The following is a 72,089-nucleotide window of genomic DNA, read 5'->3' as shown; positions in this document are numbered from 1 at the left end:
AGTTTGACACATTGTAAGTAAAGTGGCAAAAATTAAAGAAAAAGACTCTTAAAAGCAGCAGCAAGAGAAAAGCAGTGAATTAAGCCCAGGGGAACTCCATGAGACTGTCAGCTGACTTTTCCGCAGAAACTCTGGAGGCCAGAGGGAGTGGCATGATGCATTTAAGTGATGAAAGGAAAAAAAACCTACACCTAGGATTACTCTGCTCAGCAGGGTTATCATTCAGAACTGAAGGAGAGGTAAAGAGTTTTACAGACAAGCAAAAGCTAAAAGAGTTTAGAACCACAAAACTGGCTTTACAAGAAATATTAAAGGCACTTTTCCGAAGTGAAAAAGAAAAAGCCACAGCTAGAAACATGAAAATTATGAAAGGAAAAAAATCTCACCAGTAAAGGCAAACATATACTGAAGGTAGTGGATCAACCATTTATGAAGCTAGCAGGAAGGTTAAGACAAAAGCAATAAAACCATCTACATCTACAAAAGCAGTTCAGGGATACACAAAATAAAAGCATGCAAAGCATGACATCAGAAACATAAAACATGGTGTGGGTGGTAAACATGTAGGGCTGTAAAAGTGTGTCTGAGCTTAAGAAATCATCAGCTTAAAACAGATACCTACATACATAGGTTTTCATATGTGAACCACATGGTAAGCACAAACCAAAAAATTACAATAAATAACAACAACAACAAGAGAAATGGATTGAAGCATAACAGTAATGTATTGTCATCAAAGATGTTGACAATAACTGTAAGAAAGTTAAGGTTAAATGGGCCCCCCAAAATCAACTTATTCAAGTTTCAGTAAGGGTTTATTCCAGCTTTGCCTCGTGATACAGAAACAGCCAAAACAAACAACTTGCACAAGGCACAGATGTAATGCTTGTTTAGAAGTTGAAAATGAGAATATAAACGAAACAATCAGAAAAGTAAAACAGTAATGGAAAAGAGCCACGTCAGATCACCATATGAAATGGTTTCATTTCTATTATTTAAATTATTAATCAGCCCAGTTCTCTAATTGTACTTTCTAAGACATGATGGTGTCTGAATGCGTAAGGAACCAGTCTTTTCTGAGGTAATTAAAAAGCAGTTTAGCAGATAGGAAATTAGTATTTATAAAAAATAAGAATGTACAAATTTTCAGAGAAGTTTTAAAGTATGCTTCTCAAGAACTCTTTATCATGCTAAGATACTGATAAAATTTCCATTTAAAAAAATTTTAACAGTATTTTTAATCAAAATGAAATGGAGGGTAAAAAAGCATAGTGGTTTTCCTACACTAGATTTACCTTTTTTTTTTTAATTAGGCAATTCATTAGTCAAAAACCTCATTTATGAAATAAAATATTAAAATATTTACCCAATGGTATGTTTATATACCAGGTAAACAATAGATCATTTTCAGTTTGATTTCATGAGATATTTCTCTCAAATTTGAAAGAGGTGAATGGACTTTATCAGAGACTTCTAACTAAAGAGTTAAAAGTAGAGCATAATTCAATTTTTAAATAGTTAAAGAACAATAAAAAGAATTGCTTTGACTGGTGTTTCGTAACTTTCTTTGTTCAGGTCAGTAGACTTCCTTCATTATCCACAAGCAAATGGCTATTTTGAAATTCCTTACAAATTTGTTTGACTTGTATACAACTATATAGCAATGATGGCTAAACTATCCAGACAACTCCTCCAGGACCAGGGACTGCTGAGAATCCCCCTTTGAAACCTTAGTGATCCTCTAAATCTGATTGGCACCACATTCTTTTTATCCTTGTCAAGGATATCCTTAACATCCTTGCTGTCCTGAATGTGTGAGCCCATCAAAGCATCTAGCCTCTCTTCTGGACGAAGTCTAAACTTTCTACATTGTTGACTAGCTCACATGAGGTTATCCCAGATGGATTTTTCTTTTTTTTTTTTTTTTTAATCATACTCCAGGCACCAGCCACCTTAAACTGTTCTTATTTGTTATTCTCAGCCTTCTCTTACTGCCCAGGCTTCACATATGTTTTCATAGCAAAACAATCTTAACTAAATATGTCTCTTTTCCTGGCTAACCTCCATTTATTCTATAAGTCTCACCTTAAATGTTGCTTCCCCTAGGAAATCTCTCATAAGTTCCAAAGTCTGAGTTTAGTACTTCTCCTGTGAGTTTCTGTATCCTTCTCCCATAATATCACTTACCAGACACACTGAATGCTACAGTACATGTCTGTCTCCCTGCTAGACTTCAGATGTACCTCTGGTATCATTCTACACCATCATCTATCAGAGGATTAGACATCCAGTAAGCATGTATGTCATAGAATGGGGAAAAAAAGACAAGAAAAAGAAATAAAAAGGAAGAGGAGAGGGGAAGGCAAAAGAAGGCAAGGGAAAATTGTAGTTTGAAAACTCAGGTGTTTTCTCTTTCAAATACTGTGTATTGTATTAAGAAGTAAAAGAAATCTAGCTTTTTTTTTTAAAGCATCAAAACCAATTGAACTCTATTTCATCTCTTCTGTGAAATGGTTCCAAAACAGAGAGGCAATAAATAATTTGTGCTTGTCAGCCCTTCCCCCTTTCTATGAATTAGCCACTGAAACAGGAAATATGATTATTTTCTGTGGACTTCAACTCATAACTGTCCACTCAGGACACTCCCGTGTCCTTTAAATGAAAGTTGGTAATCCAAATTACCAATAATTTGTTTATCCAGCAAATATTTCTGTGCTTACTGTACATTAGATACCACGCTACTTTCTGTAGCAAATAGTAACTCATTTAATTCTCAAAACAATCACGAGGCATATACTATTATTTTCAACATCTTAATAGATGAGTAAATTGGGGCACAACGATTATATAACTTGTTACTCCCAGACAGTCTACACCATAGCTGGTGCTTATGATCACCAACACTATTCTAATGCAGTTATGTGTTTTATCAAAATCATAATCAAATAAGCTCCTATGAGTCATAAGTTTCCCTCTCCCTGTCCCCTCTCTCACTCCCCTCTCTCACTCCCTCTCCTCCCTTCCCTCCCTCCCCAACCCACTCTCTGCCTTTATCTTCATAGTGTTTCACATGTGTGTGAAACTCTTTGATGGACACAGATACATAAAATATGGCAGTTGTTCTGCATGACATATTCATATTCATGTCATATTCATAACCTCTGTAAGAAAGAGATTCAATCATAAAGCCAAGCCACTAAATTAAACACATTGATTGTGCCCCTACTGTGATCCCTGCATGTCTACTTCAGGTATCAAAACTGAATAAAACTATAATAAAAGGCAGAGTATAGAAGTCGTCCAAAAGATGTAGAAAAACTACGTTATGGGAGTGAAGGAGAGTGACTCGTGGGGTCTGCTGAAACACACCTGATGAAGGCTGCAGCCTATGACACGGTCTCTGGCCACGCCAACCACCTGTGGCTTGCTTGCTCAGTTAACCTACAGACCCTGCTCAGGATCCACAGAAAATTCTGAATGGCTTCCCATTTTACTTCAGAGATAACGGCAGCTGCACAGGCAGCCTCTGGCCTTCGTATATTTAAACAGCCTATTTAAACTGTGGCTCTAACCCGATACTCATTCCTGTCTCAGGGATCTGATCTCAGAGGTCATGAGTTTCCTCAAGAGAGAGAATGAGGCCTCTCCTCCCTCAGATCGCAAATTTTAGTGGGTTACCTACTCTGAGAACCCTCTCTGGTCATGTGGTCTGTGAGGTGTGGGGTGGCAAGTTGATCACATCTCACTGGCTTGGTTTACCCTCCCATTTCTCCTGGTAACACAGAACTACAGTTATCACGTTTGTATAGAGGTGGGGAGGGGCTGAAAAAGTGGATGGTCAAAAACAACTGGTTCTCTGGGTACCAGTGAAAGTTTTGGACCTTGTACCCTAAAACCTAGGCTCTTCATTTTATAAGTAAAAGATTTTGTGTTATTTTCTCCAGCTCTTTTCTTAGCATCTTCCTAAAAATAACAATAGCCTAAGAAAGGGTGGTTGATCAGGGTGAAGGAAGGAGTAAATGATTCTGGTTAATTTCTCCAATGGTGACTCTGCTCTATATATTTAATATGACCCTATCACATAAAAGAAAATCAAAAGAATAAAAATTCACCTGCAGCCCCATTACTGACTAATATCTGGTCTCTGTTCATTTAGCATATACTGTTGAATAAGTACACTGAATTGATCATAAAGATGGGGCTATCAGATTATTTGGGGCTTCGATGTTAAAACCTGTCTATCCTAAGTAAAATATGACAGTTAAGCTCACTTCTCTAAAAATTTCTTGAAGAAAAAATCCTACAAAGAGAAACAAGGCTCTGGTTCTGATTCATCAGCCTAGGGGAAGGGGAGGACTGGGAGTCACTCAGAGTGACAGGAACGGGGAGCCAGGAGCACTACCCCAAGAGCCCACTCCCAGTGTGTGGGCTGCGCCACTGCACTGACACTGGACTCGGTTAAATGCTGCCTGGAGACCATTCTATACAGCGCCCCCAACCCACACTCAACCTCAGGGCCTAGAACTAGGAGACCACTAAATTGACTTTAAAAATCCTTCAATGTGTCCCTTTTGAAAGCAATATGCAATCCAAAAATATCCTGTCTTGAAGCCAGCAATAAGAAATAAGGAAATGGGGAAAGAGAGTTCTGCCACTTTTTAAAAGAATGTCTTTTTTTTTGCCTACCTTTCCCATTAAAAAATACACTTTTCCTTGTTTAAGACCCTGATGTTAATGGATGGCCAAGAAACACATGAAAAGATGCTCAACATCGCTAAAGAAATGCAAATGTATTATCAGACAAATGCAAATCAAAACTGCAATGAGGTATCACCACACACCAATCAGAATGGCTATAGTTAAAAAGTCCACAGACGATAAATGCTGGAGAGGGTGTGGAGAGAAGGGAACCCTGCTACACTGTTGGTGGGAATGTAATTTGGTGCAGCCACTATGAAGAACAGTATGGAGATTCCTTAAAAAAGTAAGAATAGAGTTACCATATGATCCATCAATCCCATTCCTGGGCATATATCCAGAGAAAACTCTAATTTGAAAAGATACATGCACCCCCAATGTTCATAGCAGCTCTATTTACAATAGCCAAGACATGGAAGCATCCTAAATATCCAACAACAGATGACTGGATAAAGAAGACGTAGTGTGTGTGTGTGTGTGTGTGTGTGTGTGTGTGTGTGTATGTATGTATGTTAGTGTGTGTGTGTGTGTGTGTGTGTATGTATGTATGTAGGTATGTGTGTGTGTGTGTGTGTGTGTATGTATGTATGTAGGTATGTGTGTGTGTGTATATATATATATATATATTATATATTCCATTATATATATATAATGGAATACTATTCAGCCATAAAAAAAGAATGAAATAATGTCATCTGCAGCAACATGGATGGACCTACAGATTATCATTCTAAGTGAAGTAAGTCAGAGGAAGACAGATATCATATGCTATCACTTATATGTGGAATCTAAAAAATGACACAAATGAACTTATTTCCAAAACAGAAAGAGACTCACAGACATAGCACAGGGAACTACATTCACTAATCTGTACTAATCTACAATGAAAAGGAATATAAAATACATATATGTATAAATCACTATGCTGTACATCAGAAACTAACACAGCATTGTGAATCAACCATAGTTGAATTAAAAAAAAAAAAAGACCCTGATGTTAGATCTCCACCTCCATTTGCCCAGCCGATGAGTTAGGGAGTGTGAGCACTTGCCCAGAGACATATCTGTCAGTGTAAAAGTTAAAGAGATCAGAAAACATGTGCTAAAGTCAAAACATCAATAACAGTTGTACTGCCTCAAAGAAAAATCAACCACTCACATTATTTATGGAGTAGATCAGCGTTTGAGAGGCTATGCACTTATTTTACCGTATAAACAAGAGAAAAATGAAAACAAGCACAGTACAGAGTAATACACACGAAAATTTCTAATTGCTTTCCTGACACTCATTGTTTATAATGTGCTGAGTACGTTGACAGGGTAATAACTGAAGAGCATGGCAAATGTCTGAAATGTATACGACGACTTCAGATCCACCGCCAGCATAAAATAATCACTTCATGAGTCAGCCAGTGTTTCCAGTTTTAATGGACGCAATAGATGTGCAATTATGGGCTTCTCTTCTGAGCTTGCTTTTCATTTTTTATTAAAGCAGAAACATCTACCAAAACTTTTTTCTGCATGAAGTAGGTATCATTTTCTAAGTCAGTTCTTCAGTTTGAGTGTCCTTTCGGATAAATCCAAACCTCTCTGACATGGTTTCTGTCTCAGAGGACATAGCTTGCCTGTAGCATGAGGCCACTGCTGCCTGCCTTGCATCCTGGAAATGCAGCTCAGCCAGGAAAAGCCAAAGAGAGACAGAGCTGGTAGCATGGTGCTCCACCTGATCTGCCCTCACACCACTCAACCCTGGGGCTGATTTTTTGTGCTGTAGCTGGAGTCATAGGAAATCCTTCCTCAACCGCCATTCAGATTGGAGAACGGCTGTGGCAGCATCCTCATGATTCTCTGAGGATGCCTGCATTCCCAGAGACAGTTGGTAGGGAGTTCTCCCCTCCCCATCGCCACAGAAACCGTTGGCATACAGTATCAAGAAGGCAGATTGTTTTGCCTTCTTAAATTAAAGGAGGATATTAAGGTCTCCTCTTTTCTTTTCATTATGTTAGAAAGGAAGAGCTGTTATAAAAACATTAAAAATATACTAAACAAGTTTTGAAGCCAATAGAGCAGATTGAACACATATTTTTAACGAGTCACTCCAGTGTACTTTTGTGAAATCCAGAACTTTAATACATAATATAATTAAGTTCAATTGAAAATAAGCATAAGTTAAAGGAAAAATGAAAGAAGAAAATAAAGGAAATTCATAACTCCAGACGGAGAAAAATAATTAAAGAAGAACACACGAAAAAAGGCATTGTCCAGTTCTGAAGCAAAATCTTATGTGGCATGAAACTTGGAAAGGGGGGAGGGAGAAATGATTAAAGATAGCATTTCTCAACTGGAAGCTAAGCAAGAAGAATTTATAAGGGAACTCAAAATCAGAAACGAGTGAGATGCTTTTTAAAAATTTGAAGCACTGAATCTTACACATGCAGGGAAATACTATATTTCATATATGGTCCTAACTCTTTCATTGTTAGATGCATCATTAAGACCCTGGGAATAAGCAGAAACTGGAACTTGAGAAGCAGAGAACGGCCATACTCAAAACCCATGCTTGAGTCCATAAACATTCTTAAGTCCTAAGAATAGGCTAGGTAAGTACCAATTTCTAGGGGAATTCCCTCACCTGGAATAGAGAAGTGGAGACCGAACAGGTGAGTAAAGAGGAAGAGCTAAAGGACTAACGTACAGTGATAAAGGGAGAAAGAGAGTAACATGTGAATGAAAAATAGTCTTTTGGGCCACTGCCCAGACTCTAAGAGACCATCTATACGTAGGACACCCCCAGATCTGGTCAGTGAAGTCTTAAACCCATACACTGTGCCTGGGAACAAGTTAATTAGCTTGAGAAGGTACCTAATGTTCAGTTTATAAATCCTGATCCCTTCCCTCCTCCCACCACAAAAGTCTGTATATTTATTTCTGATTCTTGATAGTGGGGAAACTAGTGAGCCTTCTTAAAGAAGATGGCAGCTTCATTCCTTTATTCCTGCAAGCTTCACTTCCTACAACTGTCTATAGATGTACGGATGCATAAATATGCACACACACATACACACATTTTTCATTTTTATTTCGAAAGGAGTAGGCAGGTTAATGTAATTTCTTACTGAAGTTTACAAGGGAGTGGCAGTAGGGAACGCTAGGAAATCAGGTAATGAAGGTAAAATGAAGGTAAATGAAATCAGGTAAACGAAGGATTTTATGTGCTGTGCTAAGGATTTGCATTTCAGCTTACAGGAAAATATATTTTTAAAGACTTATAAAGTAAAATTCTACTAGTCTCAGTCTTTTAAAACCATGTTTTCTTATGAAAAAATAAATGTCACATCTCCCTTAATATTTTTTATTTATTTTAATAAGTTGAATATTGTGACTCATAAAAGAAGTCAATCCTAAGTTAACTTTCCCAAAAGAATATGATTTTTTCCCACACAAACACACACAAATATGATATGCTTCCCAGGAAGGCACTTATTTTCCTCAAATAACTTTCAATTGACTAAGGAATGGACAATAAAGAGGGTAATTCTGGGGACAGACAAGGAGGAAAATTACAACAGTTTCTTTGGTTGCAAAAAGCAGAAAATAACTCTGACTAAATTCTGAACACACATTCCTAAGTGGATATATTTCTAGCAATGATGAACGTCAAGTGGCATCCATGTCACCCATTATATCGAGACAAAAACATTCAAAAAGTTTTACTTAAACTTATTCTGTGTCCCAAATAAACTCCATAATACCAGCAATTCTAGTTCAAAATTATTAATTTTTACATTAAAAAATAACCATCATTAACATTTATCAAGTGCTTTATCATTTGCCAGGCATTGTTTTCAACACTTAACAAGCACTCATTTATTTAATACTCATGATGCTCTAATGAGGTCAATATATATTAATTTTCTCCATTTTACAATTAAAGACATTGAACCAGAAAGAAGTCCAAGGTAATGCAGCTAATTAGTGGTATAACTAGGATTCCAACAGTCAGTTTGGCTCAGAATCCACGGTTTTTACCACTATACTTCAATACTGCTAAATATTCCAGATTCATGATAAGTTTATCAATATTTTGAAAATACTTATTATTGACTCTCAATTATTTCTTAGATTTATATTGTCTCCCCCTCTAGTGTACATATCCTCCAGACATTATTCCAGAGGTTGTTTCCAGAATAAATTTCCAGAGTCCAATGATATATAAACTTTCATATGTGAAAGTATTTGTTTTTCCTATACAGTGAATATAATTTGGCTAAGTATATAATCCTAGATTCCAAACAGCCAGAAATTTTATGTAATTTTCTATTACCTCTTTCAAGATAGTATTGTCAAAAAAATGTTTGAGGTTATGGTGATTCTTTTTCTTTTGTAGAGGATCTGATATTTCTTCTAAGGAATGTTTTGGGGTTTTCTCTGTATTTTGAATGTCTTGAAATTTCAGTACGTGTGTACACACAGGTCTGTGTTTTATTCTCATGTTCTTTTTCTGTTCCAGTAGACAGAGCTTACAAATTCCATATCCATTTTTTAGCTCTCTCCCTTCTGTACTTTGAAACACGCTTTCTGCATTGTGGAAATATTCTTTGGTTTGATCATGCAGCCTCATGAATTCATTCTTCCTCTTATTCCTGTTTGATTTTGAGCTCATATTTTGAGCTCTTGCATTTGCTTGTTCATTTAATCTCATTGTCCAAGTGTTTCATTTACATTACCTATGTTGCTTTATTTTTGTGTGGGTACAATACACTCTCATGTGTATTACAATACGTACAGACAATACTTATTCTAAATTTTACTGTTTTCTCTCCATCAACTGTGGTTCCCTCCGTTGTAAGTTCGGTAGTTTGATGTTCTTTTTTCCATGCTTCTTTGTTATTGAATTTCTGCAAATATTTATAGATTTTGTGTTGTGTATTCACCTTTGTATTTGTTGTTATTTGTTAATAGTTGCTGTACCTCTTAGGTCTGAGGGTAGCATTGTTCCAGGATATTTCCAGTTATCAAAGGTTCTGCCCTATCTCTGTGCCCACGTGCTCAAACTTACTACTCACTTCTGGAGAAAGAAAATATAGTTGCCTCTTGCTGGTCCAGGATGTGGGTGTGGGGAGAATGCACAGTGTGGAAGTTTCCATCCATTTGGCTGATTCTGCTGAGGAATTCCATCCTCCACCCTGTTACGGTGTTTGGAGGAGTTAGGTGTCCTGGACGCATCCAACTCCTCTGCTGAAGTCTGTACAATAAGAGTTAGCAACAGCACCAGTCCACATTTTGGTCTATGGTTTTGCTCTTTTATCCAATTTCTATCTGCTTTCCATTTTTCCAGGAATGTCCTAGATCCTAGGTAGTATAAAATATTCCAATACTGGACCTGAGTAATCCTAATTCTCTACTCTCTTAGAAATAACTAGAGAACATTAACATTACATTGTAAATTAGTGTTATCCAAAAATGTCTGTGTAACAGTTTGCTACTTGGCATAATTTTATGTAAAAGAAATGATGCATAAAATATGTTTTGATAGTTTTCATGGGTTCAACTCTGTACTTGGAGAATGTAAACCTATAATTATACATGCTCTTTCCCCCTGCTTCTTGTAATAAAATGCAGCAAAGTTTTGAGAGGATGCTAGGACCTGTAGCTGCTCTATTTTCAGTATTGACAATGTTGCTGAAAGGTAAATATTATTTTAAGGATTGATAACCCTTCAAAAGCCATGTACCATGTCACCAGCTTCTTCCTTACCTCACTGAGGAAACTATGAAGCCCAGAGTGGCAGCAATATTTCCTAGATAAGAGTAAAGGAAATTATTCATTAAACATTAGATTTATGTGGAAAGTCTACTGGAATAGTTACCCAAACCCATTGGCTAAGTTGTCGCAAGAACTATCCTGAGCACTTCTTTTTGGGCCCTTTCACTCTGGTCAAGAACAGTCCTGACAAAGTAATTCATTCTGAAAGAAAATCCACAGAAGACCAATTGTGAAAATTGAAAATGTAATTATCACCGGCATAAAAGTTATACAATGATTGCAATAGATGATAGTAAATCATAAACAAATACATACATTTAAACTTGTAACGTAAAAGAAAAAAGGAAAAACAAAATAAATCAATGAAAATATTTTAAATAAAAAGAGACTGGCACTGCACTGTGAGGCAAGAACTTTGACAAGGACAAAACAGGCTCCAACTTGACAAACACAAAGGTGCCTGTGGGTTGCTTCTGGCTGGGTTCTAAGTCCAAAATGATCCTCATAAATGTGAAGAAATACCCCAGTTAGCACAATTATCAAAGGAGGTATTCTGGGTCCATCTACACCGAGGTTGTGACTGATGGCCGGCAGACAGGCAGAGTTGATTATCATCTCTTTCAAATATTCCTTTCTCTGTATCTTGAACACTGCTCTGTGTATGCCATTTGTCATCTTCAGCATGAATGACATGTCTGGCTGTCACCACTGTGTATGTTTAATTATCATGTGGTATTAGAAACTAACTACACACACAAACACACACACACACACACAGAGAGAGAGAGAGAGAGAGAAGAAAAATAATGTTGCTTTTTGTGGTTGGTATATAGTTGGTACTATAAGTAACAGTCTTCAAATGAACAAAATGATTATCAATTATACTGATTTTTATAAACAAGATTTACATTCAGTTATAATACTGGTCCCATAGCAAGAAACTATATGAAAGGGGAAATAAATTGCCAAATAAAATCATTACATTTCAGGCTTTCATAAAAATTCAAGGACCTGTATATATTTCAATATTCTGGTTGTGACATTGTACTTTAATTGTTCAAAATGTTACCACTGGGGGAAACTGGGCAAAGTGTTCTACGGAACTCTCTCTGTAATTATTTCTTATAACAACATGAGACTCTATAGTTAACTCCATTAAACAAATGAAATTTGCTAGTTAAAAAATATAATTAAAATAACTCAAGGGTGAATTTGCAATGAAATGGACTCGTTGATGCTCAAGGCACTGCTCTCACTCATCGTTCTGTATTCTGCATTTTCACCATACTTCAAGCCCTCCTAGCCCCTCTTCCTCTTCCTACCCCCCTATTGAAAATAAGTGAAATGCATTTAAAATTTTTTTCTGAGATAGAAATTGCTCAGGAAAATCCATTAATTAACCCTACTGCTCCCATAGAAGATAATACCTGCCTAAGGTCAGAATTTTCTCAGAAATTCCACTCTCTAGATTTCATATTGCATAAAGTCATTTTTATTGATCAATAAATTAATTCTTAAGAATCAAAAATTGCTAAATAAGTAAGTTATAAATGTGACATATGGTGCTTCCTATATCAAGTTGAGAATAATACTAAAAACTGTATAGTTCTTAATTTGACTTGAATTTAATTAATCAAATTAAGGGAAAAGACAATTCTAACCTTACTTGATTTGGCTTCTATATTATAATTTTTAAAAAATCCTGTTATTAGCAGATCCTTGGACATATTAGTGTCATGAAAAGATATCAATTTCCCAAATAGAGTGTAAACAGTTGAATTATCTTGTTATTCACCTTTTTTTTTTTTTTTGCATTTATTATTTCAGGTGCATCATCAAAGCAGAAAATCAGGTTATTTCACACATCATTTCAAATCACCAAAAATAATCATGCATATTTTTGAGAGTTTCATTATTCCATTTTATAGTGAAATATGAAGAATATATAATTTCTCTTAGGTTTAAATTCTTTTCACCCATTTGATTAACAAAATTAACTAGATATAGCCCATTTGATACTCCATTTCCTTTTGTAAAAGTTCAAACACAAAATCACAAGAGAGGTCATTATAAAGACTATGGCAGAATTAAATGCGACATACAAAACATTACATCATTTTTCTTTTACTGTTTTAAAAAGAACACATTGGTCTGAGCTAATTTTAGATTTCAGATATAATGTAATCACATCATTTTGCCCTCACCTGGGGAAGTAAAAAAATTAAACTACACATTAGGCAGTAACCTTAAGATTACAGAATGATCTCTTCTCTTTAATTCATTGCCAATAAAATAGTTGCATCACTTCAGAAAAGATTCAAATTTCAAGACAAGAGCCACAGAGAATTTTAATTTCCCTAATCAGTTTTCTGGTATTTTCACCAGATGACTATCTATTCCTTACACAATATAGGAGAGTTACATTAATTAGACATCATTAGGCTTGAAAGCAAGGAAAACCTGAATATATCACTTGGTAGCCTAACCAAGTTTTTTATATTTAAGTTAAAAATGTGATTTTAAACTATTAATTATTAAAGAAATACTTTTTGTGTGTATTAAATTTGTTTCAGGTACTATTCTACACAATGGTGAATACAGTAATAAAAAGCTAAATCTCCAGTTTCAAAGATCTCTATTTTACTAGGGTTACATGGAGCTACTAAGCAGTCATAATTGAATACAGGGTATGACAGAGTATTCATCTGGAGATATAGGCTCACAATGAAGGGAGACAGTATCCAGTTCAGCACTGGGAGCTAAGGAAAGTCCCCTAAAGACAGTCATATCCAAGGGGAAAGCAGAAATGCTGCAATTTCTACTAATGCTTTGTACTTTTTCTTGAGAACTAATGATATTCACTGACTATGTTTAAGCAGGGCAGTGTTAAAAATAAGATTTATATTTCTTAAAAATCCCTCAAGCTGAAATACAGATAATGGACCAGAGGCAGGGTAGTTTACAAGATATATGAGTAATCTGTACAGTGTGTATTTCACTTATTTCCTTTAATTGAAGTATAGTCTGTCACAATGTGTCAATTTCTAGTGTACAGCATAATGTTTCAGTCATACATATACATACATATATTCATTTTCATATTCTTTTTTCATTATTCATTTCAAACCCATTCTTTATGCATTAACCCAGTGACTCACTCTTGCAGCACTGCTAGGGCTAACATACCACCATTTGGATTTGGTTCCAGGGATTGGAGAGACTCTGCTTGCCAGAAAGACTCATAATAGCTAAGAATCAACCTAGTTAATAACAGAGTGGCATTTTGACTTACAATTCATCTCCATTCTTCGGACAGAACATCCTCAGTAAGCACACAGAAATTCTGAGAGATGAAAGGAAAGCATGCTTGTGTCCTCTTGGTTTAATACTGTATTAATGCCATCAAATTCTCACCGTGGTTCTGATGTTTTAACAAGATTCTCTTGCTGTGGTTCAGGCTTAGGGGCGTCCCTGTGATGGTCCCACACTTGCAAATCACTCTCTGGTTCAGTTTACAGATGATCATTTCTTTCTTGTCCTGTTTATTTTAATCAGCCTTAAAATAAAAGCCTCAACAAAACTTCACTTCATAATTTTTTTAAAAAAGCTTAATCTAGTATATTCCTGCCAGTATGGGGAAGAACAAAGTCTCTGTGAGTGGGCCAGACGTTTATTTCAAATCTCATCTCATGATACTCATGTTGTGAAACCCTGCTTTGGGTTAATAACCCCTTTAATTTTGACATCAATATTAATTAGATTTTTAGTTAAGGGTAACAAAAATCTAACCTGAATTACCTTAAGGAAAAGGCAAATGTATCAACTCAGGAAACCAAACTATAGCATGATACTAGCCAAGCCACAGGAGCAACAGACCAAGAATTCTAACGCCAACAGAACTCAATTTCTACTTACTTCACACAGTCTCAGAATGTTTGTTTGAATTGTTCAGACTAGTTTCTTCTGTAGAACTGGAAACATGGCTGCTATAATCTTACATCTCATGTTCTATAGCTTTGCCCACCGAGCCCAGCCAACCTCTTACCCAGACTTCTAAAGAAGTGCTAAGACTGTGCCAGCTTCAGTAAATGTCTCACCCACAGACCAGACAGATACAGCCAGTGCTGCTGGCTTGTATGGTGGGAAGTCATCACAGAATCAGAGAGTTGGCCAAAAATAAACCCATGCATATATGGCCCAATAATTTACAACAAAGGAGTCAAGAATATACAATGGAGAGCCAAGAATATACAACAGCCAATAAATGGTGTTGGGAACACTGGACAAAAAATAGACAAAAGGATGAAACTAGACAACTATCTTATACCATACACAAAAATTAACTCAAAATGGATTAAAGATTTGAATATAAGACCTGAAACTCCAAGAAACTCCAAGAAAAAAACACATGCTTAAGATGATTTTTTTGGATTTGACACCAAAAGCAAAGGTAATAAAAGAAAAAATAAACAAGTGGGACTACACTAAACTAAAAAGCTCCAGCACAGCAAAGGAAACCATCAGCGAAATGAAAAGGCAATCTACTTACTGGGAGAAAATATTTACAAATCATACATCTGAAAGAGGTTAATATCCAAAATATATAAAGAACTCACAGAATTCAATAGCAAAACAATCTGATTAAAAATAGGGAAACAATCTGAATAGACATTTTTCCAAAGAGGACATACCATGGTCAATAGGTAGATTAAAAAGTACTCAATATCACTAATCATCAGGGAAATGCAAATAAAAATCACAATGAGATTTCACTTCACACCTGTTAGAGTATCTATTCTCAAAATGACAAAAGATAGCAAGTGTTGGCAAAGATGTGGAGAAAAGGAAACCATTGTGCACTGTTTGGAATGTACACTGGTGCAGACACTATGGAACACAGTATGGAGTCTCCTCAAAAATATAGCAATTTAATAGAACTACCATATGACCCAGCAATTCCACTTCTGGGTATTTTAAACAAATAAAACAAAAACACTAACTTGAAAAGATATATGCACCCCCATGTTTATGGCAGCACCATTTACAATAGACAAGATATAGATACACAATCTAAGTGTCAATCTAAGTGACAGATGAATGGAAGAAATGGGTGAAGGGGGTCAAAAGGAACAAACTTCCAGTTATAAAATGAATAAGTCATGGGGATGTGATGTCCATGGCAACTATACTTAATAATACTGCACTGCATATTTGAAAGTCGTTAAGAGAGTAGATCTTAAAAGTTCTCATCACAAGAAAGAAAAAGAAAATATTTACCAGGCAGTTGGATATATGAGTGTGAAACCATGCCTCTTGGTGGAGTATATTCAATAAAATTCACTTTTAGTTATCAAATTTCAAACTAAACATTAGAAAAGTTAGCATTCACTTCCTACAATCACCCTTGTCTAAACAGATTACTCAGAATCTGAAATCTCTCCGTAGCTAGAGAGTTTAGGTTACTCATCTGACAGCCAAAATTTACTTCACATTTTCTATTAGTTCAAGATCATTATAACACACCATTAAGCTCTTGATTCCCAAGCTTAACTCGCAAGAAAAAACTAAAATTCAGAAGCAGCAATACCACACCACAAATCTGAATGCTGTACACAAGTGCAATTGTCAGCCTTTCTCTTGTACACCTTGGGGACATTCAATGCGGCAGGTACCTGTTAATAAAATATAACACATTGTAAGTGTATGCACACTATAATCTATCAATGCCCTGAAGACTTTCTTCTTGATTAGATCCTAAAGTAGAGATGGTAGGAGGGTACAGATCACAGAGTGTTGAATGGCAGGGTTAATTTATTCACTTTTTCTACCCCATACAAGTTACCCATACAAGGGACAAAGCTGAAAAGGCCAATTACCAGGTGAGTTAGGAGTACTATATTCTTTTTTGGTTTCAGTAGACAAGACTCACCGAGGTTACATCAAGTACTGGGAGCCTGGTGTAAGATTACAGACAGGCAAAGAAGTCTGATATTTAGATCACCTTGTAATCCTTCAGCAACAGCAGTGTGACGAACTTCACTCTAGAACTCTGTCTTTATACATTTCAGCTATTTTGGAATGTGTGCTTTTCTTTTTTCTGCTTTCTCATTTATGACACGACCACCTTGTTTCTCTAGCTCAGCTTTATGGGAGAGAGGGTCTGATGGCCCAGTAAATCCTCATCGTTCCACAGGAGGCAGTGCCTTGAAAGACCACCGTCTACGGTTCTGTCCAATAGACGGGTTACCTAGGGGCAAGTGCCAATCCCTGAATCAAAAGTTAGGAATCAGAAATGTGCGCTGAGTTATGTAGAAGAAATCCTTTAAAGAGGATTCTGGGTGGGAACTGTTGGGAAAAGAACATGGGATAGTGGCAGGTATTCTGTCTGGTACACACTGGGGAGATGTCCAATTAGGAAAGATAACATGGTGAAAATAGAAAGGACTTGACAGCCAGAACAGCCAATAAATCAGCATTTATTCTCCAGCACAATGAAGGAGCTGGAGGAATAGAACAGACAGGAATTTAAAAAAATCAAAGGTCAACTGAAAAAAAGGGGGAAAAAGTAGAGACAGAAATAAGTGCCACAGGTGGAAAGGGCTAATTGGTGTGACTCTCCCAGCACTGGGCTCCATCTGCTTACTTCTTTTATCTTTATATTATGGGCTTCTTAATGTATTCAGTGCAGAAAGTTCCAAAACACCTGATTCTAAATTTGTTTAGTCATTCATCAGTGGAATGTAAACGTGACAGTGTGATTTGAGCAGCTGCTACTTTCAAGGCTCTTTGGACCTCAGTTATATTCCCATGCACAGAAGGTAACTGGTTCCAACAAAATTTTAGTCTAGGCTATGCCTACTCCCAACTTTTAACTGTGTTTACTCTGGTAGCATGGGTGGGTGTCAGGGGGATTGTCTGGGTAGGGACTAAGATGATTTCTTTGTACTATTTATATATTTATTAATTAGTGGGATTACTTAAGATTTTTGAGTGTTTTTTCAAGTGCAATGTTTTTTTAATAAAAAACAGAATTTAGTTGGATTTTGGGAAGATGGCGGAGTAGAAGGACGCTCGCAGGTCACCCTCTCCCACAAATACACCAAGACCCACATCTACAGACCCTCTCAGCCAACCAGAGCACCTCTGGAACTCCGACAGAACATCGCCCTCTTCAAAAGATAAAGACGCCAAAAATCTGGTAGGAGAAAAGGAAAAAAGAAAGAACAAAAGGCAAAGCAGCGCGCGACGGGTCCCGCGGGGAGGAAGCGGCAAAGGAGGACTGGCGCTCGCTCGCTGGGTCTCCCCTCTCCAACTGAGAGGCCAGCGGGACGGAGGGGGAGCCTCCGAGGCTCGGATCTGTACAGAGCAGCCCTTGACTAACAGAACTAAGTTAAACGGGCACAGAGCGTCCCCCCCGACACCCAGCCTGAGACGCGGGCCGGCAGCGGCGGGCAGGGCCAGGCTGCACAAGCCGGGCGGAGGACGGAAGTGGCTGCACGGAGGCAGCCCCGGGGGAACGCAAGGGGCTGCGTGCCGTGGCTGTGGGTGCACAGGGCAGAACAACCTGGGCCTTCCATAAAACAGCAAGGTTGATGTGCTCTCGGGGGAAGGGTGCACACCCCTATCTCTGAAAACCCGCGGAAAGTTTTCGGGGGAAGAGAGGCGGGGCTCAGGCACAGCCGCCATATCCTCCTCGCTTAGCACCCAGGCGGGGGCGGGGGCGAAACCTGCATCCGCACCGAAGGGCTTAGCAGCCTCAAAGGCCAGACTGAGACTGGCCTGCAGCCCGGGGCAGATAGGAGCCTTCCATCCTGGTCCCTCAGAGAACTTGCTCCACAAAGACAAACAAGGAGCTGGGTTTTGGCCCGGAGCAGGGACAAGGCTGTCCCTCGGTCTTCCCCGAGCCCACCTACGGAGCGCCGACCAGGGCTGAGCGCCGACCAGGGCGGAGTGCGCAGCCGCACAGAGAGCGGAACTACCGGCGGTGCAGGTAGAGGGAGAGCGACCCCCCCCCCCTTCGGGCAGGAACACAGCCCCTGACCGAGGTGCTGGGACGGGGCACGACCCGCCCTCCTACCCGGCCAGTCTGCAACATCTGACTGCGGCATCCGGAGGGGCAGCGACCCGCCCGCCCACAGCAGAGGAGAGCTGCACCTGACCCAGTGTTGGGAGGAGGCGCGATCTGCTTGCCGACAGGTGCTGGGAGCAGCACTGAAGAGGGCGCCAACGGAGGGCCTCTGAAAACAGCAAGCTGAGCTTCCAAAACAGGACGAAGACAGAAAGACTTCACATTAAAAGCACACAGATTCCAGGAGAACACCAACAAATCCCCACCCCCTTTTTTTTTTTAATCTGTTTTTACCTGTTCTATTTTCTATTACTCTCTTAATCTTTACTTCTTAATTCATTTCTATTTCTCTTGGGTTTTGATGTCCTGCTATTGATTAGACACAGGTTTCAAATACATCTATTCATATCCCCCCCACCCCTTTCTTTGTAAAGGTTTTATCAGCACCACGCTCTAACCAACTGAGCTAACCGGCCAACTGTAGTAAAGGTTTTAAAAGGACGTCTCAACCCGATTAATACTCTGCTTCAACTCACTCTTCTATTATTCATTATACACTGTTTTCAAACCCTCTTTCTCCCTTCTTTTAAAATTCTTTCTCTCCCTCTCATTTTTTTTTCTTTTTTTCCTAAGTTCTATTCCTAAATAGGCATCAGATAGATAAAATCCTTAAGGACCAAAATAAACAACTGATACTCCATAAACCACAGTGCCAAAGAGGTATGAGCAAGATGAAGAAGCAGAAAAACCTTTCCCAATTAAAAGAACAAGAGAAATCCCCTGAAAGAAAGATCAACGAAATAGACATCGATAGCCTACTAGATCAAGATTTCAAAAAAGGAGTGATCGAATTGCTGAAGGAATTAAAAGAGATAGTGTTTAGAGATATAAAATATGTCAAAAAATGAAATTGAAGCTATAAAGAAGAGCCAAGTAGAATGGGTAAACTCATTGACAGAGATGAGGAATGATCTAATAGCTGTGCAAAGCCAACTAGATAATACAGAGGAACGAATTAGTGATCTAGAAGACAGGGCAATAGAAAGCACCCATTCAGAAGAACTACAAGAGAAGCAAGTAAAAAATAATGAAAATAGCATAAGGGACCTATGGGATAATATAAAGCGTCCCAATCTTCGCATAATAGGGGTCCCAGAAGGAGAAGAAAGATCAAAGGGGATTGAAAATGTTTTTGAAGAAATCATGACTGAAAACTTCCCAAACTTAAAGAAGGAATCAGATATCCAAGTACAGGAAGCTCAGAGGGTCCCAAACAGGAAGAACCCAAATAGACCCGCACCAAGATATATCATAATCAAGATGGCCAGAGTCAAGGATAAAGAAATGATTCTAAAGGCAGTAAGAGAAAAGCAAAGAGTAAGTTACAAGGGAACCCCCATAAGGCTCTCAGCTGATTTCTCTACACAAACACTACAGGCCAGAAGGGAGTGGCAAGATATATTCAAAGCCCTGAATGAAAAAAAGATGCAGCCTAGGATCCTTTATCCAGCAAGGCTATCCTTGAGGATAGAAGGAGAAATAAAGAGTTTCACAGACAAAAAAAAGCTACAGGAGTTTAGCAACACTAAACCCATGCTAAAAGAAATATTGAAAGGGCTATTCTAAATAGAAAAGCAGCAGGATGCTACAGAAATGAGAAACACACAACTGGAAAGGTGATAACTCATGAATTACAAATAAAGTAAACATGAAATTATAAAAGAAGACATACAAATCACTGAGAGTGGGAGAGGGAGGCAGGGAAATATAGAATATTTTTTTCTTTCTTTTTTAAATTTTGTTAACAGTAGGATGGGTTTGAGATCATGTTACTATCAGTTTAATAAAAACAGTTATAGTAATGGGTTGATAGATTTACAAAAAAGGGTAACCACAAGCCAAAAATTTACAAAGGAGTCACAAAAATTAAATAAAATCCATGATAATACAAAGGAAAATTACCAAACCACAAAAGGAAGAAGAAAGGAACAAAGAAGATACCAATTCAACTACAAAGATAAGTTCAAAATGGCAATAAACACACATCTATCATTAATTACTGTAAATGTTAATGGACTAAATGCTCCAGTCAAAAGACATAGAGTGGCAGACTGGATAATAAAGCAAGAACCTTCAATATGCTGCATACAAGAGACCCACTTTAGGGAGAAGGACACATAAAGATTGAGAGTGAAAGGATGGAAAAGGATATTCCATGCAAATGGAAAAGCCAAAAAAGCAAGTGTTGCAGTACTGATTTCAGACAAAATAGACTTTAAAACAAAGGCCATAAAGAAAGATAAAGAAGGACATTTTATAATGATTAAAGGAGTGATACAAGATGAGGATATTACACTCGTTAAAATATATACACCCAATATAGGAGCACCTAAGTACATACAAGAATTACTAACAGAGATAAAGGGGGATATTGATGGGAATACAATCATAGTTGGAGATTTTAACACTGCATTAACATCACTAGACAGATCTTCCAGACAGAAAATAAACAAGGCAACAGAGAAATTAAATACTACAATAGAAAAACTAGATTTGGTGGATATTTTCAGAGCATTACACCCCCCAAAAATAGGATATACATTCTTTTCAAGTGCACATGGAACATTTTCCAGGATCGATCATGTACTTGGGCACAAAAGAAACCTCAACAATTTTAAGAAGATAGAAATTATCTCAAGCATCTTTACTGACCACAATGCCATGAAACTGGAAATCAACAACAGAGAAACAAAGGAGAAAAAAAGGAAAGAATGGAGATTAAACAATATGTTACTGAAAAAACAATGGATCAATGAGGAAATCAAAGCTGAAATTAAAAAATACCTTGAGACAAATGATAATGAAAGCACAACCACTCAAAACCTATGGGACACAGCAAAGGCAGTGCTAAGAGGGAAGTTTATAGCGATACAGGCCTTCCTCAAAAAAGAAGAACAATCTCAAATAAACAATTTAACCCACCACCTGAATGAATTAGAAAAAGAAGAACAAAAAGCCCCAAAAAAGCAGCAGAAGGAAGGAAATAATAAAGATCAGAGAGGAATGAAATACAATAGAGATTAACAAGACCATAGAAAAAATCAACCAAACCAAAAGCTGGTTTTTTGAAAAAGTAAATAAAATCGACAAACCTCTGGCCAAACTCACAAAGAAGAAAAAAGAGAGAGCACAAATTAGCAAAATAAGAAAGGAAAATGGAGAAATTACAACAAACAAAATAGAAATACAGAATATCATACGAGAATATTATGAAAAACTATATGGAACCAAACTGGATAACCTAGAGGAGATGAACAAGTTTCTGGAAACATACTGTCCACCAAAACTGAATCAAGAAGAATCTGAACACTTGAACAATCCGATCACTAGAAAGGAAATAGAAATAGCAATTAAAAACCTCCCTACAAATAAAAGTCCAGGACCGGACGGCTTCACCGGGGAATTCTACCTAACATACAAAGAAGAACTCATACCAGTCCTTCTCAAACTCTTCCAGACGATTGAAAAGGAGGGAATACTCCCAAACTCATTCTATGAAGCCACCATCACCTTGATACCAAAACCAGGCAAAGACACTACAAAAAAAGAGAATTATAGGCCAATATCACTGATGAACATAGACGCCAAAATCCTCACCAAAATTTTAGCAAATAGAATCCAACAACACATAAAAAAGATTATACATCATGACCAAGTGGGGTTCATCCCAGGGACACAAGGCTGGTTCAACATACACAAATCAATCAGTGTAATACATCACATCAACAAGAGAAAGGACAAAAACCACATGATCATCTCAATCGATGTAGAAAAAGCATTTGATAAAATTCAACACCCATTTATGATAAAAACTCTCGCCAAAGTGGGTATAGAGGGAACATATCTCAACATAATAAAAGCTATATATGACAAACCTACAGCCAGCATAGTACTCAACGGTGAAAAACTCAAAAGCTTCCCACTAAAATCTGGGACAAGACAAGGATGCCCACTATCACCACTCCTATTCAACATAGTCCTGGAAGTCCTAGCCACAGCAGTCAGGCAAGAGAAAGAAATAAAAGGGATCCAAATTGGAAAAGAAGAGGTAAAAGTGTCATTATATGCTGATGACATGTTACTATATATAGAAAACCCTAAAAGGTCCACACAAAAGCTACTAGAGCTGATTGAAGAATTCAGCAAGGTAGCAGGTTACAAAATTAACGTTCAAAAATCAGTTGCATTTCTTTACACTAATGATAAATCAACAGAAGAAGAAAGTAAAGAAACAATCCCCTTTAAAATAGCACCCAAAGTAATAAAATATCTGGGAATAAATCTAACCAAGGAGGTGAAAGAATTATACACAGAAAACTATAAACCATTGATGAAGGAAATTAAAGAAGACTTTAAAAAATGGAAAGATATTCCATGCTCTTGGATTGGAAGAATCAATATTGTTAAAATGGTCACACTGCCCAAGGCAATCTACAGATTTAATGCAATCCCTATCCAATTACCCAGGACATATTTCACAGAACTAGAAAAAATCATAATAAAATTCATATGGAACCATCAAAGACCTAGAATTGCCAAAGCATTACTGAAGAGAAAGAAAGAGGCTGGAGGAATAACTCTCCCAGACTTCAGACAATACTATAGAGCTACAGTCATCAAGACAGCATGGTATTGGTACCAAAACAGACATATAGACCAATGGAACAGAATAGAGAGCCCAGAAATGAGCCCACAAACTTTTGGTCAACTCATCTTTGACAAAGGAGGCAAGAATATACATTGGAATAAAGACAGTCTCTTCAGCAAATGGTGTTGGGAAAACTGGACAGCAGCATGTAAAACAATGAAGCTAGAACACTCCCTTACACCATATACAAAAATCAACTCAAAATGGATTAAAGACTTAAACATAAGACAAGATACAATAAACCTCCTAGAGGAAAACATAGGCAAAACATTATCTGACATACATTTAAAAAATTTTCTCCTAGAAGAAATAAAAGCAAGAATAAACAAATGGGACCTAATGAAACTTACAAGCTTCTGCACAGCAAAGGAAACCAGAAGTAAAACAAGAAGAAAACCTACGGAATGGGAGAAAATTTTTGCAAGTGAAACCGACAAAGGCTTGATCTCCAGAATATATAAGCAGCTCATACGACTCAATAAGAAAAAAATAAACAACCCAATCCAAAAATGGGCAGAAGACCTAAACAAGCAATTCTCCAAGGAAGACATACAAATGATCAAAAAGCACATGAAAAAATGCTCAGTATCACTAATTATCAGAGAAATGCAAATCAAAACTACAATGAGGTATCACCTCACACCAGTCAGAATGGCCGTCATTCAAAAATCCACAAATGACAAATGCTGGAGAGGCTGTGGAGAAAGGGGAACCCTCCTACACTGCTGGTGGGAATGCAGTTTGGTGCAGCCACTATGGAAAACAGTGTGGAGATTCCTTAAAAGACTAGGAATAGACTTACCATATGACCCAGGAATCCCACTCCTGGGCTTGTATCCAGAAGGAAATCTACTTCAGGATGACACCTGCACCCCAATGTTCATAGCAGCACTATTTACAATAGCCGAAACATGGAAACAGCCTAAATGTCCATCAACAGGTGACTGGATAAAGAAGAGGTGGTATATTTATACAATGGAATACTACTCAGCCATAAAAACCGACAACATAATGCCATTTGCAGCAACATGGATGCTCCTGGAGAATGTAATTCTAAGTGAAGTAAGCCAGAAAGAGAAAGAAAAATACCATATGAGATCGCTCATATGTGGAATCTAAAAAACAAAAACAAAAACAAACAAACAAACAAAAACAAAGCATAAATAAAGGACAGAAATAGACTCACAGACAGAGAATATAGACTTGTGGTTACCAGGGGGGTGGAGGGTGGGAAGGGATAGACTGAGATTTCAAAATTGTAGAATAGACTACACTGTATAGCACAGGGAAATATACACAAAATGTTATGATAACTCACAGAGAAAAAAAATGTGACAATGAGTGTGTATATGTCCATGAATAACTGAAAAATTGTGCTGAACACCGAAATTTGACACAACATTGTAAAATGATTATAAATCAATAAAAAATGTTAAAAAAAAACGAGGAAAAACAAAAAAAAACAAAAAACAAAAAAACTGAATTTAAGTAGTAACCATCCTGAATGTGAGTGTAATTTCTCAATGTATACAAGATATACTACATGTCAGGATTACACCACTTTGATTATAAATATTATGGCTGAGTATGGAAGGCTTCTCCTTTACCATGTTATTATCCGAGCCTTGCTATGAATAGAAAGCTCAGAGACAGGCACCAGAAATATAGTATTAGCAATGAAAGATGGAAAGGGAGGAAAAAAAGATGAAGTAATTTGAACATAGTATGCTTTACAAAATTGTTTATAAATGAATTATAAATAAATAATTAATATTAGTAAAATAAGGTACTTATATTTTCACACTTTAAATGTTTTAATCCTCTTCTAGTCAAGAAAAAATATGGCTTTAAATTACACTTCTTATTGGAGCTTGAGAAAATACATATTTGGTTAATTTCATTGCTGTTTCAGTGATCTAATTAAAAATCAGGCAAATATAAATATGCATATTATAAACTGACTTTGAACATGGGCTCTGCAGATGGCTATCTACAACCACAGTGAAATGATACTTGAATAATTGTTTTGGATAAGACCAGTTTTCTTTTCTATTTCTATTTAGTCAAAATGTACTATTTAATGTTGGATTACACCAAAACGTAACACTGAGGGGGAAATTACATTCTGGTAAATCAAAGAAAGGCTATAACCAAAAATATTTTTCTTTATAGCTGAAACAAATTTTTAAAAATTAGAAGATAATTGCTGTGTTGTTAAGAAAAATGTATTCCTTGTTCTTTCCAAATAGGATGTTATTTATGGGACAGACTCTTGTTATTAACTTTTATAATAATTGATAAAATTATTCTTTGATGATGATGAAAGAATTCTTAAGTTTATAAATACCTTATAATGAATTTGGGAGAACTGAATGCTATATTTAACTGAGTAAGTTTTCATAAAAAGCTGTTCTTACATATTATTTAGATCTTATATATAATCTTATGTACATAATATATGTCATATTGAAAGCTGGATGTTTACAAAACCATAAAACAGAGCATAGCAAAGTCAAGAGACAAAAGAGTGAATCACCACTTCAGTCCAGTGGTTCCAAGACATAAAAGAATGAGAATAAGCTGCTTCTTTTTGAATACTAAGGACAAGGGTGGGGAGGGAGGGAATTTGGCTCTGCCTTCCTCCCACAAAAAACAAAAACCAAACAAACAAATGAAAACAAAAAATAGCCTCTAGTTGGATATGATATGAATTCTTGGCCAAAGACAACCCAGACTGAAGAATAGTAAACCTTCCCATCTGCCTTCTAAAATAATTAACTCAAATACAATTCAGATCACTTAGCAGGCGTACTGTATTTCTAGATAGTAGAAAATTGTGAGAAGTAAGAGCAAACATGTCAGAATTTGACCTTTATAGACACACTGGCAGAATCAAAATTCACAATTAATCAGAGGTAGCTCCAGACTGGGATTTTGTTAAGCAAAATACATGAAAAAGTATGCAAAGCAAAGCGTGAAAGAACACACAATAGACACCACGATAGATGAGTTAGTATTTTGGAGAGGTATTACTTGGTTAAGCAATTATTGTATAAAAGTAATCCTGAGCAATCATGGTGGCTTTGATACAAAACAGAAACAGACTCACAGATACAAAATACAAACTTGTGGTTGCCAAGGTGAGGGGTGGGAAGGGATAGACTGGGAGTTCAAAATTTGTAGATACTGACAGGCATATGTAAAATAGGTAAACAAGATTATACGGTATAGCACAGGGAAATATATACAAGATCTTGTGGTAGCTCACAGTGAAAAAGAATGTGACAATGAATATAAGTATGTTCATGTATAACTGAAAAATTGTGCTCTACTTCGGAATTTGACACAACATTGTAAAATGACTATAACTCAGTAAAAAAATGTTTAAAAAAAAAATCATGGTGGCTTTGGCTACTGCATGGTGCAGAGAAAGCCTTGGAATCCCAGTGAGGAATCCCAGTGAGGCTAGAAACACAAGAATAGAAAGCCCTAACCCTAACCTCAACCCTAAATAATATCCAGTAACTAGAGCAAGAGTAAACAAGACAAAGAGTTCTGTAAGGACCCCACAAAAAATATAGAGATTATCTTTCCTTCAGCCCTACTATTCACATGTTCTAGTCCCCTTTCATGTCACTAAATAGGCTTCAGTTAGAATATTTATCATTAAATTTTACCCCGTGGTTCCAATACCTAGCTAAGCATCACATGGGGATTTAATAAGTTGACTCAATCTTTACGTCTCAAATCTCTATGAAAGCATCATAGAGAAAGTTCTACGAATGCTCTGATAGGAAAATTTGTTTTTACCCAGATTACACCCAGATTTTATGAGCAACAGAATAGATATGCTAGAGGCCAATGAAAAAATAGTTGAGCAGCTCACAGCTTCAGAGTTCACCAAAATCTCTGACCAGAAATAACACCTGTGGCTACTCTTTATCTGTCCCAGGGCAGCACCCCATCACAGTGCCCAGACACGGGTCCCAAAAACATCAGCTCTGTCTCCTGGGCTCAGAACACACTACATCAGGCCTCCACTCTCTCTTCTAATGAGGGATTCTAATTACACAGAACTCTTTTCAGAGAGCTGCAGTTACCTCACCCACCCAAGAGGAGCAATCCCTCACCAGGCTGATCGACCAAAGCCACAGGCAACCCCTAAGCAGATGGAGTGAACACGTAAGCCACCTTGGCAGTAGCCATACCGACTCCCTGGGCAACCTTCTGACCAGCATGACACGGCATGCTGTCCGTCACTGCTCTCATCACCCGTCAGCACCGAGAGATAAGCAATTCTGATACTCTCTGTTCTCTGTCATTATACACACATATACCCGCTTACTTCTTGTACTGCTCTGAAAAATTTGTTTGTTTGTTTATTTTACCCTCCAGATGTTCTACTAAATCCACTTAAGTTTTATGTCACAGTATAAAACTCTCTTGTTCCCACGGTCTTCACCAAATATTTGCTTCATCACCATGCCCTAACTTACTCCCGCTCCTCCAGTCACAGAACAGAAAGTCCTGCAGCTCATTAATTTCAGAATGATGAGGTGAGATTAGCTTCACTTTCCTTTTCCAGTACTATCTCTAACCATTACTCCTCCACGTTCCTATAAAACAACAGATACCCAGAAGCTCTTGCCTTTCAGCTGTACCATACTGCCTCCCCTCCCTAACGAAGATTTACAGACCAGAGCAACTGTCCTTCTCATGATGCTTGTACCTGCAACGATGCTGGATGACTCCAATGCCCATGAACTGTCAGTCTCACCGAGTTCCTTCTTGATTTCCTTACCTCTAAGGAACATAATCTCTAGTTCATTTCAACTGCCCACACGTTGCTACAGCAAAACCTGGTTAAAATCTAGGACTCCTTTATCCCTAATATTATTAAACCCTAACACCCTATTTTGTCACCATAATGGGACTCTCACACAGTTTGCCACTGTATCTGTTCTTCAAACAACTGACTCAAGACAGTATTCCTTTTACTTCTCTCTAATCTACCAATAACTTGGCTGCTTCCCTTCCTTACATACTCAGTTTGAATGCTTGCATACCCTTACATACCCTTCAGAATGCTCTTTCCAAAATCCAACTTCCTTCTGCTGTTCTAAGCCAGAAACACTGAAAACTGGAATCAAGCCAGAAGAAAAACATTTTCATGCAAACTAATGCCACTAATTCATTGTGTCTAGCCTCAACAGTCGTCTATGTTTTCCTAATTAATACTCCCTCACATTTACTCTCCAAACTTCTTCTTGTCCTAAAAATGTGATTCTGACCATTTTCCTTCACAGTTCAGCGTCTGGCCTTGCTTCCACTGCACAGAGTAAAGAGACGCCCACATGTTCTTGTTTCCTTTCTTACATTTACATTTAATATCTGGTCCTTTTACCTGAGATGAGTCCTTCTTCCTGTGCATCCTCAGTTTCTCCTGCTCTACCTCCCCCCTTTATTATGACCTAATCAAACTTGCTCCATAAATGTGGGGAGGGGGGTCTATACCTTCATATACCAATTTCCATTCATGACCCCATTTTTATTTTTCAAAATCAAAGCAAAACCTCAAAATACTCAGAAAATAGATCTATACTTTCAGTCTTCACTTGCTCACTTCCCTTGTATTCCTCATCGGGCGGCCAAACACAAACGCACCCACCACTCTGCTGAATGTGAAGTGGCTCCTGCGCACGGATGGCTCTACAGCTATTAGAAGTCCCCGTTTCATTCTCAACCGCTTAGCAGCTGTTAGCACTTTTGACCGTTCATTTCTTCTTCAGTCTAGTCTCTATTTGTAGGATAACACACTCTTCCATTTTAGTGTCTGCCTGTTTTTTTTTTTTATGCTCCTGAGTATTTATTAGATCTTTCTGACTTTGTTCATTTTTGATGCCCTTCAAATATATCTTTGTTCTATGCCTGCTTCTCACATTACAGTTTTTTTCCCAACCTCAGAGTTATTTTATCCAAATCCATAGCTTCAATTAATTATATATTGATGACTCCCAAAGAGAAATTCTGAGACCTGATCTCCTTACAGAGCTCCTTAGCTGTACATCCAACTTTGTTCAAGACAGCCCCACTGGGCCATTCTCCAACACACCAAACAGAGTAAGTCCAAAACTGAGCAACTCCTTTCCCATCTGCATCTCATTTTCTGTAATTCCAACTATCTACCAAATTGCTCAGTCTCAAAACTTACTCATAATCCTTGGCTTTGTGCTCTCATTCTTAACCCCCATCTAATCAGCCACCACTGGTTCTATTTCCCAAATATCACTGTGGTGATTTCTTTGTACTAAACCTCCTGATTCAGGCCACCACGACGTCTTCCCTCCATTACTGGCATATGACTATACCCTTAACTGAGGCTCTCTTCAACAGAGATCTTGAGCCACAACCTAAACACTATTTCAAAAATGAAAATCTGGTTCCATCACTCTTTTTTCTTAAAATGCTACAATGCTTCCCATCATCCTCCGGCTAACACCCAAACGCCATACTACTACTCATGGCTCTTCTTTAAATGGCATTAAACTCCTAACATTTAAAAATTATTTCTTATCTCTTCCTCCACCACTCTATTGCTATGCTATGCCTCAGCAAGGACACACTAGTCTCCTTCCTCAGATTATAGCACAAGTTCCCACCGCTGTTCCACCCCACCCTCTCCTGCTTCCACAGAAGATTCCTGGAATAGAATATCTGCTCTATTACCTGCTTCTCACCTCCTTCTTAAGCTTGGATTAGATAACAGTCCCACCAGAACGCATCCTTGCCCATCTTCATGGACACCTAAATCCAGATCAGTGAACTGAAGCATTAGCCCCACGTGCTCCAGGGATACACTCTGTAATGGATTCACTCCGCTGTGCATTCCCGATGCTTGTTCGTTTTTCTGAGTCACCTGATAAAATCACAAGTTCCTAAAAGGCAGGGACTTCATCTGTCTGCCATATTCATCTCCATATGCCAGTAATTAGCACACATGATAAATTATTATTTGTAAAAGCATGAATGAATGAGTGATGAATTAAATATCTCAAAAGACAGATCTAACTGTTCGGCCCGGCATAATCCAGCAGATGATCTCTGCGGACAGAGAGCTCTTGATAGGCGGCTGTCCTGTTGATAGAGGGCTGATTTTGGTTCAGCCATCCATGTCCTGTCTAACCATCTGTGTTGAAAGTAATGGGGTCATGCGGCACAAGCAGGCAAATTTGCACAAAGAGTCACTGGAAGGAAATGATGGGCCTAGATTTCACTCACATCCAAGCTTCTTAAAAGACGGCAATGCCAATGACACTCAGTCTGTCAAATGCATTATTATTCAGCCTCCCCTCAGAAGTCTATTTCTTTTAATAATTTGTTCTTGATTTCCACTCCCCAGAATGAAAGAAGATAATTCTCATAGATATTTTCAGTGTTTTTGTCCATTTCTAGGTCATGAGCAGTTTAAAAGAACAGATTTTAACTTGAATGCACAGTGCCTGGTATGGTTTCTAGACAACAGTAGACGGTCAATGAATCCATGCTGAATTTTGAATGGAGCACTCAATGAACATATGAATGAAGAAACAAATTCCTAAATCAAATCATATGAACATTTTAAAAAGTCTCAACAAATTTGGTTGCTTTTATTTTTAAATATATCTACTTCAAGGGTAGGTAAGTGACCATTTTACTGTCCGCTAACAAACAGGCTTCCAAAAATTGAATGTCTCCTGATTATTTGTATCACTGTAATTCATTGATTGAATGCAATCAGCTTTTTGATTTTCAGCACAGTGCTTTGCACGGAATAAGTTTGCAATATGCTTATTGAGTTAAATTAATCAAATAGTTGAACTGCATTGAATTTGATATAGACAGATTGTCTCCACATGAGATTACTGAAGAAGACTAAATTACAAAATGCTGGTGTTTTCATACCCTATGAATAAAACTAAGCCATAAATAATTTTAAAAAATTAGTATCATCTCTTGTGCTGGAATCCAAACTATACAAGCCTTTTATTTCTTTAACATATAAACTAAAAGAATTTCCCTCCCCTGCAAAAATTGTTCTTAATGGATTGGTACAAAGAAGATCAAGCTTCTTATTTCTTTAAATTATAATCCAAAATGAGAATCAATAACAGTCTTTCAAAATCAACTTGAAAGAATAATTGTCTTTTGGAATATCTGATTATTCCACAACAACCTGAAAGAGCTGGCATTTGTAATGATACCAATAATGTACTAAAAAAAAGAACATGGCTCCCAAGTTAAAATAGATCTTGTGACAGGTGGTCAGGTCTTTTCTTAAACGTAAGGGACTCATAATGTACAATAACTGAACTGTATGTAAAATTTCTTTTTCTTTTTCACCCAGAAGCAGAGAGGTCCACAAAGAACAGATGTCTGTGTCTCCTGATTAAAGTGAAAGATGTTTCTGAACACTTTTTGAAGTGTGTTTTTACGGAAAAATGTTCTAGGAATATAATAATTGATATGCTTAAGGTATTCTGTAATATCAGTACTTGTATAGAACTAGGTCCGCCCTCTAAATATTCTTAAATCCAATCCACTTTCTATAATATAAATATTATGAAGTAAAGATGACAAAGGGTGTGCTGTTCAGTCTTTTCTACCTTCTTATAATTATTACCTGGTATTCACAACGTGAAGAGCTTTTAAAAACGCTAATGAAGCTATTACTAAAAACCCTAGTTCTGCTATTTAAAATACTGCTGCTTCTTGATAAATAGATTAGTTTATCCCCATGGATATTTGCTCAAATGCTACCTCCACTCATCAGAATTACTCATTTTTTTCTCTCCTGGAATCCCTCCTTTAGCTGAGTTTCACTGAGAGATAGTTTGGGAATTATATTTACCAAGAGGGATTTGAAATAGTCTTTACTGCTCTAAGACTAAGTCTGGAAGTGCCTGACACTCTTGCAACATGGACAGGTCCCCTAATGCTCCTGTGAGACAGCAAATCTGCTTGCCTGGTCCATTTCGACTTAGACTTTCTGTGCTGTTAGGTTCTCCATGCTGCCCAGGGCACTGACTCTCCCCACATATCTCAGATGAGGGCTCCCAGTTCCTTCTAGCTTTACTTCCTGGCTGAGCCCTGTTCTCACTGTCATGTTTTAGATAGAAATTTGGATGGATTCCACGGCCTTGCCTCCGACACAGCCCCTCTTTTCACAGTGTGCTTTTAAACTGGACCCTGCTCTATTTTCTTCCCATGGAACCCTTTTCGTTCTCAAAACCCTGCACAGAAATACCTTGGCTTTCTAGGCTCCTGTTTGGACATGATTCGTTTGTTAACCACCCCTCACCAGGATAGTCATTTCTGTCCTGGTTTCACCTATGGATCTTCTATTTCCTCCAATTCTCCCTCACCCCTCTACCCTTGCAGGCCTCATGGTAGAAAACTTAACCTACCAGTGGGAGCTAACATTGACTGGAAAAGATACGAGCCCTACTTCAGATTATTTCACATTTGTGAGAATTTTAGAATTATATTCTTTTCTTGAGTATCTTGTAAGAACTTGATTTATTTTTAAGGCATTAATAAACACACAAATTTCAGATAGTTTTGAAGAAAGTCTTTGCCTTACTTACCTGAATATTTTAGTGTATCTATGTATTTTTTTTTTTCTTGGGCACAATTACACATTACAAATTTGTTATATTCTGACTTCTCACTGAACGTATAGACAGAGTCTATTGGAGTGGTAGTTCAGTCAATGCCTGACATTAGAAAGTGGTCTAGAAATATTATGTGAATTATGCAGCATATTTTCTTGAATCCAGGATCCCATTTAACACAAAATACTTTAAAAAAAAAAAACAAAAACAAAAACCTAGTTCAATGGGCATAATTTATCCCTATATGGACGTATGTTCCCTGTAAGAAAGTCTAAGTATGACCTTACAGAAAAAAGCCCTGTCCCCACTCCGAGTCCCACTTGATTTGTGGGTTCTGCAGTTACACCCAACACCAGAATGATACTGTTTTCATAACCCAAGTTCTCAAGCTGGATCTTCCTAGCATTCTTCAGCAAAACAGTACGATGTCAGGGTAAAATCAAAGCTTTGGCTTAATTCTCACAAGTACAAGTAATAACAACTGTATGAGAACTTATACATCTATCTTGAGAATGTCAAGTCAGCTTAACCACCATTCCAACTTCAGAAATGCAAAAATGCCAACAAGAAAACACTACTTTATGAATGCTTTTGTGCCTGAGTCTTCTACAATATTAATGACCTGAAACTATTTTCTTTTTTAGTAAACAAGTTTCTTAGATACTTCTCAACACAGTGCATTATTTCAGGAGCATGAGGTCAGTAAAACAACAGGCAATAAAGCCCATTTGTTTTAAACACTAAAAGAAATTCAGCACTTTACTCACGAGGTTTTCTTATGTTTGACATTTGTGTAGTCATTGGCATCATTGTTAAATTATACGGAGGTTACCCCAGTTCCTCATTGCATAAAAATGTATGTGGATAAACAGTTCTGTCTATATGTGCGGTAAAAGGTCAGAATTTGACAAAGATTAAAATGTATAATTATGTTTCAGAAAAAAATATACAAATACAATGAAATATCAAGGTGAGTGAGGTGAAGATTTTTTCTTTAACTTTTCATTTTGTATGCTTATCAGTGCCTTAAAAATGAACCAAGTTCACGCAAGGTATTTCAAGAGAAAATCCTCAACATATTGGGCAGAGAGGGAACATACTTCAAAAACCTCAACATATTAAAGAACATATACAGCAGACTCACAGCAACATCACATGCACTGGTGACATACTGAAAGCCTTTCCTCTGAGAGCACGAACAAGACCCAGGTGCCCACCTAGTCAACGTAGCACTGGAAGTCCTAGCTAGAGCAAGTGGGCCGGACAAGGAAATAAAAGGCATCCAGACACGAAAGGAAGAAGTAAAGTTGTCAGTATTTGCAGGTGACACGATCTCATAGAAAATCCTACACTCAATCAAAACATGTTGGAACTAAGCAACAAATTCATTACAGCTGCAGGTAATAAAATTAACAGAGATATCACTATATATATCTATTAGTTCTGTTCTCTCTGGAGAACACTGGCTAGTCTCTGCCCTGAGAGTGGTCATATATACACAAACAGATTATTATAAGGTATTGGCTTGTGTGATTATAGAGACAGAGAAGTCTCACGATCTGCTGTTTGAAAGCCGGAGACCAGGGAAGTTGGTGTCGTAGTTCTAAAGGTTCAGAGCTCCAGAGCCAACGACGTGGACTGCAGTCTGAGTCTGAAGGGCCCGAGAACCAGGAGCACAAAGGGCAGAAGGCCGACATCCCAGCTCAGCAGTCAGGCAGAGAGCGCATTCAGCCTGCCTCCGCCCCACAGGCCTCTCCACGCCCCCAGGGAACTGGATGGTGCCCAGTCACACTGGGGAGAGCAAAATGCTTTCCTTAGTCTATCAACTCAAATGTTAATCTTTTCTGAAAACAACCTTACAGACATACAGAAATAATGTTTAAACTAGATATCTGGGCAGCCTATGACCCAGTCAAATTGATTCATAAAACGAACCATCCCAGACAGAACAAGTGAAGTGCACACCACAGCAGCTCCAGCTGGCTGCCGTGAGACAGTTTACAGGGCGTGCGCGGCACTAGCAGGAGGCGCTGGGGGGGGTGCCGGCAGGCTCTCTGAGAATCTGGGGAGACCAAGGTGATCAGAGCTCAGAGAGCAGAGTACGGAAAAGTGAGACCTGCACAGGAAGAGACTCCCAGAAGTCTACAGTGTCCTCTGAAGTATCACCTGAGGGCCGATCCCACGTATGTGAGAGCAATCAGTCTGAGGCCACAGAAAGAACCATCTCAAATGATTAGAGAGAATGGTGTCCAACACACACATAGAGGCAGGAATGGCGCGTGTTCCCACAGGCAAGACTCATATTTCATGTGGTGCTAGATACAGTACTTAGAAAGGTCTTGCCTGAGTAGAGGGAAATAATTAGCCCCAGACTGAGCACTGTTCCAAGTCCTCCTAACAAATGATAAAACCATAATCCAAAAGGAACAAACTGTTTCCAAATAACACAATTGCATCTCAGAACAAAGATGAAGAATAGGACCTCGACGCTGGCTTCAGAAGTCTGAGGGTAGGAATTAGGAGAAAGTAGTCCAGCCAGAGGATATCATGAACAAAGTCCTCCTTCTCAAAGTGCATACACGTTTCAGCCCCAGAGGCTGACGGCTTGCCGTAGAATCCAGTCCATCCACTCTGCTCATCCTTCTCCACGCTCCAGCTTCTGAATCTTGCCCTAGGCTCACTTCTGTGCCAGCTTGGATGAACTAATCTTGCTCAACCTTACTGTTCTGCCAGGGTCAGGGTTTTGACATTAATTCTCCTGCTTTGCTTCAGCGACAGCTGGACCAATTCCTGGGCCAACTTCTTATCTAACTTTGAATCTGATATCAAGAAGAGGTAAAAATAAAAGTCAATATAGTAGTTGTACCTAGTGAGGGGTCAATAAAAATTAATGGGTTTATATTTAATGGATGTCATCTAAACTTTTCTCGTGGTTTCTGCATCATCAAATAGTTTCCAATCATGTCTATTTTTGTAGCTAGAAAATTCTCAGTTCTACTTGTAAGAACTCAGTTCGTCACCGAAGTACTGGAACGGCACTGTATTTCTTTTAGCTGGGCTACAGGTGACTGGATGAGATGTACACACAATCACAGGGGTGGCAGGAGCTTTAAACAAACACAAGTGGAAATCCGAAATGAAACGGGCACCACAAAGTAAGAGGTCTTTGCGGACTGACAATTCACTCACAGCAGGATTCATACTGGTTATATGACACTGGTCTACATCAAGCAGAGTTCCCAAAAACACTGTACAGCCCAGCTATCCATCACACGTGCCAAAAGCCCACACGGAGGGAAGGGATGGAAGAGGAGGGAGGAGAAGTTTGCTCCTAAAACAGAACCTTACAGAGTCTCTGGTTCTTAAAGCAGGGGTTACCTTCACAACAAAAAGATTTCTGTAACATTACCCATGCTTTGCTTTGCTTTCTTATCAAGAAAGGGGGATGTGTAGATATTTCTTCCTACTGTTTTCTGAGAATTCAGAGAGGAGGAGAGACATATGAAAGCATGAATATAGACTACAGACCACTTCTCAGTTTTTAATACATCTCCTGCTATTCTGTGCCTATTTCAAAGACATCCATGTGATGTTTATGATTTTAAGTGCTGACATTAGAAAGATGAATGCCTCCAAGCAGTCTAAGCGTACAGGAAAGACCACCCCTGGAAGTTTATTTTCAATTAAAAAAGTATAAGTCAGTTTTTGATCTTTTTTTTTTTATATCCTTAAAATGCTGGATGAAACTATATCTAAGGTGGAAATTACCTCAGGCAATTGTAATCCCAGGTGCATTTTTCTTTAAACTCAGCAGGACTGGCTTATAAAATGCATAGCTTTTGAAAGGAATCAATTACACCACGGGTCAAAACAAGTCTCTCAAATACAAGGATGACAGAATTTCTCACTCAGACATAAAAAAATTAATCATGCAGCATGAATGTAAATATGGAGCCTGTCCTCAACATCTGAAGCGCCTCCTGCTGTGAGAGGACACGTGAGGCGGCGGTCGCAGTTGCTACCTGTACGGCACACATAGGACCTCCTCAGTCAACACCTAGTGACTGGCTACTGAGTGGCGCTACCTGGAAAAGTCTCTATTATTGCCCCAAGACAAAGCCGTGGAACAGTTGAGATATATTTCTTACATTTGGGCAGAAAATGCCTCTTATTAATGGCTCTCAAACTTGGCTGTACTTTAAAGTCACCAGCCTCCAAAGAGACCCTGGCATCAGCAGCAGGGAAGCACCAAGGTGATTTCTATATTCAGGCAGTGGTTCAGTCTTTAGTGTGGGTCAGAATCACCCGGAGGTGACTATTAAAACACAGGCTGCTGGGCTGTGCTCTGAGGCCAGCTTCAGGGTTTTGATTAAGCAGATGTTACAGACTGAGTGTGTGTGTCCCCCTCCAAATTCGTATCAAGGATTGAAGCCCTAACCCATAATGGGATGGTAGTTGGTGCTGGGGCCTTTGAGAAGTAATGAGTGTCCCATGAGGTCCTGAGGGTGGGGCCTAGTCTGATGTGGGATTAGGGCTCTTAGAAAAATTAACACCAGAGAATTGCACCATCCCCCCAGCATGAAGAGGAGGTTAGGTAAGCACCCAGAGAGATGACAGCCACTTATAAGCCAAGAGGAGAGGCCTCAGCATGGTATCTGTTTGCTGACCTTGATCTTGGACTTCCCAGCCTTCAGAACTGTGAGAAATAAATCCCTGTTTCTTAAGCCACTCCGTCTCTGCTATGGCAGTCCAAGAAGACTGACACAGGAGGCTTGAAATTTTACCTTTCCTTCAAGTTCCCAAGCAATGCTGATGCTGTTGGTCTGACAACCAAACTTGGCAACCATTGTCTGTGGAGAACTGCCCCCAAATTTAATATAAACAGAAGGCATCTGGGGATCTTGCTGAAGTCCAGATTTTGATCCTGTAGTTTGAGGGTGGGGCCCAAGATTTTGCATTTCTAACAAGCTCCCAGGTGACGTAAATGGACTATATTTAGAGCTGTGATGTTAAAGAGACTCTGAACACTCAGATATTACCTTTGTGCCTGGAATAACCACAGCAAACCCTCCTCCAGTGTTTTCCAAAACCCCTACCTGTTTCAAGACCCAGGTGAAGTTTCACCTCCTGTATAAAGCCTTCCATGAGCAACAAAAGTAAATTTTCTTTTAAACTGGAACGGCTACTAATTGGCTTTGCCTCTTACTTATTTTTGTTTTATTGTTCTTGTCACCTTTTCTTGAACATTTGCTAGACTCAGGGACGACACAAAATGCTTTGCAAACAGTGCTTAATCCTCAGAAAGATACTAGGATAAAATGTTGTTAGCCCCAATTTAAAAAGAGAAAAAGAGGCTCAGAGTTTAAATGCGTGCCCTAAGGACACAAAATTAGAATGTGATGGGGGCAGGGATGCTGATTAGATCCTAGAAGAGCCTGGAATCACGACCGTGCCTTGAATTGCAAAGGTGAGCACCCTTCATTTGACATGAAATACAGTTTCATATTAAAAACATGACCCCATATGCTGAATGCTGAAGTTACAATTGAGAGACAGAGTTATCACAGAGTTTACAATCTAGTAAAGGAGACAGATAGTGATCATACAGTTGCATTAATTAATTCATAACTGTGGAGTTGTTGGCACTCTCTAAAGTTCATAAAAAAAACCCACTCCTGGGCTCTCTGTGTGCCTGGAGCCAGACACCTTAACCCCCACTCCCCACTGCAGGACCACTCTGCATACCTGCATTTCAGCAAGATAAAAACATCTCTTTGATGTGTGTTTACCCTGGAAGGACTCATCGCCCTGGGAGATAGCCCCCCATCCCTCTGCTCACAATACCCTAGGCAGATACGGGTAAGTCTCATATCCTGCCCTTACTGAAGTCATAAAACCTGTTGTCCTGAGAAGTCCCTGACAGATCTTACAAGCAGTCAGGGACCTGTGCATGAACTGATCCTGCAGCCCCTACTCCTGGTGTGCACAACCCTCTGCTCCCAGTAAAAGACCCTGCACGCCCGCCCTGGGCGCACACACAGGAACCTCTCCTCTGTGTGGCCCACCGTTGCCTATAGCAGCGTACCTATTAAACTTTCCTAGGTCTCTGGTAAGTTCTTTTACTAACAACTCCTCACTGGCCCATCGCCACATTGTGTCCCACAACAAAAATTGCAGAATGAGGTAGGTGCTCTGAAAGAAACAAACACCACTGTTTGTGAGAACAGAAGAATAAGCTTAGGGTGGGGAGGAGAAAAGGGGGCTCTGTCTCAGGGAAAGCGTCCCGGAGCTTGAGATGTCTGAGCTAACAGTGTAAGGACGATGTGTGGAGATGAAGGTGTGGTTCTTTCCAGAAAGATGAAATCACAAATATCCTCCCATAAGAAAAAAATCTAGTATTTTCCAGAAACTGAAACAAGACCACCATGGCTCTACTGCAAAAAGCTGGAGAAAGGCCTGAAAGTTATGCTGAGTGTGGTGTTATTTTCATTACTGTCATAATTACTATTTGATTACCTGTAAATAACTTTATCCTTCACAACGAGGGTTTTTACCTTCCTTATCTTCATGCTAGGGTTGCCAAATAAAATATAGGACATGCAGTTAAATTTTAATTTCAGAGAAACAAAAAATAATTTTTTAGTGTGAATATCATGTGTTATTGGGACACACACAGTTAAAAATGTTTACTGTTTATCTGAAATTAAAATTTAGCTGAGTGTCCTGTATTGTTCTTCCAGTTTTATTAAGATAGAATTGACATGCAGCACTGTGAAAGTTGGAGGGGTACAGCATAAGGATTTGACGTACATCCTGAAATGGTTACCACCGTAAGTTTAGTGAACATCCATCATCTCACAGAGATACAAACTAAAATTAAAAATAAAAAAAAAGATAGAAAAATTCCTTGAGATGAGAACTCTTGGGATTTTACTTTTTTAACAACTTTCATACATGGCATACAGCATACATGGCACACAGCAGACACGGCACACATGGCACACAGCACACACGGCACACAGCACACACGGCACACAGCACACACACGGCACACAGCAGACACGGCACACAGCACACGGCACACAGCATACATGGCACACAGTAGACATGGCACACAGCACACACGGCACACAGCAGACATGGCACACAGCATACAGGGCACACAGCAAACACGGCACACAGCAGACAACAGGGTAAATTATGTTAATCATCTTGCACAGTACGTCCCTAGTATTTATCTTGTAACTGGAAGTTTGTACCTTTTGACCTGTATTCGTCCTGTACTTGTACTTGGCAACCATACATGCGAATCTTTTCCGAATTTCCAGTTAGCTGCTTCTCAGCAATAGCTTGGGACACTCACTGGCTAAACACGTCTTAGAAATGCTTCCGTCAAACACACGGAGGCACAGAACACACACACCGCCATTTACGAGTTACGGAGCAATGCATATAGGTCTCAGGGGTTCTAAGCAGCTGGGGTGCTCACTTAAGTAAGACAGGCAAATTTCTTGCCTTGTGCATACACTGACATGATACACATCAAACACACCCAAAACCTGCCACGTATCAACAGCCAGGGGATGTGCTGTACATACATCATTTCATTTAATTGCAACAGAATTCCTATTATTATTTACATATATTACTTAAAGAGAAATCTTACAAATAATAAGAATTAGGTCTTACTAACCTCATCATCATTGTGGTTCAAAGCTGAGGAAATGGAGGCTTTAGGGAGGTTAAGTAAGTTGCCTGTTGTAACACAGCAATTAAGTGGCTGAGTCAAGGGTCAGAGCATCTGTGTGACTCCAGAGCTAGCAAATGCTTATCTGTCCGACTGTACTTTCTTTAAAAATGCAAACCCAGCACATCTCCCCAGTTATGGTTTGGATATTAATTTTATTATTTTATTGTATTATTTTGTTTACTTATTTTTGCTCTGCTACTTTTAAATGAAATGAACAAAGAGAAAACTACTTCCTTAAAATGCAATTATATAATTATTACCTATACCTTGTTTGTTTTTCTCATGGTACAGGGTATTTTGCAATGGACTCTGTTTCAATATTAGGTTTTACTCTTCCCCACATCAGTCATCCGTAAGGAAACAGATTAACGTTTTTCAGATCATATGCTTTCTCTGGTCTCAGATGGAAGCAATGTAACTGTCCCTCCTCATAAAGAGATATTTTGTGCATTTTTTAACTCTTTAAAATGAATTTTTCTTCAAGGTGATGTTTATAAGATGATTTTTTTGAACAATTTATAGTCTGACAATTCTACTGTAAAACCCCAAGCCGCAACATCTCACAATGGAAGTGGCAAGAGATTTTTCATATTCTTTATAATTGTATCATTAATTTGTTGCAATACTTTCCAATTCTTGAATTGTGGCTGTTCTAACAAAAAAGCTGTGAAACATCTGAGGTTATTTATTATTGGGTGACAGCCTATAACACAGCTAGATAAACTGTAGTTTTACCAGTCCTTTGGATTTAAATGTAGCATTAGGGCTCCCTGACTCCAACATTTAACTTGATTTATGGTTTGTGATGTAAAAATACTAGGGCTCAGATGGCTTTAAGTGACTTTGAAAATTAAGTAAAGAAGAAAATGTAACGACGGATCTAAACTTGCTGTGAAATATTAATTATGCATTTCAAGTGAGGAAGTGAGCAAGCAATAATTTAATATGTGACATGAAATAAATCCCAAACTGTACTCTCGCTAAAGGCATGTTCTAAATAAACACTTGATTTTTAAGTCACAAAGGAACTGAAGCTGAAGCCATTAGTTACTATATTCTGAGTTGTTTATTAAAACATTTTTTGCCCCCAGATAACTGTTTAAAAAGAAAAAAATCCAGTTTTGAAAGGTGAGTGAGTAAGGTAGAAAAACCAGCTCTAATCTAAAGAGGAATAGAACATCTTTTAAAAGTATGCCAGGAGAAACTCCTTAACGACCCACGACAGTGTAAAATGACAGCTGCCACTGCTGAGTCAGTGTACGAGAAAATCCAGATGCAGGAGTAATTGTACCTTTGTTCGTGACCTGCTAAGGAACGTGGGCAAACCGCCAGGGTCAGGCATGCAGCAGTGCTTCTGTGATAGCTGAGCATTCCAAACCTCCTAGATACAGATTTCTCCCAACTCCCTAGACCAGAAATAACAGCCTCAGCATTCTGAATTAAGCAAGACGCACAGGCATGTTACCCAAATTATATTAATCTTCGAAATGTATTGCCCAAGGAGGAGACATGAAAGAGAACAGATTATCTCTACTGGAAGAATTAACACTTGAAAAGAAAAAAAGATTTAAAAAAAAAATGCATCAGAGGCAAACACAACACATCCTGCATCTGCAAGTTGGCAGGAATTTGTTTTTCCCAGCCAGGGGGTACACAGAAACACTGTGACAACACAAATATTTTGCCATACCAGTTACAAGAGCTGCTTTTTTCTTGAGATTTCGAAGTTATGGTAAAAAGCATCCCTCGGGATTTGGATAGTAGGAATATATATATATATTTTTTTTCAATGATGAGCAGAATTGAGTTACTCTAACTTACCCATTAGATAGAGGAGAAGGCTTTAGTTTATCAATTTTTAGATAAAATATCAGCAACTTTGAACTATTATTCAGAACTTGAGCTCCCAGTCTTAGTCAATTTTGGTGAAGTTGAATATTTCCAGGAAGTGCTTGGAAATTTCTATTCAAAAATGGGTATTTATGAAACTGGCAGCCAGTGGAAACTACTTTTACGTGATGGGATGGAACAGAGAAAACCTGAGGAAGAAAAAGAAGAGTGTTCCTAAAACGGTTCTCAAAATGAGGTTCCCTAACCAGCAGCACAAGCATCACCTGGCAGCTTGTTGAAATGCTGATTCTCAGGCCCCACCCCTAGTGTCTTAAACCTAGTAACGCAGAAACTCTGGGATGGGGCCATGGATAGTTATTTTAACTATCCCCTCAGTGATTCCAATGCAGCTAAGTTTAGAAACACATCTTTGCTAAATTTCTGATATGATCTGAGGGGAAAATATCCAGTTTTCACTTACAGAAACATGTGAAGATTCACCTGAAATGGTGTCACTTTTTTTTTCCCCTCAAAGACAAAGTTACTTAAGCACAGATAAAAGTAATTACTAAAAAGGAAATGGAGTCATGGTCCAGGAGTGCTTTTGAAAAGGACAGTAGAATAAGATCACAGAAAGCAACATTTGAAAGCAAAATTTCCTAATTCCACATAATATTAAAGAAAAAGCTACGAAGTAGAATGGATAGTACGAGTTTCTGTTATACCCACACACATACACACAAATGCATGCATATACACACACCCTTACCAGAATTTAGATTGGTTGAAAATATCTAAAAGGAAATGTAACTATTTACAGTGAATATTTGTGGTTGCTGAGATTATAATGAACTTAATTTCAGTGCTTTTTATGTTTTCTGTGTTTGCTATGTTAAATAACAACAACTCTATCACCTTTGAATTAAAACCATGCTATTTGTTTTACTGAACATCCTCTGATATATATCCAAGTTGGAGAGAACCTCTATTGAGAAATTAGCATGGTAACTATAATCATTAGCAAAAACTTTAAATAATAGTGCATGGTCCCTAAATTTGTCTGCAGATTAGATTCACCTCAGAGAGTCCACCAATACTGAAGGCTGTACCCCAGCCCCAGAGAGAGTGATTTATTTCCCCTGGGCTGAGACCTGTGCTTTTGGAAGGTTTAAAAGACCCCCAGGTGATTCTAATCTGTAGATCAATTTGCAAACCAGTGGTCTACATGGTTTCAAATACATTTTGTTTACAGTGTTAACCATCAAAAAGTAGAAATAATGTCCTCAGACTGTGATCCCAGAGATGCCTAATCAGAGCATAGAAGGATAGAATTCTGATTCTACGTAGCTCTTTTGAAACTCCAAGACAAATTTTACTATCCTGCCCTTGTTTGTAATAATAAGTGCTTACATAATCTGAGCAGCAGCATATTATCTGCTCATCAGAAAGGCAAGAAAAGATCATAAAGGATCGCCTGTGGAAGATGTTACATAAGCCAAGCCACAAAGTGAGCCATGCTGTGGGCTAGGAGTCCACCTCAAGGCTAGGCCTGCAAAGGAGGCTGGGAAATGTAGTCTAGGTAAATTTCCAGACAGAAAAAATGAAACTGATGATCAGACAGTGTCGTTCTCTTTGTAGATATCCAATCATCTGGGTTTGTATAAAAAGGCTGAGCCATGTCATCACAATGGAATCCTCCCAACCTCAGCATTTGCATTAAAATACATGCACATGTTAATTTTTGTAAATAGTATTTTTTCCTCCTGGTACAATACTGTATAGCATACACAGCTTGACATTATTGAAAAATATTATCGAGCACCATAAAGCCTATTAAAGTTTCATGTGATACTGCTTTTTTAAATAACCAAACAAAAATAATGTAAACTTTATACCACTGGGAAAAAAACTGTCATAAAATCATTTCTCCTGGATAATATCAAAACATGACAAAGAATGACCAGAATGTATATTTTTCTCTGATTCTATAATTAAACACTGGATTAATGACTTAGCAAAAAAAAAATCATGGTCTTATAAAAGAAATCAAATGATTGCCCTTTTTTAATATTTGGTTTTATTTTATTTTGCTTTTTAGTGTGATTATTTTATTTTTTAGCAGATTTATTCACAGATAACTGATAAACAAAAAACTGTATATACTTAACATACACAATTTGATGAGTATGATATATGCATACAACCATGAAACCATCGTCACAATCAAAGCAGTAACAGGTCCATCGTCTTCTTTAGTATGGTTTTGAATACACTACTCATGAAAGGAATTATATTCAATCATGTGTATATTCTGCTTATGTGGAAGAAATACTTCTGATCAAATTTGGAGATTACTAGTGATGCCGATGAATATTTAAAGCTGTTCACATCCACGTATGTACACACACATACACATATAAATGCATACATATATTAGACAAAACATTGATTATATTCTCAAAAATCTGGGTTCAAAATAAAGAACGTTGACTATTTAAACAAAGGAAAACTACACATTCACTGGGATACTCTGACTGCATCATTAAGGACCAGCTTCTAAGACCCCGCTCAGTGATCTATAGAATACTTCAATTTCAACCATAAGATGGTCAATTACATAAAAAATTGAGTCAAAATCAAACCACTCTCATTATTGTGCAGATACTTACATCACCAAACTTGTGATGACAACATCCTCTCTTGCACATGGCAGTTTGTGCCTTGACAGAGAGAAATATGTATCCACAGATTTATGAGCCTGAAAGATACTGTTGCCCTATTTTTGGAACACCAGAGAAAAGACCAACTGCTTCAGAGTTTTTTAAAAGATAAATTTCAGGGGAGCTTGGCATATCTGGCAGATACAGTTAAAACTTTGAATACAATGAATCCAAAACTTCAAGGACCAAGAGCAACATCATTTTTGTTATATTGTACTTCAGGAACTTAGTGCTAAAATATAGTTATGAGTAGAGTGAACTGGTACTAAAAATATCTCCTCAATTTCTGACATGGTGATGCTCTCAAAGAAAAGATTTGTGGAAATGATTTCAAAAAATTTCTAAAATTGCATATTGTTTGTTCCACGGGACAAATCCATGTGATAGATTCCTTATGCAATAGCTAGAAATCTCACTTAGAGACCTGCGAAGAGAAAGTTTCCTCCTGGAATCTATCTCATCATCACCTCAAGGTAGCTCCTCCCCAAAAATATATACATATATTTGGAACTCAAGGTCAACCTGATTACTGAATAACTGAGGAAACCTCTTTGGAAAAGTCTGAGCTGGAGGGATGGGGAAATATTTCTCTGTTTTCCCACAAGTCAGTCACTATTCCTTTTTTTATTTGTTTTTGTTTTCATCTTTTTCCTCTTGATTTCCACTATGAAAGCTAGTGCAGAAGTTTGGTATTCAAAGTGCTCTGTCTTCAAACCACACAGAAAAAATCTTATATGAAGAGTCAATAATCACACTGATAATCAGAAAAATCCAACACATGAGAAGGCTGTCTCAAATCAAAATGACTTACTTTCTAAAATTACCATTGCTTTGATTTATTTGTAGTTTTATTTAATTCATTTCAAAATCTCAAATAGTATTTAAAAAGGGCATGAGGTAGTTATGTTTATCAAAGTAGATCATCCCTGTGCAGATGGTATTGGCAATTCCTACACAGGAACAAGGATTTCTGACACTTAAGGCATGTTTTCTGTTGTAGGAAAGAAATGTTTCAACAGCCTTCATATTAGCTCTTTGATAGGATCCCACTGTTCTCCACCCAATGATCTAATGCCATACTCAACTAGGAAATCCTAGTTATTAACTTTATGTTTGTTCTGCAATTGGAAAAGAAGATACCATGAATTGTGAATATAAAAATGTGGTCAACGTAAGAGGGGATCTAACACTATAAATCAGCACGCTGGCATTTTGCAGCAGAGAAACGGTAGGCCTTGAAATCATTCAGATTCACATTCTGTCTCTGCTAAGTTGCTTCATAAGCCATCTTGGGCAGGTTAACAAACACTCAAATTCATTCTCTGCAGTGAGGACCAACAAAACCTACTTTTAAATGCTGCAGGGAGAGCTGCATGCGATATCGTACGTACTAGGTTTGGTAAATTCAACAGGTAATAGATACTAAATAAATGGTAGTAATTAAATCAATCATTTTCATCCTTATTAGTTTGAGCCAGTCCTTAACATAAGGAATATCTCTTGAATTACTGACTATTGACTTTTCTGGACCCTCAAAACTAAGGACAAACCCTTGTTAAATGTTGCTGGGCCTCTGACAGTAACATTCCACTCACTGATTGATGTCAATCCCTTGGGTGAATGAGGTTGCAGGCACCTTCTTCTAGACCTGACTAGGACACTCAGCATTGAAAAGTAGCATTTGCTAGTAGGTTCTTTCAACTCCAGCTGTTCCTGTGGATCACCCAATCTCCTGCTGTGGTGGACAGAGTAATGGGGCCCCAAAGATGCTCATGTCCTATTCCCTGGAACCTGGCATGGCAAAGGGACCTCTCAGATGTGATCACGTTACAGATCTTGAGATGCAGGGAGTGGTGTGGGTATCCTGGGTAGTCCAGGTGGGCCCGATGTAATCATAAGGGTTCTAATGAGGGAAAGAGGGAGGCAAGGGAGTCAGAAATTGGCAAAGATGTGATGGCAGAAGCAGAGGATGGAGTGAATGTAGAAGAAAGAGCTCTGAGCCAAGGAATGCAGGTTGCCTCTGGAAGAAGTTAAAGGCAAGGAAAAAAATTTTTCCCTGGAGCCCCCAGAAGAAATGTATGTTGGCCTCCACCTTAATTTTAGCCCTCTAAGACTCATGTTGGACTTACGACCTCCAGAACTATCAGATAATACATTTGTGTTGTTTCAAGCCACTAAGTCTGTGTAATTTGCTACAGCAGTATTAGGAAATTAATGACCCGTTCTCTCCCTATTTTAACCATTTACTGGGCCTTAGTCCATTGTGTCTACCAAACATACCTTATCCCCTGGGTGTGGCCAAGTCCTGTCAAAGTCCAGCTCCAAGCTCAAATGTATGCTCATCAGAATTTTCCTTGGCCCCAGCAATGCTTACAACAAACATACCAGTTTCTCTGCTTAATTTCTGAGGTGCAATCATATGGTGTTCAGCTCTAGGCACCTTCCAAACGGTGACTTGAACCCTAAATCTTACCCAAACTCAAAATTAGTCTGACAAGCTAAAATTTGCCTAGCAAGCTAAATTTTGTCTTCAGTTTGTATCAGAGTTTATTCTATGTACATATGCCCTTTTTAAAGAAACTGACCAAAGGCCATGCTCTTAAATTTTTAAAATAAGGAATTGTCTTTAACATATAAAATATAATGTATAATATTGACTTTCCTGCAGCAGGTGACAAAAATCAGGAAATATCTGTGGCCTTTACGTTGTGCAGTAAAGGATTAACTCAGCAGGACTAGGCTGCTCAAAACCTGCACATTCCAGAGGTTTTCAGGGCTGGACCTGAGCGACTCCTGGGAGAGAACCTCTGAGACCTATGAACAACCTGCATGGTAAGAGTAACTTTGTATACCTTGGGTCACCCCAGATAGTTTATGCTAACGATGTGATTTATGATAAATACCTGTTTTTGTTCACTGAGACAATCGGTTTGACCTCTGGGGAAGGAGCACTGGAGACTTAGCAGCTAAGATCAGTCATGCAGGGGGTCCAGGTCTATGTGACTGACCTCCAATAAAAACCAAGGATATCAAGGCTTAGATGAGCTTCCTTGGCTGGCAGCTCTCGGCCTGTGCTGTCACACGTTATTGCTGGTAGAATTAAACACTGTCCCTGCGTTTCCACTGGGAGAGGACAACCATAAGCTGGTACTTGGTCTCTCCTGGACTCTGCCCTATGCAAACTCTTCCTTGCTAATTTTAATGTTTCCTTCTGCCATAATAAATGATAATCATGAGTACAGCAGCTTCTCTGAATTCTGGAAGTCCTTCCAGCAAATTACCAAACCTGAGGGTGGTCTTTTGAGTCCTCCAACACAAGATCATAGATTTTCCCTAAAGCAAAATGATTTGACAAGTGAATAAAACTGGCTATTCACAAACTTGCTAAATTAGTTTACAATTTCATGAGCAAATAATTTTATCTCCCATCCTGCCTTACCATTTCCTACACACACATACACACACACTTATGTACAACTGCATGTGTGAGCACACACACGTACACACATAATGCCTTGACAGGAAGACTATTATCCTACTCTGCTATGTCTTTTCCCCAATGGACAGTTAATCTAGTCAACCGCACACAGCCTACTCTATTAGAACATTTCCTAGGCAAGCACTTCTTTCTCTTCCTTTGGTGGACGGGTGTATGTCTGTGTTATCTCCTTTCAAATACTTTGAATATGAAATGAGCTAACATGTAAAAGTGACTGTCAGAGGGATACTCATTAAATCTCCTTCCCTCCCTTCCATCCCTCCCATCGTTTCTTCCTTTTTTCCTTCCTCTCTTCTTTCTACCAGGACTGGGGGAAATTTCCTCTTATACAGCATACAGGTCCAGGACTAAACCAAATCTGTTGTGGCTTCAAGACCCTTTCTGCTTCACAAATTTCTTGCTGTTATAATCTCTGGAAACCATGTTTAATCTAAAAATGTGTCTGAAGTTTTAATCTGTTGAATTGGAGTCATAATGTCGTGCTGATATGCTCTTGGAGAATTTAAGAGGTAATGCAGAATTCACCTTCTCCTTACCCTTGTCACGAGTCACAGCAGAATGCTCCCAGAGCATGACTTTACAGAGCAGTTTTAGATCATCCTGTAGAACTACGACCAGGTAAAATGGACGATGCATACAATCTCCAAATGGACAGAGAGATTATTTACCTTGCAATAAAAGAAAGGTCTTTGTTCTTCTCATATATAAATATCTACATGAAGTCTATTTATATTTTGCAGGATCATGTTTTCTGTAAAAATTTAGCAATCATTTATTTGAAACAGAATGTTTCCCAAAGAAATAAGCAGACCAAACTTGTGTCCTTTGGAAATGTGTTTTACTTTTTAGTTTAAAAATGCCATAAACCCAAGGTTTTCCATTGGTTTAGTTAATACAGCCTTCTGAATGAGATCTTAGCTTCCAAATGTATGCCTGCAGTGCAAATATCATTAGTGATCCCTAAAAATATTCTTGTCTATATTATATGAAGGCTACAACTATTTCTTCAGTATTTCTACTTGCTATAGTGTAATAGCGATAAAATCTTTCTGCAAATAACATTTTACCAAAAAAAAAAAAAATTGAGACAGCATGAAGTATGGCTATAATACTGAAAACAAATTATCAAAATGATATAAATAAATGCATGCATTTAATATGAATTATGAGATTTTCCTCAGGTAAACAGAACTGATCATGACAGTATACTCAAAACGCCAATTAGTTTTTGATCTTTCAAAAAATAGATTTGTGGAAGTCATGCTTGCCTTACTTTTAAGTGCAGTATTTGTCCTTCAGTTGGAAGTGCCACAAATTAATTTTAAAGCAAAGCATATGACCCCATGCAATGTTTTAAATGATATCCTTCCTACTAGGACAACAAAACATCTCAGGACATCATGTTCTTCTAGCCATCCAGAGTGTTTTGTTTGTATTTGCAAATGTAACACTCACCTCTTACCATTGTGTTGCTAATTTTCAAAAGGCCCTACAGGGAAGGGAGATACTCCCTCGTAATCTACATGTTGAAATGGGTAGGTGTTCTCTTAGTCAGACGTTAAAAGCTTCTTTACATATTTTTATTTGAAAGTAATTTTTATTCATCTTCCATTAAATAAAAACAGACTTCCTTTAATACTCTTTAAAATAATCACTGCAATAATTACTCAAAAGTGAGAGAAGAAATTAACAAACATCTGTAGGTCTACATCTGGGTGGAGGTTTTGACTTCCCCATAGCAAGAGGTTTGTGTGGCAGAAAGAGACTTGGATTTGAAGCCTCAACAGATTTACTTTTCAGTCCTGGACTGGCTCCTCTGTTTGCCTGCCAACATAACTGAAGGAGTATAAAGCAAACTAACAAACTGACTTCCCTGATGCAAAACTGTTTGTGATTCATTCTTTCCAGAGAATAACTTTAACCCAGAGGCTATGCTTCAGGAAGGAGATAATCTCAGAGGAATGGACAGACCCTCTGGAGTCCTCCTGAAGATTCATTGAGGTTAAGAAGAATATAGCACCCAGTAAAACGCCCTGATTGTTCTCACCCTTTCTGTTTCACTCAGTTTTTCTATAAAACCTCAAGACGGCAACCCCAAGGTGGGCTCACAGTCTTTAAGGCATGAGCCTGCTGTGCCTCCCTTTGCCTGGCAAAGCAGTAACGCTGCTCTGTGCTCCCAAAACTCTGCCTCCAAGTTTGGGGTGCAGAGGCCGATTTTTCGGTAACATAACCTTGATCAAATTAGTTATTCATTTTGATCTCACCTGATTGAATCCATGAGGAGTCTATGGTTTTAACAAGTTTTTAACCTGATGGCCATAAAGACAACAGACGGGAAAGACAACAGACAGGAAAATAAGCAATCTGTTATTTGAAACAGGATGTTTCACTAAACTTGTGTCCTTTGGAAAGTTGTTTTAAGTTTGTAGCATCCTTCCCATCCTCAAACTGGAAAAAAATCTTCCAATCAAAAATAATTTCAACAACAGACAAGACGGCAACGGTAATGGTATTTAGCATGTGGGGTTGGGGATAAGGTGGAGAGATCGATTTAAAATTTTACAATACAACATTTCAGGATGACATGATAATCAAGATGAACTTCTTTGGGCCTACTTTGAGGTGGCCCCGATCTGTGTTATGTTTTGAGAAAGATAGCACATTGTATATTACAATAAAAACACACTACATGAGATATACACTGGAATTTTTGTATTTTTGTACTTAAGAAATGATACTTGAGTCTTTGAGAGCAGAAATCCTAAAAAATATTTTACTGTAAAATAAGATCTCAATAGATTGGATTGGGACTATGATCAAGGTTTTAATTGTATCCCATGGAAAGAATATTACTATTTCTATTAACATTGTAATTACTGTCATTATAAATTTCCTACATTCTTTATAACATGTACTTTTGAAATAACTTTTTCATCTTTTTACTCATGACTTTAAAAAAATAACGTTTGAAAAGAGAAGGTAACTGAAAGAATAAAAGTACCCTGGTAACACGACAGATTAATGAATGTTCGTAGTATCACAAAACTTCAATTGTTTTTTTAAATCTTGTTAAAGAGACAAGAGCAACATATATTAAGGAAGTTATTAAATTTGTTTAATAAATACAATGTATTTTCTCTTGAAGCATATTTTAGAACTCACTGTATTGTTTGTGACTTTAAAAGTTAATTGAAATGCCAAAGTTTTGAGCATAAAGAAAAAATTTCATTTGACCTTTTAAGAAAAATTGTTCTTGTATATTCTTCAGAAGATGAAAATCTGTCTCTACCAATCACATTAGAATGAGCCAGGTGGCAGATTACTTAAATATCTCATCTTTCACCTCTGGAGATTGGGGTTTAAATGTGGCTTAAAAGAAATACCCAGGAGTGATTTGTGTATATCTTGAAGCCCATACAATTGGGTTTTAAGTAGCAATTACTTGCAGCTGTGGAGTATCTCTTTCAAAAACATCAGAAATGTCATAGGACAAGATAGCGGAGCTTCAGTAAAGTATAAAGGCCAACCAGACAATCCATATGGGATAAAGCTTATAAAAATAATGAACTTTCCTGGTCAATGAAAACTACCAAATGAACTTATTGGTCTTAAAGAAAAAGAACAACAAAGAAAGAAAAATGAGTAGTCTCAAATAGAACAGATTAAGCAGAGAAAGCATCCCTAAAGACATGCAAATGATAATGGTAAATGAAAATAAATAAACAAAAAGTATAGCTTACTAGTGCCCTCTAGTGTACCATCTCTCCCATTTTCTGTGAAGTACGATTTTTTAAATTTTATTTTTTCTACACTATCATAAGTAGAGTTTCAAATATAAATTCTAGAACAACTGAAAACTCAAAAGAAATAGTTAAAAGCCATAAATCCTTACAAATCAAGTATTAACATTCTCAAGAAAAAAAATGCAAAAGACAGCCAAGCCAGTAATATGATGACATTGTATTAATGTCTATAAACTGACATCAGTAGCAAAGAAAGACTGACAGACAGAAAATGACATCATTCCCCTCACCCCATGCTTGGGCAAAGCAGCCTTCTCCCTACAAAATGTTTTGCTTTATAGTCACTGTGTTTTGCATCCTAATTGTATCATGTGCCAACAAAACAGATTGTTTGCTAATTGATATCATAAAGCAAGACAGCTCAGTGAAGGATGATAATTCTGACTGTAGCTAGCAGCAGCTGATGTAGAGCTTGATAGAAATGCTGTCATTTTCAACACAAACTGCCTAGAATTGACTTTTCACTGTAAATATAGAGAGACGTGACAGAAGCCTCATACACCCACCTTTATTTTTTTTTTTAATGAAATGACAATTTCTATTACAATATTTCGGTTACCAGTTCTAGTTTAGTTGGTAGCATCTTAAAGAAAATAAGTGTAGGGGTATCATTCAGACTCCGTACACGGCATTTATAGACAAGGTAAAACTTTTTGCCCATAGCCAGATGCAGACTCAGAAAGAATATGATGTTTGCTTATGGATTTTTAGAAGGGAATAAAATATCTAGTTCATGACTATCTCTCCATTAAAAATCTGCAAGATGTCAATAAATTAGGATAGTAAAAGATATATGTTATTTCGAGTATAGTCGTCTCTCGATATCTGAGGGCATGTGGTTCCAGGACCCCTTCAGATACCAAACCCACACACACTCAGTCCCTGATACAAAATGGCATGGTCCAGTTGGCCCTCTCTATCCACGGGTCCCAGGTCTGCAGATAAGGAGGGCTGGCCATATTTATAAATTCAACCACAGCATATTTGAAAATGAAAATTATTTCACATTTCTATGTATACTTCACTGCAAAATGCTCTAAGTGGAACTTTGTCAGCATAGAAGAGGGGTACTTAAATGAAGCATTTGTGCATGTGTGTGTATAAACTAATATTTTAAGGCATTAATAATAAATGTCCATGGTGAAATCAAATCAAATGTAATTCCACACAACAGTTTTCTGAATCTAGGTTCCTAAAGAACAATGGCCACATGATGCAAATAATTCAAGCAAACGAGAAAATAAAGTCATTCTGAGAAAGAAGGAACGATGAACAAGGATTTGGAGATTTCCAGTTTACCTCTCAAGGAGGAAGAGGTAACACACAGCATGTCATGATGCTCAGGAGTCTACTTTGATTATGCAAAATCAGAACAGCAATTATTTGTAGTTTAAAAAACATATTTATACTTTCCAGTTGTTTGCACTTTGTTAAGCAATTTCACTTTATACCAGACTCTTCTTTTTCTATTTTGCAGAGTAAAATCTGATTAATAAAAATATTTGGATGAGACTCAAAAATTTTTCAAAGTGACAGGGAACCTCAGAGATCATCCAGTTCACCTACCCTCAGACCCCATCAGTTAGCAAATGAGGAAACTGACACACAAAGACGTGAAAAATCGGATGTGTTTACGACGGCACAGCAAGTTAGCAGCAGGGCCAGAAGTAAAAGAAGCCTCCAGTGTTCTAGCCACAGTTTATCAACTAGCTATTTTTGATGCAATGCAAAGCCTTTTTTAAAAAAGTCTTAAAAGATTTCCATTTTCTACCTTTTTTAGCTTAAGTTTCAACAACTTAATTCTTCATCTGGGCACAAGGACAGAGCCCAGAGAACAACCTGCAGAATGGACGGAAATCTCATCACAGTTGATGGCAAACTGTTCCGTGGTCTATTAATCCTGAGGTAGTAGTTGATGGATTTTTAATTAAACAACAAACATCTATACCGATGTGAGTCTGTCAGTGTACACTCTGAAACTTCTGATTTGAAAGCCATTAGTTGACACAATCTAGGGGTTCGGTTATATTATGAGTAATTCCACATTCCCATTTGTTTTTCTTATTGCTAAAGTTCTCTCCTCTTTACTGTGAATTTGTAGAGGAAATTTTGGAAAATAATGGAATAAAGTCTAACATTCATTCAGACTGATTTTTTCTTGTATTATTTTTATAGTTTATTCAAAGTTTTTGCCTAATTTTCAGATGATCCCAATTGAATGTCTGCCTATATCCTGAGGCTCAATTCCTGGATCTGTGAGATAGGAAGCTGACAGCTTAGTACACTGGGCATACGTAATACCTTCAAAACTGAATTCTTTGTGAGCACCACCACCAAGCCCAGGGAGTTAGGAAGATCTGGATCTAAAAGGGCAAATAACCAGGTGACTGAAACCAGTGTTAGGACCTCTTACTCCTCCCTCCCACCCTTCACAGGATACGCTCAACATAAGAAGAGTGCGTGGGAAAAGTACACAGACTGAAAAAAAAGGGAGGGGAACTTTGAGTTCAAAGTGTTCAACATCCAATTTCATTTTATTTCAAAGTTATAATCCATGTGACTTTGTCTTCCCCCTCTGGTGAGCACTAGTGCCACTGTGCCATACGCCACTGTTTGGAGCCATGTCCCCCTCTGTTATTCTTTAATCGGCTTGACCTATGGGAAGAATGGCTTGCAACCAAGCTAATTACATAAATCCACTCCAGGCGCTATAAAACCCACTATAGATAGTTCTTCTAGGAGAATAAAAAGAAAGGAACAATTTATCCAAAGTTCCAAACCTCTTCATACCAACTCATGTAATAGCATGACAAAAAATGACAGTTTTCTTTGTTTATAACTTGAACTTCCTTCCCTTCATATAGTTAATACATAATTAAGATCTGAAATTGTATGAATGAAATGTACAATGTAAACAGATTAAGTCAAAAGTACAGTTAGAAAACTAATTTGGGGTTACCAATTTTAATTCAAGAAATTCTCATAGAAAAAAATAACTGGATAGATTCTCTTAAAGTATTAGCTAAGTAAAAATAGTAGAAAAAGTTGTTACCGAAGAAAACTCATTTTATAGCTCTATAAATGTAGACTATTATAAAGCAATAATTCAGAATAGTTACACATCAAAAACAGTATAAAAGAAAAAGAAAAACTGCCAAAATCAATAAATATAAAAAACTATTTGAAAGTTGTTCTTAAGGTCAAAAATCACATATCTCTTGGGATCTAGGCATATTTATTTTTACTGATACATTTTTTATTGCTACATCTTCATATATTTTATAGAGTCATGGTTAAATTTTATATACTTTGGAGACATATTGAATGGTATCTCTTAAAATTTTTGAACTGTGAAAATACTTAAATAGAGCAATCTAAGAATGGAATCTGAACCATGCATGATACTCCTAATTTTAATAGAACATAAATAACTATTATCAAGACACATTATGCATGTATTTCATAAAAGAATATTTAAATTCATAAGAGAATATTTTAATTATAGTCCATGAACTCATTGACGTCCTCCAAGATCTCTGTTTAAGCATGTCAAATGGTAGTGACTAAATGATAACTTTCAGCTAATAATTCATCTGAGTGTTTTGGGGAGAAAGACAAAAACAACAACTGATTTTTTTGCTCCATATCTGACTAGTGGCCACTTGTTTAACACACCCAATGATACCCCAAACAAAGGTGAGGTTTCCACTAATCCCCTGAGCATGTCCCTTTGCCAGTCACAATGACTTTTAATACCCTCCTTTCTGAACATTCTAGAAACAGGAATCCATCAGCCCAAGAACTGAAGATAACTGGTAACAACCCAAAACAGCTCTTAGTTCCTACTAAGTTCTTCCTCAGTTCCTACAAATGAATGAAAAGTCAACTTTCCCAAGCCATTTCCCCAGGTCTAACATACCCCATCAGAAATTTGGGTCTAAGAGTTGTCAATGATTTGATGTAAATCACTATCTTTAAAAACAAGGAAAAAGAAAGAAAAGAAAAAAAAGAAAGAAATCATAGTACTATTAGAATAAAAATAAAATTGATATTTATAGAATTTTGTATGTAGAAAGGCACATAAGTAAACAGAAAGATATTAAAAAAGTTTAATTTAATCTCATAAATACACTTCTAATTTCAAGTGTAAACAATATTAAAAGAAAAATGGTAAAAAAAAACATGAAAAAGGTTCAAATCATAATTCCTTAAAAGTTACAAATCAATAAAAATGGTTGTCCTACTAGTGAGTCAAATGATGAAATTAGAATATGCATAAATCATAAAAGTAAATATCTGATAAATGAATTCAATCTCCATTGTTCTCAAAGAAACACAAATGTAATCAACAAAATATATTTTATCTACACAGTCATCAAGTAATTTTTTGGAGGATCAGGTTGTTTGCTTTGTTTTTAGTAAATAGCTAAACCGGGTAGGTGTAGAAGGACACGGACGCATACAGCTGGAGTAATGTAAAAACATACAAACTTAACTAAAACGTTATCCAAAAGACAAGAGGTAGTCTAGACTATCTTCTAAGATAATTCGGGGAAACACTAAAATTAATCATAGCATTAGTTTGTAGTTCGTATACAAGTAGGAATAATGTTGAGAATACAATGTATGTTTCATTAAAAACATTATGATAATCTATGCAGTGGAATTCTATTGAATCATTAAATGTTATTCTATAAAAATAATTTTTTAAGCTCCTGCCAAGCGTTGATTTTGATTTGAACTTAAGCATAAAAATTCAAAATCGACTCCTGCTTCAATGAGACATGATTCAGTAGTAGAGTAATATATGAAAAGGGCAGGTGGGTTACACATGCTTTTTGCTGAGATTTTCAACAAGAAAACACACATAACAGGCATAAAGTATCAACCAATGAGGACTGTTTCTAAAAACGTTCCAAGAAGCACTAGCTGCACAAAACTGGTAGGAAGGACAGCCGAGTCCATCAGGGGGTTCTGGATAATTAAGGAAGATGACTCAAGAAAATGAGGAGGAGCTGCAGCAGGTTGGTAATATACCCAGGACTTTACTGGGCTGTGGAACTGTTACCTTTTTAGTTTCCCCCAACATCCTCTCATCTCTGAAAGTTTGATCGTGCCAACTTCCCTCGATCGGGGGGAGGCGGGGAGTGTTATATAATTTAATCCAAACAGGTAAAATTCCATCTGTTGGCCTCCTACTAGAAAAGGCCCAGCTGGCATGCAGGGTTAATTGCCCACAGGGGGTTAGTTCCATTAGTTCCACCGTGTGTTTTTCAGTCTCTGCCATCAGTATCTCCAAGAGCTCCATGTGTGATAGCTGATTCACCCGAGAATATGCTGCCGAGATGTTATGCTACTTGAGATTGTAATTTTAATTATAACCATTAATTACATACAATGACGATGTGTTTCTTTTGTTGTGAATGTATTTTGGGTTGTATGTCACAATTATTTTAATGAAATACTTTTAGTATATTCTGTTTCAGTAGATCACAGTGATCTATCCAAGGTCTGTTCTGAGAAGCAGCTTTGATTCTTGTTTGATATTTTAACATTACTTTGTTTTTTCAGTTAAGTGAGCCCATCTTACCCTTTGAACTTCTACTACAGTCTACCCTTACATTTCTTGTCACTTTGTAGAAAAAAATGAAAATACTAGATTAAATTTTTGATGAATTACCTTTTTTAAAGAAGACTTTTTAGAGCAGTTTTTGGGTTCACAGTAAAATTGAACGGGAAGTACAGAAACTTTCCATATAGCCCGTGCCTCAACAAACACATTGCTTTCCCCATTGTCAACATCCCCCACCAGAATGATGCATTTGTTACAACTGATGATTCTACACTGATGCATCATTATCACTCAAAGTCCATAGTTTATATTAGGGTTCACTCTTGGTGTTTTATATTTTATGGGTTTTAACAAATATATAATAACATATCCATCATTACAGTATCATAAAGAAGAGTTTCACTGCCTTAAAAAAGCCTCAGTGCTCTGCCTATTTATCCTTCCCTCCTCTCTAGCCCCTGGAAACCATTGATCTTTTCATAATCTCCAAAATTCTGCCTTTTCCAGAATGTCATACAGTTGGACTTACCTAGTCTATAGCCTTTTCAGATTGGCTTCTTTCACTTAGTAATATGCATTTAAGTTTCTTCCATGTTCTTTCATGGCATAATAGATCACTTATTTTCAGTGATGAATAATATTCTATTGCCTAAACGTACCAAAGTTTATTTATCCATTCATCTGCTGAAGGACATCTTGGTGGCTTCCAAGTTTTAGCAATTATGAATAAAGCTGCTATAAACATCTGTGTGCAGGTTTTTCTGTGGACATAAGTTTTCAACTTCTTTAGGTAAATACCAAAGAGTGCAACTGATAGATCTTCCAGTAAGAGTATGTTTAGTTTTGTAAGAAACTGCCAAATTGTCTTCCAAAGTGACTGTACGATTTTGCATTTCTACCAGTAATGAATAAAAAGTTCAGTTGCTCTACATCCTTGCCAGCATTTGGTGCTGTGAATGTTCAGGATTTTGGCCACTTTAATAAGTGTGTAGTGGTATCTCACTGTTTTAATTTGCATTTCCTCTCTGTCATTTTTCTCTATGGCTAAAACCATGGACTCAGATACACAAAATCAATACAAGCTCAAGTATTTTGAAAAACCTATAGCCCCAACATGGTGAAAAACAAGATGATTGATAATAATCTTTTGAATTAAAATTTGGCCTCCTTTTTCTGGTCTTCTATTTAAATAAGTGTAAGCTAATTTGGATGACTTGGTTTCATATGGCAATGTAGTCTAAAAAAAGGATTTATTCTTCTTTAGTCTAATAAAAAGCTATATTTTCATGAGTTAAGTTTGTCCTTCAAAAACAGTCAATAAGCATACATTCTCACTAAAAATAGCTTAAAATTTCAATTTATTTGGTTGTCTTTTGCCACCTACTCCCCTCTCCTTCCACCAAAGTCATTGATACCTATCTCTATACAGATTTCCAGTATTTAGAAACACCTTGAATTCAATTTTGGAAATTCACTGGAAAACTAGTTTACTTTAAAAAGCCACATTATTTTAAAGATGCATTATTTGAACTTACCAAGGACTAGAGTGGAAACTGGTAAAAATTGGTAGTATTCTATTCAATCCTTCATTCAACAGAGATTCCTGAGTGCCTACTAAATACCAGGCATTACTTGAGACACAAAAGCCAACAAAATAGCAAAAATCCCTGTCTTCAGAGAGTTACGGTTGTAAATGGTAAGAATGCCATACACTGTAGATGAAGGTAAGAGGTGAAAATTCATTACCTGTGTGGAATACCTCCCCATCCTTTGAGAAGTGCCACCTGAAACAGCAAATCCACATACTTTCCATTTGTCCCCGGGATTCCTTGAGTTTACTTCCTTCCCTTCAGTGTCTTCCAAATATCTCTAAATTCTCTTTATTTCATTTTGCAAGATTTTTTTTACCCTTGTGATCTTTCCATTAAATTCTGCCTTGATATAAGTTCTGTTCAGGGAGACATTACTTTCTCATAGAAGTGGGCTACTCATACATTTGTAGTATTTAATTTTCCATTTAAAAATCATGGCTATGCCTTTCCCATAATCATCTGCTCTCCTCTGCTTTGTTGACCAAGTTAATAGCTACTCTGATATTAAAGACATTTTCTTATTTTTTTCAAAAACCATAAAATTATTGCCTTATACAATTCTGTCCTTTATTTATTTGAGTTTATTTTGTGTACATTATGCAGTAGGTATCAGTTTTTTTCCCATAGAGGTAACTTATTTTCCTGGTATCATTTTCCTCACTGTTTTAAATGTGAATATCTTAATATGTTCTGTTAGCTGATCAAGTCATCATACCTTGCTTCATTTCTCTGTTTTCCATTTCTTTAATTGCAAGTTTATTCAGCTTTCTTTACACTTTTGTTCTTCCATATAACTTTCCAAGTAATCTTCAATATAATTGAAGACAAACTTTTGGGATGTTGTTAAAATAAATATCAATTTGGGGAAAACAGAAATGCTTATGATAATGAGTCAAGTAACATCTTTTTGTCACTCTTACTTGCAAAGATAATTTCATTGTATATTTAATCCTGCGTTGCTAAGCATTCTCAGTACCCTGAAGGTATTATTTCACTATCTCTTTGTTTTATTATTGCCCTTAAGAAGCCACTTAGTAGTTTTAGCTTCTCTCCTTATAAAGGTAAGCTGTCTCTTACCCTAGCTGTGTTTACAAACTGCTCTTTGTGTTCTCCCATTTCATATATTTAGATGTGCATTATTTGTTTATTTGCCCTGCTCTGGGATTTTTAAGATTCATTTATCCTACTTTGGGGTTTTCATTCATTTTCATTCTGAAAAATTCTGGATATTACCTCTGCTACTTAATCCTATTCTAATTTCTGTTTTGGACTTCAATTAGATGAAGGCATAGATGTTGGAACTTACCACTTTCCAGGTCTCCTAAACTGTCTTCCAGAGTTTTAGCTCTTATTTTTCTGTGCTGATTTCTGGATATGCCTCTTCTGATTTTTTTTTTTTATTGCATTAATCTCTTCACTGTATCCAATTTTTGGTTTAGCGTGACTTTGTGTTTCACATATTTTTTTAGAAATGCTGAATTTTTTCAGTTCCACTTAATCATTTTTAAAGTCTTAAGTCTTAGTCATAAACTGAGACATTTTTCATCTAAACACATTTAGCATACTATTTTAATGTTCCGTGATGACAACTTCAATAGTCATAGAGTATGACTATCTCATTCTGTAGTCTGTGCTTTTGTTGACTCTAACGGTCTTACTTCTCTCAACTGTCTTATGAACTTTTTTTTTTTTTTGCTTTTGTTTTTGAGACTCATGTTCCCCAGAAGTTTATTGTGGGATTATCTTGAAGCTTGTGTTGAACGTGTTTTTTTTTCCCTCCAGAAAAGATCTGCATATGCTTCTACCAGGCACCTGAGGATTAACTGACAATAAATTTTCAGGTTGTGGGTTTCAGGACCAATTAGTGTTGTTTCTAGTCTCTAACTCAGGATGGATGGTTATGAATTCTCAGGAGATTTATAAAAAAATTTTTTTTGTTGTTTTCTTTTGCTTTTTTCTGAAGTCACCCAGAGGCAATGATTTCTTGGTATTTCACACCCAAAGAAAGGTTTTTCCTATTTCAGCCACAGAGTGCACCACCCTTTGAGGGCTCTGGGTGAATTCTGAATCTCTCATTCACCTCTCCACTATCTGTATCCTAATATTTGTCACTCACATACGGCCCTTAAAACTGAAGCTCTTGGGCAGGAGTCAATTAGCAGAGCCTCCAAGGCAACATCTACCTTCAATCCTTGCTGATTTTTCTATATTTAAGCGTTCTGGTTACGGCTTCTATGGATTCCCTTACTATTTTGCTATTGAAAGATTAATTTTAATTTTAAGCGGTTTTGTACCAGGAAGGTTGAGGGACTACCACACTGCCTTTTGCACTTTAAGTGATCATTTAACCGGCAAACTGAAAGATGGAGTCCTCAGTACAGGACACGTAAAGTTGAATGAAAGTCTGAGAGATGTACCCCCTAAGGCTGCGTTCACACCACAGCAGGCTCACGGCGTATCTCTGAGCAGGCCACATTTCTAAGACACACTCCCAATTTAGGTACCACGGCTTATGTAGGAATATTGGCTCTTGGGTATCATTTCGTTCCCCTCTGTTTATCTGCTTTCCCCGCAGCGTATTACTGGGTATCATACCTGGTAGCAGGCACACAGGAAGGACAACTGCCTCAGCAGTGGAGGCAGTTTGCTTGTCTATCCTCATTAATCCAAGCATTTGAGCAAATCAAATTAAGCAGGCATGACAATCAGACCCAGGAGAGAAAAGCTTATCTGTTTGAGTTGAATCGATAAAGAAAAGAGCAAATGAAATAATTTGCGTTTAGAGCTCATGCTCTTATCACTGCACTGTAATTCTCCAAAACTGCTGCTTCAGGAATGGAACTTGATTCCAAATTGGTGCACTCATAGGTCTATGAACACCTACTCATTAAGAGCAGAAGCTCATATTTAACTAATAAAACCATATTAGTGAGTAAAGCTGACTTATAAAGTAACTCTAATACATAATAATTTTTCAGATTACCATTGCTAATAAGCACAAGCTTATCTCTAATATATACTTTAAAAAGCATATGATAATTCAAAATGTATTTAGAATCTACACCCCTAATATATTTATCATGCTTTTCTCTTGAGAAAGGCAAATCTAATTTTTCAGAAATTCTTAATACAATGATCAACAAAAACTCAAGCCAGAACCTAGAAGAAGGATCTGTGAGCTCTGGTTAATTTGGACATGGATCCAAAACTACTTAAAATTTTTACTCACTCTTTATACTTTTTTTATATATATTTTCAATTGAACACTTTAAGGAACATGACAAAATCCAGCACATCCCAAGGAGAGGACAAGGAGAGTGACTGACCATGTTGTAAATACAAAGATGAAAGAAATATGTTTAGTCTATGTCATCCTAACAGCAATCTTCAAAGTAGTGACTTAGTGACAATAAAATTAAAGTTGGAAGAAGCTGGATTCTGGAATAATGTAAATATCATTTTTTAGAAGTTTTTTTGATCCCCAAATGAAATGGATTTCCTTAATAATCAGCTTTCCCTCCCTGGAAGTCATGTGTCTGAGATGCTGTACCAGGGGACAAAGGGCCCTAGTCTGGCTGTCTTTCACAGAGTCCCACTAAGTGTGCCCTTCCTGCTCATAGCTCTTCTCATTCATGCTCACAGGTTGGAATGCATCGTTTTCATTTACAGAGTCTCTGCCCTAAAATGTATTTGTTCCAACAAGCATTTTGGGCAAAAATATAGCTTTTAACCATTCAGACATGGCCTGTGGGACTGTGGATCAAGCAGGAGATGACAGATGCAATTGGTTTGTAGAAATTTTCAAGTCTTAAGAGAAAGATCTCCGAGGAAAAGTGGCACATCTACTGCCGCCTTTAAAGTGACAGAGCCATAGATCTTGGGCTGCCTCGGGTGCTGCCTGAAGAATCAATAAACTCTCTTTAAAGACCCACTGATGTCTCATGAAAGGCATCCAAAAACATTCTATTAGAATATCCATCTTATTTCCTTCTGAACAATGTAACTCCCCTACGGCTGACAAATTGAGAAAAGCTTGATTTGTCTGTTTTAAAGGATATCTGTTTTAATAGAGGACACTGAGAGGTAATTTGAAAATTCTCTTTTTGGAAGAAAAGGGAGACCTCAACTATGTTTAAGGAGAAAGTGTGTCCATTAGGGAAACATTTATTTAATAAAAATAATTTGGGGTTATTCAGTGACTCTCAGTAATACCGTCTGTATGAAAAGTCTTAATCATTACTTCTGTTATTTTTAATTCAAAAATGTAAAATTTATAACTAATGTTTATAATAAGACATTTGAGCATATCATTACTAAGTAATTGTATGTTAGCTGATTGTCACTCAATTCTTGAATATATAAACTGAGGTTTCCAATTTATTGTCTGTTGCTAAGTCCTTCCTATTAAAAATGGGAATGCTGATGCCTTTCTCACAAAGTTACTGTTAATATTAACTTATTTTAATGCAATTACACATAAATTCTTGGTACACCGATATTAGTATCATTTTTTTTTACTTGCTTAAGTATTAGTATACCATTTATAAGTTTAAGCATTTCTGAGTGTTTGTCAGTATGTTCTTTGAATGTGACCATAAAATAGCGAGTCAAAATGGCTAAATATAATCTCCTATAAACTATATGAATCTAAAAGTTACATAATCCCTATTCTTGACATCATTTTGAAAGTTATCCACAAAATTTATTTGAGCTGTCTCCAGAGAATCTGAATCTGCTTACTCAAGATGAGGTTTCTGATATTGATAATGGAGCGTAGGCAATTCTTTATCTAAAACATAAGTTTATACATAATAAAAAGCCAAAGCAACATAGAGAAAACAGACAAGTAATTAAACATCAATGGAGACAGTAACATCAACAATATAGAGATGGAGGAGGGAAACCAGGCTGTCAAGACCTAAAATTCATATATTAATGCTTAGAAAGCATTTTATCATCTAGATAAAGGTTTTATCACATACAGCCTTACAGTGTAAAATGGGGATTTTTAAAAGAATACAGGACACATGGGTGCATGTAAATGTGATGTTTCCTTTGAGGATGTCCAATAACAACAACAAAAAAGCAAGCCCTGTGAATACATCCCTTTTGTGTAAAGCACTAATTTTTGTTATGTTCTCACAGTTTCCTTCCCTGGCAGGTATAGCATCAACACGGGTTGCCTACATTTTGTTGTTGTTGCTGTTGTTGTTGTTGTTGTTGTTGAAATGTTTTATTTGATAGAATGTTTGGGGTAGATATTGAATTAAAATGCCTTGAAGCAATTCATACACCTTCCAGTACCCACAGCCCTCAGCATTCATTTGCAAACTTATATCGTTGGTTTTAGAGCTCATTTCATTTTGGATATTCCTAAATCCTTGTAAATAGTTCATGCATACAGAAAGTAACTAAGCTTATCTTAATATCTTTCCTTCAATTTTGTGGGTCTCTGTTCTGACTATGTCTTGGTTTATATACACTCTTGAAAGCTGTTTAATTCTTCGGGCTCAGTAACAGTAATATGAAAAATTACAGAGGTACCACTATACACCTTTAGAATTGCCAAAATCCTGAACACTAACACCACCAAATTCTGGCAAGAATGTGAATCAACAGAAACTCTTATTTATTACCAATGGGGATGCAAAATGGTACAGTCACTTTGGAAGACAGTCCGGCGGTTTCTTATAAAACTAAACATATATCTAGTAATTGCACTCTGTAGTATTTACCCAAAAGAGGTGAAAACATGTCCACAGAAAAACGCACACAGATGTTTACAGCAGCTTTATTCATAACTGACAAAATGTGGAAGCAACCAAGATGTCCTTCAGCAGATGGATGGATAAATAAACTTTGATATATCCAGACAATGGAATAGTATTCAGCACTGAAAATTAAGTGAGTTATCAAGCTATGAAAATACATGGAAGAAACTGAAATGCATATTACTAAGTGAAAGAAGCCAATCTGGAAAGGCTATATACTAGATAAGTCCAACTGTGTGACACTCTGGAAAAGGCAAAATTTTGGAAATAATAAAAAAAATTCAGTGGTTGCCAAAGGTTAGGAAGGAAGGAAGAATGAATAGATGGAGCATACAGTATTTTTAGGGCAACAGGTATGTGTCATTGTATATTTGTTAAAAACTCATAAAATGTAAAACACCAAGAGTGAACACTAACATAAACTATGGACTTTGGGTGATCATGATGCATCAGTGTAGGATCATGAATTACAACGAATCTACCCCTCTGGTGGGGTCTATGGTCAGGCCACCCAAGATGTTGTTCTCTTGCTATCTGTACACTCTCTGCTTGACCAGTGCCTGCTTCACCTACACTCTTACTCACCTAACAGATCTTCCTACATGCTTGCCCCAGGCCCCAGCTAATGGCTGGTCTAACTTTAGCCTCCATGATAGCTTATTAAAGGGGCAGTGAGGGGCGTGCCCTCTGCTGGTTTCCCTGGTAACTAATGAGCCATCCTGAAGTCAATCCCCCCATAACTGGCAACCTCTCCTTCCCCCAGGAGGAAAGACTGCCACTACGTCCTGCTGGCTGTCCACTGCACATGGTGGGGTGTTGCTTTGTGACTTTGCTTCAGACATGTAGATCCCCCATCCATTAACCATTAACGTCTCTCGCCCATCCAGGCTTTTCCTCAGTCTTGAAGCTGGGCAATCACAGGGCCTGCAGGCCTGAGAGGTGCCGCCCAACATGGGTAACGTTGATAATGCGGGAGGCAGTGTGTGTTGGGGCAGGGGGTACACTGGAAATCTCTGTACTTTCCATTCAAATTTGCTGTGAACCAAAAACTGCTCTAAAGCAAAAAGTCTACTTAAAAATAAGTAAGTAACAAATGTCATTAAGTAGATTTTGGCATGAAAATTTGTGATGTCGATGTTAGTAAAGCTAATGTAGCAACTCTTAAATATATATGAAGTCTTGAGAAGGGATTACATCTTTCTGAAAATCTGCTCTATGTCAGATTAAACACAGTTCTTGCCTAATTCTTCTCTCCAGCTTTAGAAAAGTTAAAAAAATACTGGTCTCTGCAATTCCCAAGACTCATCAACATCTCTCCCTCTGTTGTCTGTCCTTCTCTAGTCAAAATTATATCTTATTTATTTTAAATAAAGAAACCCTTGTATTTCCCTAGAAAATGTGACATGGATCCACAATGAATACTCAAGATTTCTTTTTACAGATAATGAAGAGTGGAATGGTGCCCTGTTAAACTTCCGTTTACCCGCTGAATCAGAGAAAAGAGCTTCTGATTTCATATTCTCATTACTAGAGGCTACCCGCCCACACATGCATGGACTGACTTGAAAAGAGAGAGAACGAGATAAACAGAAGAGGGAGAAAGGAGGGTGGGAAGAAGAAAAAAGGAGGAGGAGGAGAAGCAGAGGAGAGGAAAGGGGGAGGGGAAAAGAAAATTTAAAAATCAGTAAAACAGTTTATTCTACATCTATACCAAATATGCCTTAATTGTTAATCACATTGCACCTCAGACGCCTGGAGTCCCTGGGTAACACGATTTTGAATGCAGTTATTGAGCTGTAGATGTTCAGAAGTGTTGGCTAATGCAATGGTTAAAATTAAAATCAGGCAAGATTTTACTCCACTAAACTTGATCTATTTTTCAAAATAACTGGCTAACACTGTGAAACGTATCCTATTGATAATGACATCAGACTGCCAGTGGGAATCCTTTAATATTTATCTTCAAAAAGACTCATTAAGTACAAGGAGCGTTATCCCCCAAAATGTGAAAACCCACTAACTTAAAAGAAGAAGCACACTATGAAAGATTATTTGGACAGTAAAAGTTATAAATTCTTTGCTATTGTAAATAACGTTGCAATGAACATGGGGGTACATGTATCTTTTCAAGTTAGTGTTTCTGTCTTCTCTGGCATCATATCGACCTATTCTCTATCTAAAGCACATAATCAGCTAAAAATAACCATTGGATACTCACTGGAGGTCAACTAGAACTCCACGTGCTTAGCTATTGTTGTTAGAGAAAATACTTTCAAAGTATTGCAGTGGCATCTTTCCTTCATAATGTTACTTTTCTGTCCCAACTTCAAGGATATTTTTAATAATTAGCAAAAATTTCCCTACTGGAATATATCCAATTTTAGAATAAAGTTAATGAGAAATAATTTTTTATGTTTATGTAATATGAATCCTATGTGAATGTTTAAATATGTCTATACTACCAATGTAGCAATAATTATAATAACATAGAATCTTAAATCAAATAAACAGAATCTGCTGTAGTTTTATATGCCAGCACAGGATCATTATTCCATTGAAAAAAAAAAACAATCCTTCATTACATGATTTAAGTAACAAAAAAAAGGTATAAACTAAAATATGATAAATTTCCCAAAGAAATTATGCTTAGTGTGCTTTTATTTGTCTGAGGAATAATCACTGTCCTGAACCCTCTACTATAATTTATGCCCTAAAGTACAATTAGCAAACAAATAATTAGCTATGATACATTTCTTTAATCTGATCTGACTTCTTTTAGTACCTTGGAGGAATGAGAATTCCAGCTATTAATTACAATCTAAGAATACAACATGCCGTTCATATAAATGACATTTTTGAAACTATAAAAGAGCAACTAAAAAAATCGCATTTTAATAGCTGCGTGCTTTTCTTTTTAATTTTGATTTGGTTAGGATGATAACAGCAGAAATATCTTCCCTTCATCTGGGAACTGTCTCTCTCTTTACCCTGTGTATGAGTTTGCACAGGAATACTGTGATTTTTTGGTTCTCTTCCTCTCTTACCAATATTGATACAGCAAGGCGTATGGCTAATCTGAGCTCATCTCTGCTCTTTTCTTTTTAATTTCAGAAACTGGAAATATCACACATATATACACACAACTAAGTTTCTCCTATTCTGTATTAGGATTTGCAAAAATTGAAACATGGGAGCTGATGACAGTCATATTCTTTGGCAGGTAGAGAAAGACATTCTACCTGCATCCAGAAAATATAACCAACACATAGATAGGAAAAAGCATAGGTGAGGAGCTGGAGAGAATGTGAGAGAGAGAGGAGACAGAGAGATGGGGAGAGGAAGAGGGTGACAGAGGATGAATGAGAAACCAACTCTGCGGTGGAATCCTGTTAAATCTTGGCTTTCCACATGACTTTACCCTTCCAGGTATAAAATGAGGCATCTTAGTATTCATTCCATAATGCTCCGATTCTGCCAAGTATACATAGTACTGAATTTCTGGTACCTTTAACCAAGAGATCTAATCAATACAGTTACCGTCTTTTTAGTTTTTTGAATTGTCTTGATAATTATTACCACTTCACATTTTGTATGGTTTTTAAGTCTGACTACAACACAATTAACTAACATGTAAACGTTTTATTTCTTCTCTTTATTTTCTCATTCTTCTTTGTCACTCAATAATCTAGTGATTTGCAATGGGAAATTGAACTATACAGAAACAAAAGAAAGTAGTGGGCTTAAGGAGAGATGTTGCCTAAATCTACTTATTACCCTAATCTACCTACGAACAGGCAGAGAGGCGGACAGAGCTCAGGAACCCAAAGGTTCTACTGGCTGGAGTTTTGGGAAAACTTTGAGGTTTTGATAAGCAAGAGGCTTATGAGCAGCTGAAAAGTGAGAAATATTCAGGAGTACAGAAAAGAGACTCATAAAGTTACACTAAAGGTTATGAAACTCCCATTTTTAAATTACCTATGAGTATCGTAACTCAGAAATCTGTAGCCAAAGCTTATGATTACAGATACTCACACTTACAACACACACCCCCAATTGAAGAATATGATTTGATGAGGTATTGCTCAGTTTGATATTTAACTTTGCTCCTTTTTTTCATTTCAGATTGTTTTCAGTTTCCCATTTTTGAAGGCAATATTAGGAAAATCATATCAACATTTCACAATGTCTACTTTCCCCACCCAAGCGTAGAAAAGATTCCTTGCTGGTATCTATAACAGAGCGGGCTTATTTTTGTCTTAACTTCTTATTAGAACTGTGTATGAGATTCTACACAAGCCCCATGGAAGCTCAACTGTCACTGGGATTACACAGGAGGCATTCTAAATTTCTATATTCATGTAACAATAATATTAAAGGTAATTTTACATGATTTAACCTTTTACTCTCTCATATCATTTATAGTACTTCCACATAATTTGTCCAAGTAGATAGTAACATCTTGTGAGGTACACTGATGCTGTTCATCGTTATGACCATTTTAGGAAAAAAAAAAAAGAATCAAGAAATTTCAGAAAGTCTGAAGGATTACCCAAGGTCTTTGGCTGGAAAATGGAAAACTAATAACAGAACCCAGCTCCTCTCACTCTAAATTCAGTGTTCTTTTGGTGGTCTTCAGTGTTCACTTTACACTGACCTTGTTCTAGTGTATCTGTCATAACAGAGACATTGGCACAAAAGATAAGTTTTGCTTCAGTGTCTTTATACTTGGTTTAAGATCAAAAAAAGTCTCTCTGCTGGACTTTGCTGGACTCACAACTAAGTCCAATGCCAACAGTAGACTCCCAAGCCCGAGTATATCATAAGAAGTATTTCTTATAGAAAAATAAATGTTTTTCTACAAGAGATAAATTATATATAATCTGTTTTACAAAAATACACTAGCCTCCAAATCTCATGATGAGTAATCCCCAGAATCAATTTCAGTTCCCTTTCACTAGAGAATTCTCCATAGCCTTCTCTCTGTCAGCTGCACTGCTCTCTGCCAAAGTGACTCTTCTGCTGGAATTCACTGCTTTTATTAAACAATTATAATTGAACGTCAATTTTTTGGCCAAGCTTACAAATATAGAGGAGCTGTTAGGATTATGATAAGCTCACAAGAAAATCATGAAAGCCAGAAAGAAGGGTCTTGGTGTATCACAGAAGGTTTTTGGAAAGAATTGAGAAGTGACGGATGAGCGGTAAGTGGCTGAAGACAGGGGAGAGGTGGATCTTCCTGGAAGACGGAGCAACAGGTATAAGGTCCAGACACAAAAGAACTGATGACATATTCATGCGAGTAGAAGTGGGTTGGGAGTGAAGTAAGTGGGTGAGAATATAAGGAACGATCTTTAAAAGGGAGGAGGGGGGGAATTAAGAAAAGTCTTATGTGACATGTTAAGGAATTTAGACTACAACTCAATGGTCATTGAAGGGTTTTAAAGAGTGTACTGATATGGTCAAATTTGCATTCTGAAGAGATGACTAGAATGGCAACGTTAGGAATATTTTGGAAAGGGGGAAACTTCGGAAAGGACAAGAAACCAGACAGGAAGCTTTTAAATGCTCCACACAAAAGGCAATGGTGTTAGGCTTGCATGATGAAAAGGTGCAGGAAGAGTATGGAAGTGGTGGCTGAGAGGACGTGGCGGTGAGGGCAAAGAAGTGTGAGAGTACGCAGCGGTAAGTGTCTACAACATGGACATCACAGTAACTCTGATGTAGGACAAACCTGTGTGTCAAACCCCCAAGCCCTCAGTTAATGGTCAGGAGTGGTCTGCATGAAGGCAGAGGAAAACCAAGAGGGAGGTGGGGTGCGCCCTTTCTTGGTGCCACATCCAATTTTGATTAAGGTATATATACACTTCATTTCTGCTTCAACTGAGGACAAATACGTATGCAGTGATTTGTTTTATAAGATAAAATATTGAGATGAGATCAAAGTATAAAATACTCTAAGTGGTATAATCTATCATTAATCATACACCAAAGAGAAATTACTTATTCTTGGAAGATGTGACAGTGAAGTTAGGGCTGTAGACAATTCTACTGAGAAGTGACACTATGCTTAACACTGCCCTACTGCACAGAATACTGACATAAAGGGAGAAGGTTTTCGTAGTTGTTCAATGTTCCAAATCTTAGTCATCCTTTTAAACTATTGTTAACATATCCTTCCACCTGTGTGGCCAAAGCCATGACCTGAATAAAGTTTGAGAGAAACTGCAGTGGCGGAAACTACAAACGGGAATCTAAAGGAAGCAGCTCTCACAGCAACAGCAGCAAAAGACGACAAATGGTCTTAAATGACATGGCAGATTATTTGGAAAGTTGGTCTAATTGACAACCTAGAACATCATGCTCACTCATTATGGCAGTCATTAGTGCTATTTGTTATTATCTCGAGTTCTTTAACTTCTGGGCACACAGTGGTGGTGTTCGTCCTGGTCCCTCTGACGTTGGATGAGATTATAGGAGGGGTTATGATCAGTGACTTAGGAAAAACAATAATGTGTACCATTACAGGTGGACACCTTTGAGTGTCACCAGGGGTCTTTTCCTTCTACTATGGCTAACAGTATTAGCAGCAGTGTATGTTCTGAAGGTCTGTGATGAGCTGACTAGCTGACCAGCAATAGACATGTAGCAGGAGCAAGAAAAAA

This window comes from Camelus ferus, chromosome 8, assembly GCF_009834535.1.
Source record: "Camelus ferus isolate YT-003-E chromosome 8, BCGSAC_Cfer_1.0, whole genome shotgun sequence".
In the NCBI taxonomy this organism is placed as follows: Eukaryota; Metazoa; Chordata; class Mammalia; order Artiodactyla; family Camelidae; genus Camelus; species Camelus ferus.
The sequence above is the reverse complement of the archived record's forward strand: the minus strand, read 5'-3'. Positions refer to the sequence as shown.